This window comes from Eucalyptus grandis, chromosome 5 (assembly GCF_016545825.1).
Source record: "Eucalyptus grandis isolate ANBG69807.140 chromosome 5, ASM1654582v1, whole genome shotgun sequence".
Lineage (NCBI taxonomy): Eukaryota > Viridiplantae > Streptophyta > Magnoliopsida > Myrtales > Myrtaceae > Eucalyptus > Eucalyptus grandis.
Genome location: NC_052616.1, coordinates 38,935,168 through 39,007,256, shown reverse-complemented (window position 1 = coordinate 39,007,256; position 72,089 = coordinate 38,935,168). Strand labels below are relative to the sequence as shown.

At 38.6% G+C, this 72,089-nt stretch overlaps 4 protein-coding genes across 8 annotated transcripts; 1 reads left to right on the top strand and 3 right to left on the bottom strand.

Annotated features, from left to right (window-relative positions):
* Window positions 1–30,964: 30,964 nt before the first annotated feature.
* Window positions 30,965–67,295, bottom strand: LOC104445078. Of its 5 annotated transcripts, none has more exons than XR_005550743.1 (3): window positions 66,296–67,290; window positions 65,099–65,318; window positions 30,965–31,220 (listed from the first exon to the last, which is right to left on the bottom strand). XR_005550743.1 is itself a non-coding variant. In XM_010058888.3 (2 exons), the coding sequence occupies exons 1-2, from the start codon at window positions 67,130–67,132 to the stop codon at window positions 65,151–65,153; spliced, it is 1,005 nt and encodes a 334-aa protein (XP_010057190.2). In that variant the 5' UTR covers window positions 67,133–67,290; the 3' UTR covers window positions 64,765–65,150. The 5 variants fall into 5 exon arrangements, 3 of the variants coding, with proteins under 3 accessions (XP_010057190.2, XP_039167781.1, XP_039167780.1); XR_005550742.1 differs by lacking the exon at window positions 30,965–31,220 and adding an exon at window positions 58,175–58,364; XM_010058888.3 differs by lacking the exon at window positions 30,965–31,220 and having other exon boundaries at window positions 64,765–65,318.
* On the bottom strand, window positions 32,683–34,625 carry LOC120286219. Its single transcript, XM_039311848.1, has 2 exons — window positions 33,609–34,625; window positions 32,683–33,126 (listed from the first exon to the last, which is right to left on the bottom strand). The coding sequence occupies exons 1-2, from the start codon at window positions 34,464–34,466 to the stop codon at window positions 33,121–33,123; spliced, it is 864 nt and encodes a 287-aa protein (XP_039167782.1). The 5' UTR covers window positions 34,467–34,625; the 3' UTR covers window positions 32,683–33,120.
* Window positions 42,696–43,973, top strand: LOC120293888. The gene has a single exon (XM_039313674.1). The coding sequence runs from the start codon at window positions 42,696–42,698 to the stop codon at window positions 43,971–43,973; it is 1,278 nt and encodes a 425-aa protein (XP_039169608.1).
* Window positions 46,295–46,846, bottom strand: LOC108956750 (agamous-like MADS-box protein AGL62). Its single transcript, XM_018866623.2, has one exon. It carries the CDS (start codon window positions 46,844–46,846, stop codon window positions 46,295–46,297), a length of 552 nt encoding a protein of 183 aa, XP_018722168.2.
* Window positions 67,296–72,089: the final 4,794 nt, after the last annotated feature.

Sequence of the window (72,089 nt, the reverse complement as noted above, 5' to 3'; positions counted from 1 at the left end):
GCGCGTCTGAAAATGTTTTAAAGACAAGAAACACCATCCACTATCTCGTCTATGAGACATACCGATCAAAATTATAAGTAAGCACATATGGAAAACAAACTGACATTATCTCTCAAAACTTGCCCATTCTTTTCATTATATCTCGGGGAAAACTTGGAACAGCACTATAATGACAATTTGTTGCAAGAGATTATTCCTCTAATCGGAACTCTGTCCTTGAATGGATTTGGATGCCTTTCCTCGAGTCCGTTGATTGATCGACATCCACAAGCTCCGTCGAAGGTCCTCCATTCGCACCTTCATTTGGTTGAGCTCTTCCAGGTTGAGCTCTTCAATGGGAGCTTCCCACCATGCGTCATTGCCTTTTCCTTCGGTCAATTGCTTCAACACTTTGTTTCGTGCCTCCTCAACTTTGATTTGATTGATGAGCTCATCGTACTGCTGATTGAGCTCATTAATCCGGGCTTGACGATTAGACTCAACCAAGGCATAAGACCCATCAATGCTTGGAGGGTTTCGGTTGAGGAACTGATTGGCGACTGTATCTATGGATGGATGAGCAAAAGAAAATGGATTTCCGGAAGGAGACAGTACTACTACTCCCACCTCTGATCGACAGAGGGTTACAAGCTCACTTGCTATTTTATAGATACCTGATCTACGCTTTGAAAATGTAATAAGCCTTCTATCCTCATTTTCAATTCGTTTCATCTCAATTCTTTGATGCTCTCGTCTGTTTTCCTGCCATAATCAAAGAAAGTAATCCAAGGCAATTGGAAACAAGTAAAGTTGTGATATTGGCAGAGAGAAAATGCACGTATTTATATGCGTATATGAATGAAAAATTGAGTATGCTAATCTCTTCTGTCATCTCCTTCCATGAGACAAATTTAAAAATCCCCAAGTTTATCTTATGGCATGTTCGATTTTGTTAATATGTATCAAGACTTTCTTTGTATTTCCTTTTAAATTAGTGGTTTTCCAATTAAATTGCTCAATTGTATTGTGTCTCACCATAATTCCCTTTGAAGAATTCTCTAGATTGAATAAATTATAATGAAATAGACAGACAAAAGTTTGTATTTTGAGTATACCATTCCAATATGATCTCCGCAGGCATCATAAAATTGGGCATAACATTAATTGGGAAACGTTTTGCAAAATACAAGATTTAATACCGACTATTTTGTTTAATTCATTGTTTAATATTTTTAGAGTTAAATATAAAATTGGGTTTAAAGATACTGAAAATCTGTTAAAGGTAAGATCTGGAAAGATTTCAGGTTGGAACGTAGGTATCTGGTGCAACATTTTCAAATGTAAAAATAACAACTTAATTTGACAATAAAAACGAAACTAAATGGCTTGTTGAAATAAAAATTATGATTTAAAAGCATATTTTTGCATTACTTGGGGACTATGTTTTTTAACAGTAAACTTATTGTCACAGGCTATTACATATAACATGAAATTACTCTTGTGCGAAACTATTGGAAGGCCAAGAACAACTAAGCATACAAAACCAGTTTGCATTTGGCAGATCATCTTTCTATGAATGAACAATCGCAAAGTAATGCTTTTCTCTTCCCTCCATCCAAAAAAGGAGGAGCCGTCTCTGAAATACTGATAAGGTAAGCTATATGTATCTTGATATATCATACTCGAGTTTGTTATATTTTCTGGCCATTTAAACTAAGCTATATGATTCATTAGAAAAATTGCCCCAAATTACATCCCCATCATCCTCCTGTCCATCTAGTTTCTGTTTTACCCATCTCCAGGGTTGCTTTCTTCCGTCATCACCAACCCTCGCGTTTCTTGCCATCTCCATCAGCTTTGAAATCGGTGGTGGGCCTTGAATTCAAGCAGTAGCTCACCTTTGTGTTTCTCCATCTCTAATTCTGCCTGGTTTGTTCTCTGCATGCTTCCATTCCTCTGTTCTCTACGATATTTCTAAGCGGTTCGTCCGTAATTACCTCTGTATGTGGTGCCTTGGACTATCCGTCACATTAGATGCCTTGTATTGTTGGCCTTTTGTCGCTTATTGTTGCGTTTCAAGATAGATTGCGAACAGTTCTTGTTATCCTTGTTCTGCTCTTCTCTCTGTGGGATGGACTTGGAAGAACACAGCGACTCAGGATGATGGTTGCTCTCTGTTCCAGATTGGGTAGACTTACTACTGAGAAACAAATTGACGTCTGGGATGATGAACCCCCACCTGAAAAATTGGTAGAATGTAGCTTAACTTTGGTAGGAAGAATTCTATCTAACACATCCATAAACTTCACAGCATTTCAGAGTACATTAAAAAAAGCTTGGCGGACTAAACGAGTTGATATTTCACAGCGCGAAGTCGGACTATATGTAGCAAAATTCCATTATGTTGCCGATAAACAGCGAGTACTTGATGGGGGTCCTTGGCTTTCATCTAGTTATCTTTAAGCCATGGCAGCCCAACACCCCCCTACATTGTTATGATTTTTCTAGTTGTGCTTTCTGGGTACAAATCTTTGGACTGTCATTGGAATGGACTACTGAAAAGATGATCACAAAGGTAGTGCAAGGTATTGGTCGGGTAATAGATGTCTGAGTCGACATTAAAGAGGGAACAACTTCAAGGGCTGTTCGAGCGAGGGTCAAACTAATTCTGCAGGACCCTCTAAGGACAAGAAAATTGATTAGTATTGATGGGAAACTACTCTGGCTTGATTTTCGCTATGAGCGCCTATCCCATTTTTGTTACTCTTGCGGAAAGTTGGGTCATTATGCAATGTTACTGTAAGGAGATCCCCTATGACGCGGCTAAATTTGAAGGATGGGATAGCATGACCTATGGTCAATGGCTTAAAGCTGAAGTTAAAGAAAATAGTCCTTATTGGCAAACTTTTTACACACCTCAAAACTTATCAAATCGGTCAGAAGATACCATACATGAGACGCCTCCCTTGCAACTTCCGATTGTACCTCTATTGCCCTCACCGAATTACACTGAAGTAGCAACTATGACTAGACCAGTATCTACAATAGCTCGGCAAGTAAAAGGCTTTGACCAGCAGCATCTTCAAGAGGCACTCATGGAAGGGACTTCTATTCATACAACGCTCATTCCTGCAATAGCCAAACTGAAGGGTATACAATCCCTAACTACTATATTCAACAGCATAAGAAAATGAAGAGTTCACAATTGACACCGAATGTGGGTGTCGCCAAAAAACAGAAACGCTACATGCCATATGATACAAAATGTTTGATTTTGCATGACCTGGATGACACAAACTTAATGGATACACATGTGCTTTTGATGCAAGGGAAGCTGGACATTGGGCTCTGGTGGCTGGCCCTCAACAGCCACCACCTCACAAATGAAACTTAAATGCTGGAACTGTCAGGGTTTGGGCAATCCCTTGACAGTTCAAGCACTTAAGGCCATGACAGCCAAGGAAAAGCCCAATATAGTTTTCTTAATGGAAACAAAAAATAGTGATGTGAAGCTTAAAAGTATTTAGTGCCGCTTACATCTCAATAACGCTCATGTTATCAACCCTATTGGTCTAGCGGAGGTATGGCAGTCTTTTGGAACAATCAGGTATCCCTCGAAGTGCTTCGTTCAACGAAGGATTATCTTGATATGACTTATAAGGAAGTGCAGGAAGATTGCACTATTCGTCTAACCTATATTCATGCTCCTTCTGATTATCAACTTAGACAACTTTTGTGGGCTGAACTGAGAGAGATAAGCTCGGCTAATGCACTACCCTAGATCTCTATGGGTGATTTTAATGAAGTACTCTATCCATGAGAAAAGGTTGGGAAAGGCAGGTCGATTATTTTTGCATGCTTTCCTTTCGGCAGGTTCTAAATGACTGTGCTCTTATGGAATTAGAAAGCAAATGATGTAAGTTTACTTGGATGAATAACCGAGAGGGCGATGAGCTGGTGAAGGAACATTTGGATAGGGCAATGTGCACAATGGATTGGCGACTATTATTTCCTGATGTTGAGGTCTTTGTGCTGCCTGTTGTGGGTTCCGACCACAGCCCCTTGATTATTAATACTTTAGCATCTTATCGAAGATGTGGGAAGAATTTTATTTTTGAATCTCATTGGAATGAAGATGAAGAATGCCGAGGAGTTTTTTCAGCTACCTCGAATTCAGTGCAGGTGCAAGGTTCTGGCCTAATTCCAAAACTGAAGAATGTCTCTCTAGTTTTGACCAAGTGGAGTTGCTCAAAATTTACTAGGGGTCTTAAAGTCACCGTATTACAGCACGACTTCAGCATCTCATTAACCAGCAACATAGTTCCTATAATGGAATTAAAGCAAATCAGCTCAAAGAGGAAACAAGGCGGACTTGGCAATAAGAAAAACAATACTGGACTATGCGCTCAAGGATTCAATGGTTAAGGTGGGGTGATAAGAATACGAAATTTTTTCTTGCTACTACTCTTCAGAGATGGCAAAAAAATCGCATTAGCATGTTGCAGGATGACAGCCAGCGATGGATTCGTGATCCTGAGACTTTGAAAACTATGGCATCCACTTTCTTTTCTGGCTTATATACAACAGTGGGATATAGAGATTATGGACCTATTCTAGATCAATGCCCGCAAGTTGTAACCAAATAAATGAATGACAAGTTGCTGGAAATGGTTACATTAGAGGAGGTTCGCCAAGCTACTTTTCAGTTGGGCACTACTAAGGCTCCTAGCCTTGACGGTTTCAATGGCTTATTTTATCAGATTCATTGGGAGGTCATAAAGGCAGATCTCCTTCTCCTTGTACAAAATTTCTTTCAGTCAGGAAGGATGCCTACAAATCTGAATCGGACCATTATCACTTTGATTCCCAAGACACCTCACCTAGAGAGACTGGATCAATACAGACCAATTAGCCTCTGCAACTTTGCTTATAAAGTCATATCCAAGGTACTTGCTAACCGCCTAAAACCTTAGTTACCTAAGCTGATTTCCATGGAATAGTCAGCTTTTGTGAGTGGACGACAAATTCAAGACAATATTCTCATCGTTCAAGAAGTTCTTCATCAGTTTAAGACCCGAAGGCGAAAGAGAAAATTCAATGCAATCCTCAAGACCAATATGCAAAAGGCATACGACAGAGTAGAATGAGATTTCCTTAGTGACTATATTCTCAAATGGGTTTCCATCCAAGGTGGGTACACTGGGTACTACAATGTATCACCACAATGTCTTATAGTGTTAGATTTAATGGCGAGCTACTTCCTTTTTTCTCTCCAACTCGTGGCCTCAAACAAGGTGACCCTCTATCTCCATACATCTTTATTCTATTAGCGAATGTTTTATCAACTCTGATTACTCAAGTAGTCAACATGGGACATATTAAGGGTATCAGGTTAAATAGATGGTGTCCTACCCTGTCCCATTTATTTTTCGCGGACGATACCATATTTTTCCTCGATGCTAACATTCGGGAATGCCAGAACGTTGCTAATACTTTAAATCAGTATTATATGGCCACGGGACAGGCTTTGAACCAAAACAAATCGAGACTCATTTTCAGCAAGCATTGTCCTTTCAGCTTACAGGAAAATCTATCGTCAGAGTTCAAAATACCGGTGCTACAAAGGTATGGAAAATATTTGGAGATACCGTCTGACTGGGGCCGTTCTAAAAAAGAAATGTTCTCTTAGATTTTGGGGAGAATACATGCAAAGTTGGAGGGTTGGAAAGAAAATTTTATTTCTAAAGGAGGTAAGGAAATTCTCATTAAATCTGTCATCCAAGCACTTCCTCACTACACCATGCCGATCTTTAAAATTCCTTTGTCTCTTTGTAAAACTATAGAAAAAAGTATAGCTCGCTTCTGGTGGAGGAATGATCAAAATAGAGCAGGGACACATTGGAAGAAATGGGATATTCTAAAGAGGAGTATGGACAACGACGGTCTAGGATTTCGCGATCTAATCGAATTTAACAGAGCCAAGCTTGGCAAGCAAGCGTGGTGATTACTACAACAGGCTCAAGCTTTATGGAGTTAGATTTTTAAGGGTCTATACTATCATTCTACATATTTCCAATCGGCGGATAGAGGAACTCGACCATCCTAGGGATGGTAGAGTATTCTAGTGGGCAAGGATGCTATTTTACCTCACGTTAAATGGTTAGTGGGTAATGGAAGGAATATCAGAATCCAAGAGGATCGATGGTTACCAAGAGGAATTCTTGGTGGACCCGCTACGAGAGAGGAACCAACACTAGTGGCTGAGCTTATCGATCCCATCCACAATAGCTAGAACACATCTCTGCTCCACAGTTTTCTAGATGACTAGATTGTAGTAGAGATTCTAACCATTCCAGTTAGACCTACTTTTGCCGAAAATCAACTAGTTTGGACAGCCACAAAGGATGGCCGACATACGGTGAAGAGCAACTACCACGCTTTAACCAATATCAACAGAAACCACAACAACCATACAACATCAACCTCATATCAGCATCCTAGGCTTCTGTGGAAAAAAATCTGGGCCATGTGAACAACTCCTAAACTACGCATATTTCTTTGGTCGATCTGCCAAAATGCAATCGCATCCAGAGCCAACTTATTTTAGAAACATATCATTACTGATCCATTATGCTAGATTTGTAAACAAAGAACTCCAGAAACATTAGAGCATTTATTCCTATTCTATTAGTGGACTACAGACATCTGGGCTCATTCACAGATCAACATCGACTTACAGCCTAGCACGGTTACTCGATTAAAAGTATGGTTAACAGAAAAGGCTGTATCGCTGAATCACTCACCTGCTTTGGAACTCATTGCCAACGTTCTCTGGCAAATTTGGCAAATGAGAAATGGCTTCATCTTCCTCGGCCAGCATCTAGACTCAACCCTAGCAGTGGAGAATGCATTAACACAGACATGACTTTATTAGGCCTGTGTCCCTACCCTTTCGACAAGAGCTACAACACAATCGAACCCACAACGGATCTGGAAACCATCGGACCCGGGTACCTTAAAATGCAACATTGATGCAGCCTTTCAGCTAGGAAGCACACACGGATCGATGGCTTCTATTTGTAGAGATCAGTATGGTAGACTTACCGATATTTATTCTACACGATTTCTAGTTGCATCTGCTCTAATCGAGGAGTTCCAGGCTCTCACCTTCGTGCTCCGGCATTTGCTACGACAGGGACTCGATTAGGCACAGATCATACTCGAATCAGACTGTAGCATCGTCGTTAACGCTGTCACGGGTGTGGGTTTGCCGCCGTGGGAGACCCGTGCTTTGCTTGCGGAGGCCATTGCCTCGCTTTCTCACTTCCCTAATCTAACTGTTCAGTTCTATAAGCGTGAGACCAATGTTGTGGCCGACTGGGCTGCTAAGGCCCAGCTTTTAGAAATTTCGGCCCGAGATTGGAATATCTTTCCGCCTTACCTTTTGCTTGACCTTGTGTATGCCGACGCCTTAGTGTCTGATTTTAAGGTTCTGACATTATAATACTATTTCTAGTTTCGACCAAAAAAATAATCTAAAGATGGATATGTCCATATTATATTTATGTTATGTTTATATGTATTTGTCCAATTTGAAAAAGTGATGTGACAAATAGAAGTATATATCATTATGGATATAAGTATCTAAATCAAGATTTAGAGAATGATTAACATTACAATGTCTATGAAGATTAAGATGACTAAAATATGTATTTAAAATATGAAGCGGAAAACAAGAAAATAGATTCTTTTTTCCTATTTTTGTATGATTTCTATGCAATGTTCTTGTGAACTCCATGTTGCCCCTTATTTCATCCAATAACTTTCATTGAGTCTAAAACAAAGAAACTTATGCAATTGATTTGTAACTTTGGAAAAATAAATTCCCACGTAACGTATAAGTTATGTCACGCCCCAGATTCTCGAGCACACGCACATCCCTTAGTAGTCGATAAATTTGTTATGTCTCAAGACACGTCGCCGACCCATTCATTTTATTGCACACGTGGAAGCGAATAAACAACCCTTGACAACAAACAGCATGAGATAGACAAGCAGGACAATCATATCAAACAAAACACTTTTATAAATGAGCTGAGTTTATATACAAGGGTCTACAAAAGATTGGCTTTCAAAAAAGGAACTGTCCTACAACCCACTAGTCGGACACGTTCACTAATCTTTCGGACTCCATAGGCTCTGGGGGCATCGAGTCCTCCACAGCACCATTAGGAGGATCAGCTACACCCTCGCCAAAAGCAGCATCGACAACCACAGCAGGGATCTCAAAACCTTAGAGGGGACCCACTCTATATCCATTGAGTCCATGGCGGAATCACACCCTGAATCGATGAGGTACCCTCTCAGGTAGGCTCTCATTGACCTAGACGGTGGTCACGACCAACTTATAGACCCAATGACTACCAGGGACAAGGACGTCTCTATCCTACTCAGTAATAACCCGCGGCTACCCAAAATGTTCCGAAGGAACCGCCATCTAAGGACCTAAAAAGATTGAACCCATGATGAGGTGAGACAATGTCTTAACAACTTCACTCTCTAAATTCTGACAAGGTAGGAAATACGCCTAGTCACATAATCACACAATCACAAAGACTTACTTCGTCTCAAATCCTTCCTGCATGTTTCGCGACCTACCCTCGGGAGAGGGAACAGGTTTAGGGGTAATGCCTAAAGGACGGTTCTAAGGCCCGTGATTAGATGCGGGCTCTCCCAAGCCCATACCTCTCGTGACATTGGGATATTCTTAAGGAATTTTGCACAAATGAGTCACCACTAGCCTATTAGGGTCGGTTAGAAACCAAGTGAGGCATGGGAGCATGCCTCACTTCCTACGCAGCTAGAGAATCTAGGGTCAGGGACTTGATTACACTAATTAATCAATTAGTGCTATTTCGGTACCTAATCTTGTTCATTTTAAAAGAAATGATTTTTATTAGGCGGTCTGGATTGATTTTACACCTATCCACAAACATGTGAGGTAATCATATGGGTGCACAATCATTAAGGTAGCAATCATAGCTATCAAAATCCTAATTGCAATAAAATTAAACACGTGCAATTCAACATAATTAAATATGCAAACTAAACATGCAATATAATCAATATGTGAGTAAATAAAGGCCTAATTACACTAAAAAGGCAATGCATGGCAATTCCCAACCAAACCCCATCATTTTTGGATTTTCGAATATTTTTAATTTTTTAAAATTTTTTTAATTTAATTTTAAAAATAATAATAATAATATGTTGATTTTTCTAATTTTTTTTCTATTTTTTTTTTTATAAAAACTCGAATTTTCAATATTTTCTCATTTTTTTTTTTTTTTTAATGTTTTCTGAATTTTTGAATTTTCGGAGGGTTTTTGAATTTTTATTATTTTTCGAATTTTTATTATTTTATTATTTTTTATTTTTTGAAATTTTTAATATTATAATATTAATGGGAGCGGGTTCGGACCGGGTGAATCCGATCCGACCCGCCGACCAAATTTCAAACGCAGATCCGACCCAATCATACAAAAAGACATGTTTTTATATTATTTTTAAATTTAAAAAAAAAAACTTTTGTCTTCTTCCCTATTTCATATTCTTCTACTGCACTTTCTCCTCCTACGACTCCTTCCCATAAGTCATTTTTTACTTTTCTATAGTTTTCTATTTTTTTTTGTTTTTTTTTGCTTTTTGCTTTTTTATTCTTTTCTTTTCTTCTTTTGGCCTCTTTCTTCTTCGTGGGTTCTCTGCACGCTTGAAGCCCCCTTCTTTCACCGAGATCTTGTTCCTCACTGAGGCTCGTCCAAACGGCAACACCGATTGAAGCAACCGACGTTCCACCGCCAAACCACCACCATCAACCGGTCGTCCATTCCAACCGGCACAAACCACCGTCAGCCACGAACTTCGGTGACCATAAACCCATTTGCTGGAACAAAGAAACACGACCACTTGACAATATATGATTCTTTCACGATAAACGTACAAAAAAAACCTCAATGGACACAAGTAAAACAAATATAATTATGCGGATATAGGAGCAAGAATGAATTGATCCCATGTCAAAACGTGAAATATTCTTTCGGTTCTCTTTCAAGCATTTTATCAAACACTCGGGATGCACCCGCCAACAGACTCATTCTAGGCAAACATCAACACAACATGCGAGAGCAACATTCAAGATCAACTCAGAGGCTAGTTGGTCGCATTTAGAACAGATAGAAAGGAAGGACAAACAGCTTCGGCCACAACCCAAGGACCGACGAAACCGGAGCTCACGCAAACTAGTTGGACATGAGCTCCGACCCTACGCCTAAAAAAATGAGCATATGTAGCTCGGGAAGGCCTACCTAGTTCGGATGAGACACGTAGCAACGGACGGTGACTGACGGCTGGGCCTCTAGTAACGGCCAAGGACTTTCCAATCTCACGCTCTCTCTAGCTCGCTCTCGACTTTCTCTGTGCTGCTGGGCTCTGAGGACTACAGCGGCGGTCGGCAACTCACCGGCGGCAGCTGGACATTCCGGGGGCTCCTTGGCTCCTTCTCTGGCCTACTCCCTCTTGATTCTCTCTGTCTTTCTCTCCTTTTCTCCTCCTGCTCTCTCCCCCTCCTCTCCGTTGCTCTCTTCTCCCTATGCTAGGGTTTCACGCATGAAGAGGAAAAGGGAGAAGGTGGCATGGGCTGGGCCAAGGCGAGATCCGGCCCGGCCCCTTCCACGTTTTTTTTTTTTCTTTTTTTTGTTATTTTTTATTTTGTTTTTGTTTTCTTTTTTTTTGTTTTTTTTCTTTTTTTGACCCAGAAACCCCGAAAGCCGATACAATGGTGGGAAGAACCCGGGTATTGACGCAAGCTGGCCACCACACTCACATCAGCGGTTAAGTCACCCCACGACGCACTGGGGATTTGAACCCCTACCCTTCACGAGGGGGAGAGGGCCCAAAGCCAGCAACGCCACCCAGGTGGGTGGTTTTTTTTTTTTTTAGTGACTAATTCCTAATCTTGTACATAATAAAATTGTAAAATTTAGGTGTCAACACATATTAGTAAAGTTTATATCACAAACATAAACAGTATTCATACTCAGTCAATTGGAACACCACAATTCATCTCTCAAACAGCTATAGGGGTCTCAATAATAGGGCCAAATCGTTATGACATGTCACATTCTATGCTACACAATTTTGTCCCATAATCCGGTGCGTCAATTTCACTCAACATGCATTCTAATTGTTAATTACGACCACACACGGGCACGGTCTACTCGACGTTCGGCGGTCTTCTAGCGTAACCAGGTATTATTTTGCCCCATTGAGCACGGCAACATCACTACATTGGCGGCATTCCATAAAGGAGTATCGGTCCAGCCTCTACTGCGACCGGCATCCATTGATAGGACATCCCATATAGGGGCACGCCCAGCTTAACAGTCCGGGATGGGTTCTCATAACTATTCATGCACCCATCCAATTTTCGGCCAAGACATCGTGTTTTGCACTCAAATGTCCCAATTAAACTAACGTACTTGGCCAATTTTCTTCGTATTAAAAACACACGGTAAAATAATTGTGTATGAGTACACAGTCGATTTGAATCAGAAAAACTGATATCCTCCCTTTTTAATTTCCACTATTTGATATAGTCTTTAAAACCATTTTCGGTGACAAAACCCAACACTTGGGATTTTCTAATTAAATATCAAAATTTCACAATTTTGGAATAAATAACCAAAATTCCAATCACCACTCAATTTGCACAATTTAACACTCAATTGCATAAACTAAGCACACCATTGCAATCAACACGAAATTTCGGTCACCAGCTATCTCGGTCTAATTTTCAAAAAATAATAAATAATTAAATAAATACCAAAATTAATTAAATAATGCAAATGAAATACCATAAATACCAACTTAGGCCGGAAATGTTAATCTAACCACCTAAACGGGCATAGAAAATTTCCGAACCTATCTAGATAAATAGCACGGCCTATCCAACCCTTAATCAATCTATTCTAACCACCTAACATGCACAATTGAATAATCAAATCACTAATCTACACTAACTAACCACCTAATCTCTAATTAGCCTAAACTAATTATCCACTAAGCATCATTAACTCTCTAAGCAGAGTTTGATATAGCTAGTATAAGCACCTAGAGGGGTGGTGAATAGGTGTAAAAAATATTTTCTCGAGATGAGAGAGCAATACTAAGCAGACAATAGAAAGGAAGTTCTCATTTTGTTAACAAAGTGAATTATGATCAAAGTAAAGTAGAGAGTAGGGAAGAGAAAATGAACACAGAAATTATAGTGGTTCGGCTTATTCCAAGCCTACGTCCACTCTTCCCACTGACAGCCCACCGGTTGGATTTCACTATGAACAAAAGAGTTGTTACAGCAAGGTTCTCCATTGATTCCACAGTGTAGATACTCTACCACACTTCCTCAATGTTTCTCAAGAATATGGACTCTCTTTTGCGTACAAGATTTCGCTCAGAAAATGAATTGACTAAGAACAAAGAGCTTTAGGCTTTGGAATTCTTCTATCGCGTACACACTCGAACAACTAGAATGTCTTCCTTATATACTCCTTTATGCCATCATACCCGTTGGCACTTACCAAATGAATTCTTCCAATTTTCCCGTTGGACAGAATCAATTAGTAAGATCATTCGAGCTATTTAAAGAACATGTCGATAGCCCATCAATCCCACTTGCCCATACAATCAGGATCTAGGTTTCCATAAGTATAACCTTCCTAGTATACTTTGCCAATCATTGGATCCTCAATCTTTGAGTCAATAAAGGATTCCATTATGTCATATCCAGCTAAGAGATCTTCTCCAGTCGATAAGGTCAAATCCTTAACGAAACATCCAGTCCTGGATAACCCTTCTTTGACGGATTAGAAACTGTCAATGAGAATAGACTTTGAGTCTTGAGTCTGGCAGTCCGGAGGCCTTCAGACTTTAAATAGTAGAGTCTACAAATCTTCAAACTAGACCGATGGAAACGTTTTGTCGCTTCAAAATACTCCAAGGAGATTTCTCCAACAATCTCCCCCTTTTTGATGGTGACAAAACTTTCCTACAGATTTGGATAACTTTGACTTGCAAAACATTACTCAAACAAATATGGATATCTCATAAAGATAAATGGCTTATTGATAACACTAGAATTTGCAACCACAGAAAATAGGTTAGTCTTGCATATGAGTAAAGCCATCCATAAGATATCAATAGTACTTAATATAAGCAGTCAATCCAAAATCTCAAATCCAGTCCACAGTCAGACACAAAAGTCAAGTCAAACTTCAAAACAAATCAAAAGTTCAAGATCAAGTTCAAAAAAGTTCAAGGTTCAAAGTTCAAATCACATCTCTCCCCATTTTTGTCATCATAAAAAAGATTGAGATGAAAAGAGAATGGAATCAAGAATGCTTGGGAACACGAACAAGCTGGAAATCTCCCATTGATTGGAGAATGCCTTCCAGCTTTGTTAACTCTTCCTTCAGTTGAGCCACCTCTTCACCCTTAGCATTTGCTTGAATCTGAAGAGTAAGGGCTTGGATCTGATCATTCAAAGAAACTGAAGAAGCTTGACTTGTAGTCTGCAAATTCTGTACTTCGCATCCCAGAGCATATATCTGACCCCGCATTTCTAAGAGAACATCAAGAATTCTGCAAAAATCTGCTGAATTATCGCCATGCATCGGCTTCGCACTATTAGATGGAGTAAAGGCAGGCGATGGCAAATCAGCATAGTCACGCAGATTGGGCGATGAAATATCATGTCCCTCCTCAGGAAATTGAGAGGCATAGATGTCCTCTAGATTTGCTGGAGAGCGGCTGACTCCTTCACTAGTAGCAGGATATGAGGACATTCCTCTTTTCTCACGATCTCCCCCTGTTTCCATGCCTTCAGGTGGAGAAGAGTGTTCCTCATGCTCTCCTTCCTCTTGATCTCCTATTTCCTCTTCTTCTTCTTCTTCTTCAATTCTTTCCTCCTCTGCATCTCTTTCTTCAGCTTCTCTCTCCTCTGTTTCTTTCTCTTCTACTTCCAAATCTTCTCTTTCTCCAGTCCTCTGTTCTGTGTCTTTCTCTTGTCATTCCATTGATTCTGGAACAGAATGACTCAGGTTCTTCAATGCCATTGCAGAAATGGTGATGTCTTCCTCATCTTCTTCATCCTCAACAATGAGAGCTCTTCTTTTCTTGGATGGAGCAACCATGGGCTCCTTCCCTTTTCTTTTTGCTGCCAAAGAGATTTGATGAGTTTTGACAGGGGTTTTCTCCTTGAATTTCTCCAACGCCTTGTTGAGTTCCTTCAGATGCATTTTAGACACCATTTTCAGTCCCACCATCATTTGATCACAAGTTCGAACACAAAGAATCCGGGGAGGCTGAACATTCAAATGTCTGAATAACTTTGTCACAAGAGCTGGATAAGAAAGTTGACCATTGTCCTTCACCACTGCTCTATACATGTGGAATATAATAGTGTGAGGAAGAGAGAACTTTTTCCCAGCATTGATGGCATACATCAGCTTTGCCTCTAAGTTTGAAACATCAGTCTTTGAAGTAGATTTTGGTCTAAGGCAATTGATCACAATCTTGTGAAGCAGAATGTTGAACGCACTCATCCTCAAGTAGGAAACCTTTCAATCTGTCTTTCTATCTTTAACAAGTTCCAACGTAGCACGAGTAATAAAGACATTGATAGGTTGATATCTCCCTCTCTCAACCCCAATCACATCAGCCAACATATCTACATCTACCACATAGTCCTGATCTCGGACACTAAAAAAGAATCTATTCACATCTAAGAAACTGATATTCGAATAGAAGTATGCCGTGAGTTCAGCATATGCTTCTGTAGATTCAAAACAGAACTGTTCAAGTTGAAGAAGACTGAATTTTTCCCTCAAATTAACGTTCACAGCGTCAAGGAAATCAAAATCCACACTTATAGGGTTTATGACCCCACGCTTCAACAACTTAAAGTATAGATGCTTGTGTTCCTCCGATCGAAACAAGTCTGTCATTTTGCTCCGAATTTTTGCCACAACACCCATTCTCGGTTGAAACTGACTGTACAACTTGTCATCATCATTCCCATCTGGCTGATTCAACCCTCCAACACGTGGATCGATTGGAATATTTGCCATTGTCTCTTCTACCGACCCGAAGGGGGCAATTCCCAACCGTTCCATTGTGCATAAAAAGAAGGTTTCATTTTTGTACCCTTTGTCTTTTAGAAATTCGTCAATGTAGTTCAAAGGAGTTCCACCCCTTTTCAAAGCACGATAAAGCTTGTAGGTAAAAGAGGGCTTAAAAGTTCTTACGAGTTTTGCATCTTCGATTATTTCTTCCTCTTCTCGACGAGCAACATCCTGTGGTTTAGATGGAGAAGATGGACACTGCTGAGAATGTTGTGGGCTTTGCTGCTGACTAGGAGACTCTTCTTCCTCGGTGAGATCAAAGTGCGTAGGCCCCTCACGCATTTGCTGTGGTCCCCTATTTGCGATCCTCGAAGACTTCCTTTGAGAAGACATCTTTCACAGTCTTTGAAAGATTCCAAACTTGACTTTCCCAAGAAAGATGACAACTTTTCGAAGATTAAACAAGAGAAGAAGACAGAAGTGGAAGATCGATGCTTTTAGGGTTTTTGAGTTAAACGAAGAGGAACCGACAAGATATAGGTCGATCGAAGAGAGGCATACAAAACGTCGTAATGGAAAGTAAAAATATGCCCTTTTAAAAAATAACTACCTTTTTCAAAAAATTAGATAATTGCCATTTAAAAATTAACTCCATTTTCGAAAAAGAAAGATTGCACTAATCACGGAAATTGAAAGTAGCAAAAATCAATTATGGACAGATGATCGTACCTTTTCAAGATTTAATCCGAGAGAGAATAAAATAACTTACAATTAAAGATCTTGATTTTCTGAGTCTGAGAGTCTCTAGACTTTTACTTCTTCAAACCTCAAGATGTTGAGTCTGGAACGAATGATTTCAAATTGATTTTTCTCCAAAGGCTTTGTAAATATATCCACCAGTTGGTTCTTTGAGTCAACAAACTGAATCAAAACTTCTCCATTCTGAACATGATCTCTAATGAAGTGATGTCAAATCTCTATATGCTTTACTCTTGAGTGAAGAATTGGATTCTTGGTGAGATTGATTGCGCTGGTGTTGTCACAGTTAATCTCCGTGCATGAATCTTCAATTCCAAAGTCTCTTAGCTGTTGTTTTATCCACATAATTTGTGAACAACAACTTCCAAAAGCTACATACTCTACTTCTACTGTAGAAAGAGCCACCGTATTTTGCTTCCTTGAAAACCAAGACACTGTCCTGCTTCCAAGTAGTTGACAAGTACCCGATGTGCTCTTTCTATCAACTCGCATCCGGCTAGATCTCGCGTTTGAGTATCCAAGAAGAGTAAAGTCTCCTTTTAGGATACCAAAGACCAAGGCTTGAAGTTGATGCAATGTATTTGATAATACGCTTTGCAGCACTTAGATGAGATTTTTAGGGTCTGCTTGAAATCTAGCACAAATGCAAACACTAAACAAAATGTCGCAGGTCTAGAAGCGATAAGATAAAGAAGTGAACCAATGATACTCCTATATAGCTTCTGGTCAACTTTCTTTCCTCCTTCATCTTTGTCTATCTTCAAAGAACTTGACATTGGTATATTAGTCTTTTTGCAATTTTCCAGTCCAAACTTTTTGACAAGATCATTAGCATATTTTTCTTGATGAATAAAGGTTCATTCCTTCAATTGTTTCACTTGAAGTCCAAGAAAGAATGTTAGTTCACCCATCATGCTCATTTCAAATTCATCCTGCATAGACTTAGAGAATTTCTTGCACAAACTTTGATTAGAGGATCCAAAAATAATATCATCAACATATATTTGAACAAGCAGAAAATTTTTGCTTTCTCTTTTGATAAACAGAGTAGTGTCTACTTTACCTTTGACAAAGCTGTTTTGAATTAAAAATTTACTCAGCCTGTCGTACCAAGCTCGAGGTGCTTGCTTTAAATCATATAAAGCCTTTTTCAGTCTGAATACTGAGTCTGGTTTCTTTGGGTCTTCAAACCCAAGTGGTTGTTCCACATAGACTTCCTCATGGATAAATCCATTCAGGAAAGCACTTTTGACGTCCATTTGGAATAACTTGAAATTCTTATAACAAGCAAAAACAAGTAATAATCTAATTGCTTCTAACCTTGCTACTGGTGCGTAAGTCTCATCATAGTCTATCCCTTCTTCTTGCGTATATCCCTTGGCCACGAATCTTGCTTTGCTTCTTACGACCTTTCCTTTCTCGTCCATCTTGTTCCTAAAAACTCATTTAGCTCCAATAATAGATTTACCTTTCGGTTTATGAGTCAATTCCCAGACATCATTAATACTGAATTGCTTGAGTTCTTCTGGCATGGCTTCAATCCAGCTTTCATCAGATAAAGCTTCTTCTATACTTTTGGGTTCTATTTCAGAAATAAGAGCCACAGCACTAGACTCTTCGCGCCTTTTGGATCTTGTGTGAATTCCTTCATTAATATCGCCTATAATGAGATCTTTGGGATGACTAGACTTATGCTTCCAATTACTGGTTGATTTGTCAGATTGATGATCACTTTCTTCATTTGAATCTTCAACAATCATTTGATGCTGGTCTTTCGAAGTCTGAGCTGCTTCTTGAGATTTAGACTTTGTAGAGTCTGGAGCAGGTTCAGATTCTTCAAGATGAGTTTGAATAGATTCATTTTGCATAGAATCTTGGAATTTGACATTCACTGATTCCTCCACAGATTGAGTCTTCTTGTTATAGACTCTGTACGCTTTGCTTGAGGTAGAATATCCAAGGAAGATGCCTTCGTCTAATTTTTCTTCAAACTTGCCAACTCGATCATTTGCATTTTTCAATAAAAAGCATTTACATCAAAATACATGAAAATATGAAACAATAGGCTTCTTTTCTTTGAATAACTTATAGGGTTTTTTTTTTTTTTTTCCATAATAGGTCTTAGAAAAACTCTATTAATAATATAACATGCTATAGAAACTGCTTCAGCCCAAAAATGTGAAGAGATGTTACTTTCAATTAAAAGAGTTCTAGCCATTTCTTGAAGCGACCTATTCTTTATTTCCACAACTCCGTTTTACTCTGTTCTTATACTTGAAATAGCATACCCTTTTTCATTTTGAATCTTTTTAGCAAACTTTTCAAAGTAAGAAAAGATTTCAGACTTACTTGTCAGGAAATATACCCAAATAAATCGTGAGTAGTCATCCACAATTACTAAGCAATATCTCTTACCTCCAATGCTCTAAGTTCTGGTTGGTCCAAAGAGATTCATATGCAGAAGCTGCAGTACACGATTAGTGGAAACTTGATTTATTGGTTTAAATGAATTTCTTACCTGCTTTCCTAATACACATGGTGTACATAGATCAGACTTTTGGTATGACACATTGGGTAGACCACGAACTAGCTTCTTTGTTGAAATTTTGGCTATTTGCTTCATATTGATGTGCCCAAGTTTTCAGTGCCATAAGTTCGCTTCGTCTTGAATTGAGATTAGACATTGCGATTCATCTGGTATCACGTCCAAGAGGTAGATATTTTCATGTCTTCGACCCATGAATGACTAAGTAGAATCTTTACTGGTTCCTGAACATATTCCTTCTTGAAAGTTGATTTTGAAATCGGTATCGCACAGCTGACTAATACTAAGCAGATTGTAGTTGAGTCATTCCACTAAGGAAACATTGTTAATTGTGAGGTTTCCAATCTTTACAGTTCTAAATCCCACAATTCTTCCTTTGCTATTTCCTCCAAATGAGACTTTTCCACCATTTACTTGAATGAGCTTTATGAAGCAATTTGAATCTCCCCGTCATATGTCTTGAGCATCCACTATCCGATACCATTTTACCTTCTTCTTGATAGTGACCTGCATTTAAAAAAGAGACTCAAACTTTCTTTGGTACTCATATTTTCTTGGGTCCATTGGTATTAGTATGATATGCGGTTTTTGCCCACACTTTCTTAATAGGTTTCCAAACCATAGGACATTCTTTCTCAAAATGATATGAACTATTGCACTTTGAACATCTGAGAGCATTGCAACCTACTGGTTTTACAAAGACCTTTTTTAAATGATTTTTGTAAGCATCTCTTGTGGGTCTTTGCTTAATTCTTTCCTTCACTTTAGGAAAATCAATTAAAGGAATGGTTTCCACAGTCATTCCCAAACCAGATTTATTGAAATAAGGTCTTTGTGCTGAAAGAATTTTCTCAAGTTTCTCAAATCCTATTGAAAATCTTTTGGAAATATTTGATATGTCATTTTTTAAAATACATTTTCTTTCAAAAGGTTGTCTTCTTTTTTTAAGAGTAGAAACATTCATGTCTAAACATTTCACCTTTTCTTTCAAAACATTTTCCTGTTGTTTCAAAGTGCAGAATTTTCCTTTTTAAGTTTGGAAATCTTTTTAAGAGAGGTCTTAAGACTAAAACACAACTCATCAATGTATTTAGAAACTTTAATAGGGATTTTAGAGTTACTCACCTCAAATTCACTGTCTGAATCTGAGTCTGTCTCGGAGTTTGAATCTAAATCTGATTGTGCAATTAGACATATATTGGCATAATCATCATTACTTTCTTCACATTCTGTATCACTCAAGGTTTATGCTTTAAGAGCCTTTCGATACTTTTCAGCTTTTCATTTCTTCTTCCTCAGAAGAGGATAGTTGGGTCTGATGTGTCCCTTTTTTCTTACATTCAAAGCAGACTACATCTCTATTTGATTCATCATCCTCAACAGACTTAGTCTGTTGCTTTTGAAAACTTTGTTTCTTTGGACTGAATCTTCTTCCTTTTTCTGTTCAGCTTTCTGAATCTTCTTATCATGAGAGCAAACTCCTCATCATCCATATCGTCTTCAAAATCTGTAACATCATAATCATCATTGGATTTTAATGCAATGGATTTCTTACCTTTAGGATCTTCATCTTCATTGATTCGTTCCACTTCATAAGACTGAAGAGTCCCAACCAACTCATCAACAGATAGTGGCATAATTCTTTGTGTCTCCCTTATTGAGGTCTTTATGTGATTCCAATCCTTGGAGAGTCCACGCAGTAGCTTGTTTACTTTCACGGGATCAGAAATTGGTTGACCTTGATTTTCAAGACCATTCACGATTTCTATAAAACGACTAAACATGTCAGTTATATATTCTCCTGATTTCATTTTGAACGCTTCGTATTGACCGAGGAGAATGTTGATTCTGGTTTCTTTCACTCGATCGGTTCCTTCGTAGGTAATATGTAATCTATCACAAACTTCTTTCGCTGTAACACAAGAAGATATTCTGTTATATTCAGTAGGTGACAAAGCACAATATAAAGAATAAATTACTTTTGCATCAAGAGCTTGTCTCTTGGTTATCTCTTCCTGAGTCATTTCACTAGACTCAACAACTTCTTTTCCTCTTTCTGAGACAGGTGCAGCTTTAGGAATGATTCCTTTGTCTACAACGTCCCATTCCAGAGGATCCTTTGATCTTAGGAATGCCTTCATCTTGTTTTTCCATATGTTGTATTCCTTTCCATCAAAGTAAGGCGGTCTAGTATTGCTTTGCCCTTCTACTAGCCCTGGAGCTAACATACTAGCCATGGATTTTTAACTCTGAAATAAAACACTTCAAACAAAGTGAGTACACAGGCTCTGATACCAATTGATATAGCTAGTATAAGCACCTAGAGGGGGGTGAATAGGTGTAAAAAATATTTTCTTGAGATAAGAGAGCACTACTAAGCAGACAATAGAAAGGAAGTTTTCCTTTCGTTAACAAAGCGATTATGATCAAAGTAAAGCAGAGAGTATGGAAGAGAAAATGAACACATAAATTATAATGGTTCGGCTTATTCCAAGCCTACGTCCACTCTTTCGCACTAACAGCCCACCGGCTGGATTTCATTATGAACAAAAGAGTTGTTACAGCAAGGTTCTCCCTTGATTCCACAGTGTAGATACTCTACCACACTTCCTCAAGGTTTCTTAAGAATATGGACTCTCTTTTGCGTACAAGATTTCGCTCAGAAAATGAATTGACTAAGAACAAAGAGCTTCAGACTTTGGAATTCTTCTATCGCGCACACACTCGAACAACGGGAATGTCTTCCTTATATACTCATTTATGACATCATACCCGTTGGCACTTACCAAATGAATTATTCCAATCTTCCCGTTAGACATAATCAATTAGGAAGATCATTCGAGCTGTTTAAGGAACATGTCGATAGCCCATCAATTATGCTCGCCCATATAATCAAGATCTCGGTTTCCATAAGTAGAACCTTCCTAGTATACTTCGCCAATCATCGGATCCTCAATCTTTGAGTCAATAAAGGATTCCGTTATGTCATATCTAACCAAGAGATCTTCTCCAGTCGATAAGGTCAAATCCTTAACGAAACATCCAATCCTGGATAACCCTTCTTCGACGGATTAGAAACTATCAATGAGAATAGACTTTGAGTCTTGAGTCTGGCAGTTCGGAGGTCTTCAGACTTTAAATAATAGAGTCTACAAATCTTCAGACTAGACTGATGAAAACGTTTTGTCAGCTTCAAAATACTCCAGGAAGATTTCTCCAATAGAGTTTAGCAAGTAAACTCACCGGTTTAGCGGGTCGGTGAGTCCACAGCGACGGCGACGCAGAGGCAAGGGATAAACAAGCCTACGGCGACACCAACGGTGTCACGCCCCGATTCTCAGGCACGCGCCCATCCCTCAACTGGTCGATTAAAAGCGACGTTCCAAGATGCATCGCCGACTCATTCGATTTTTAATACACATGTAGAATCAGATATAAATTCCCAGACAATAAAACAATGTGATAGGAAAGTATGATCAATTTTTCACAAAAGACCTTTTTTATAAACACATAGGTTTATACGCAAAAGCCTACAAAATGGAATCGGCTTTCAACAAAAGAGAAATGCCCTAGGACTAACTAGTCGGACATGCTCACCGATTTTCCGAGCTTCACCTTCTAACTTCGGGCCTCGGGTCCTCCACCGATATCAACTAAGGACCTGAAAATGGTTATATAATAACTAGTGAGACAATGTCTCAACAAGTTCAACTCTCCTAAGACCCGATTAGGAAGCAAATACGCCCCAAGGGCTGCCTAACCACACCACAGGTCAGAGGACTCACCTTGGCCTTAATTCTACCCTGCAAATCAATATCATTTACAGATGTCTCAAATCACATCAATCAATCAATTCATAACATAAGATCAAATCATTGATCAATCGATCTAGTCAATTACATGTTATCTCGACCCTTTTTTGGTTGGCTCATCTTATACTATCTATAAGTCTATCCATATCAGGACTACTCACTGCTAAGCTGATAGATAGATAATATAGCTCACTTTTGAGATGATCGGGTATACTGCTCTCTGCTAAGCTGCCATATCGCTTGTAGGCTAATATAATATACCAACATGTTCCATCAAAACTAAGAAGGTATACCACTTTCTGCTAAGTTGACATATTGCCCGTAGGCTAATATAGTATATCGATATACTGCTCTCTACTAAGCTGACATATCGCTCATAGGTCGATATAGTATACCATTCCAATCATACAACCAATCAACCTCTTTTATTGTTCCCAATAAAATAGTCGTGTGTGGGTATACGATCGGCCTTAACCAAAATATAATAATTTCACTTTCAATCTCCCACTTCTTTCAATAGTCCAAAGAAAAATGGATTTTTGGCGTTGTAGATCGATGCACGGTAATTTTCCCATTAATTACCAAAATTAATTAATTTAAGAATAAAATCATAATTAAATCAATTCAACACAATTTAGAGCTCAAATAAATAAACATATTGCACCACAACAACCAGCATAAAATTTCGGTCGTCGGCTATCCTAGCCTAACTTTCGGAAAATAATTAAATAATTAAATAATTAGGGAAAATATTAAATAAATGCAATAAATCCAACTTAGGCCCGTAATGCCTAATTGAACATTGAAACGGACCCAGAAAATTTCCAAGGTTCATTCAATAAATATTAGAACATGTCTACTCGCTAATTATACTAACTAACCACCTAACATAACATGCATTGAGTTAAACTCACTTGTTAATCAAACCGTTCGGTTCAATTCGACGGGGACGCGACGGGGACCGACTTTCTCCAAAATGGGCCAAACTTTCGATAATTAAATTAACTAATCTATTCTAATCTATCCACCTAAACCATACTTAATTAGTCTAATCAACCCCTAAACATCATTAGCCTACTAAACGAGGATTAATGAGTTAAACTCACTTGTTAATCAAACCGTTTGCTCGGTTCAATCCTAGAGGCAAGTGGAAGTCCTCTAGGCTTGGACGCGACGGGGATCTGTTTGACTTTCTCCAAAATGGGCCAAACTTTACGAAATTTAGGAAAAATTATGGAGATTTGAGGGGTTAAAGTCCGTTCTAAACCACCTCAAAAATATCACTTCGGGCCTTACAAAGCTGTAAATCTGAAAAAGATGATTCCCACTTCATTTTCCTCTGGTTATTTGACTTAGTTCTTGGTTGTTCGGTGGCTAAGCAAAGGCAAGAGGATGGCTTGGTTTAGACAAAATGGACCGAGGAAGGTTGGAAAATCGAATTTATTCAGCTAAATCCGAATATTATGTGCTATTTTGTGGAAATTGTGAAATTGTGTGAAATTCAATTTGGCCATGAATTTTGCATGAAATTGGTAACATCGGCGCTGGTGACGACCTGCGAAGGGTTCGGGGTGTCACACTTGGTTTAGACGAAATGGACCAAGGAAGGTTAAAAAGGCTAAACCGGGCCTTGGCGGGCACTCACGGCAATCAAACGAACTCCGGCTTGGCTCGACTAGTGGCTAGGATGCATGGATAGAGGGCTAGAAGTAGCAGGGGATGTCGGGCTGGGCGATGGCGCGGCAAGACAGCGGTGGCGCACACGTGTGGGTGGTGAGGCGCGCGAATGGTGGACAGCGTTCCAGCGGCGTGCGGCGTGGATGGACTACTCAGCTGCTTCTCCTACTGGTTGCAGGGTTTCGAACAAGGCAAGGAGGGAGAGGAAATGGGGCTGGTCACCGGCCTTGGTGAGGGAGAGAGAGGGATAAGGAACAAGGGGTCCACCTTGGCCAATTCTTCTCTTCAAATGTCCTCTTGACTCAATCCTCTACCACTAGCATCTCCCTTGGCCTCTATTTAGCCACCAATCCCCCTTGTACAACCCTTGACGTGGTCCACAATGGCTAAGCAAGGGGGCATACGAATTTCCAACATTCCTCCCTTAATTGGACATTTGTTGATCCTCAAATCAACTCAATTTGGCCTCAATAAATTCCATTATCAAGTCAATAGTCAAATTAATATTTTTCTCACAAATTGAATCATCTTGCATCCCAATTGCTCGATCAAAAATGGTCCCTGGCTTTTTTTGGACAAAAACGGACCTAGGACGACTTTTTCTCAAAAAATCTCGGGTTGCAGAAAAATATTTTGAGACTGAGTCAATGCTCTTAGAATTAATTGTGACATGATAAAACTTTCAATTTTGAAATGAGACTCAAATTCGCGGTTAATTTCAATCTGACGCGTTTTTAACGTGACCTAGGCTACCGAGGAGGTTTCAGAAATTTTTAATACAAATGACCTATGGTCGATTTTCTTCAAGCCACAATGAACCCGCTCAACATATTAGCAACTCTCGATTGTCATGAAAATCTCAAGAATTCAAATACGGACACGGGGTACCAAAACGATAGAAAAATCAGTCTAATGTCGACCGACGAGAATTTTCCAATTTAATGGTGTCACCCACGATTAGCCACACATCTCAGTCAAACAGATCTATCTCTGATTTCAAATCAATTTTATACTATGTCGTAATGGTCTCTAAAGATGAACACGGTCGATAAACCGATTCCTAGTTGAATTCTCAGATTTATCGCATTAAATTTCCTTAATGGCTTCCCTAGATAGTCTAGTTATCTCAAGAGTGATCAGCTCTGAGAACAACCCTATAGGCGCATCGATGAAATACCTTATTTATTTAGTAGAAAACATGATTGAAAATTTGGGATGTCACAAACGGAGGTTGGGACGGGCCTTGAAACAGGCCTAAAAGCTTCCCAGGCCTTGCTAGCCCTCAACCTCTGTCGTGGACCGAAGTAGCTGGTTGGGGCTGAAACGGGCCAAGCGAGTGGAGGAGGTTGCAGTGGGCAACAGTGGTGCTTGACGGTGGCTAGACGGCGACGGTGGAGCTCCGACGAGGCTGCGACAGCGACCAGGGCACACGGACTATGGCGTGAGACCACAAATGAGCAGGAACGGGTGGACATGCGCGTGGGGAACGTGCAGCTCGTGAGCGGTGTGCGATTAGTCTGACTGCTTTAGCCGATGGTCGACAGCAAGGGGGAGGCTGCTGGCTGGTTTCCTCTATATTTTCTAGCTCTCAAAACACACTAAAATGGAGAAAGGAGTTGCTAAAGGAAGAAGATGGCTACTGCAGCTTGGAGGGGGTCGCAAAAATATCTAAAATACTTGAGTTATTGACCCTACCATGCATGGCTGTCTTCCTTAGCCAAAATGCAACTCTCAAGCTTCATTAGCAAGCTTCCTAAGGGTCCAAATGTTGCACACCACCCCTAGCTACGAATTTTGGATCATTTCCCTCCAATTCAATCCAATTCCACTTCAAGAATTCTCCAATTGAGCTTAATTTGGTGTCCATAAATTCAGCCAAGGTGCCATCATCCATCTCATTATTTTTCCTCGTCAATTGAACCAACTTGACTGCAAAAAATGCGACAAAAAATGACCATATGATTTTCCTAGTCTAAAATAGCCTTACTTTGATTTTTTTGCCAAAATAGAAAAATCTTTCCTAAAATGAATCGTGACATGATAGAATTTGCAATTTCTGAAATCAGATTTAAATTCGCGGTTAATTTCAATCTAACGCAATTTTAGCGTGACCTAACCTACCGGGTAGCTTTTAGGAATTTTTTGACCCGTTATTATTTTTAGCCAAACTTCTCAAGAAAATCTCAAGATTTCAAATACGGGTACAGGGTACATAAATGGTAGAAAAATCAGTCTAGTGTCATTCGACGAGAATTTTGCAATTAGGTGGAATCACTCACACATTAATCACATGCCTCTATCAAACCGACTTATCTCCGGTCTCTGATCAATTTTGACGGTGCTGTAATGACCCTTGCAGATTAGTACGGTCGAACAGTCGATTCCTAGTCGAATTATCGAATCTATTGCATTTAGATTCCTTAACGGCTTCACATGATAGGCTAATTATCTCATGAGTGGCCAACTTAGAGAAAATAACTATAGACGCGTCGATGAAAAGCCCAACTTATTCAATTGAAAACAAAACCTGAAAATTAAGTGTCACAAGTTCAATCTATAGTATAATATTTACTTAGTAATGAATCGTAACTAGAATAGAACTTATTCAGCAGCTCTTAGAAAATGGATCATCATAGGTTGGAGATGTAAAGGAGTTGGTAAATGTAAAGGCTTGCTGACCAAGCCATAAAAAAAAAAGAAAAAAAAGGTTAGAAACTCAATAGAAAAGATAAGAAAACATGAAACAATAAGTAAATGTTGAGAAGTTAATCAAATGAGAGTTAATAATCTAAAAATAGTTGATAATATTAATTTCATAAAGGTGGTGAGTCGCTCTAATAATTCATATAAAAGTTAGTAAATTCGAAAAGTTAGTTAGAAAAATTGTAAATGAAGGTCGATAAGTTCTTAGAAAAATTGGTAATGTGCAAACTATTAAAAAAATTAATGGTTTCATAAAAGTGTTGGTAAATTACCAATAATTTACTTGGAAAAAAGTCGTGGGCCATTTTCTTACCAAGAACTTTTAGTAGGCTCGAGCAGAATATGGCATAATCCATTAAATCAAACCAAACCAAACCGATTTTTGACAGTTTGGTTCAGTTCAAGAGTACAATCTTTGAAAGAACGGTTCAAAAACAAAACCAAACAAAACCATTTTTATGCAGTTTATTTGGTTTTGATTTTTTAAATTGCACCAAACCGCGAACCCGTATCTAACAGCCCATTGATTGTTTAATTACTTTTACCATTTGTACAGAGTAGCCCAACTTATATATATATAAGTAGGTTTGATTTTCAGTTGAAGTGAATTTGATTTTCAGAATTTATGAATTGTTTGGAGTGTAGACTTAGGTTTTTTTATAAAATTAATGCTCTTTCTAAGCTAATTTAGTACGTTTGACCTCGTGATATTACAAAAGATAAAGAAAAAAAAATAAAGAAATAAAAAAACAGTTTGGTTCGTAACTTAAATACGGTTGGCTTTAGTTTCACTTTTCATTAAACTGTATTTATGCTATTTGGTTTAGTTTTATCCCCAAATTGCAGTATGCTCACCCCAAGTTGTTTTACTTTTACCAACACTTATTGAAATCTACTAGTACAGAAAATCCGTATTATTTGGCAAAGACAATAGAATTGTTGTAATTATGAATTAATTGCTCAACAAAAGTGAGGATAACAAAACCAGTGGCGCCGCGGCGCTTAAAAACGATGTTGCGCAGGCAGGATTTTGCAACGGTTTTCTTTGTCTTCAAAAGACATATCCTTTAAAACTCTACAAGTTGAAATGAACTATTCTTCATTTTAATAAAGAAGTAAACACGACTTTTCTGTTCTAAGAAAAAATTTTTCAATTCTCTGTCTTCAAAGTTAGAAAAAGAATCTCTTCTCTTCAATTTTCTCTTTGGTTAAATACAATGTATGCCAATTCGTTGAAAGGTTCGATTAAGTCTTTTTTTTCTTTTTGGGTCAAAAATCGAGTCATGTTTGCATACTACTAATACAAACAAATTCGAAGTGCTGTATCTTGGGAGGTTAGTTTGTAAATTAGCAAAGTACCATTAGCGAACTAATTAGCCTTAAAGAGATAATTTGAGCCTTATTTCCTATTTAATTCTATTTCAATTTTATAGCAATCAAGAAAATATACATTTTGTAATTCAATCTTCTTTACTTGTTAAGAAAATTCATTTAATATCTTTATTTATTGACTTGGTCTTTATTAAATTTATTATCGCTTTCTCATAGATATTATGTCTATTTAATTTTACTGGTTCCAACATGGACGGGGGAGGCGGGGTTTTGAATCTCCACCTTCTCAAGGGGGTTGGGGTGGGGACGATTTCGTTTCAGGAGTAGGTTTTGACTCCCACACCCTACAAAGAGGTAGGGCAAAAGTCTGAGAGTGAGCGTTAAAATAGAAATAGAGTAGGACCAAAAAAAAAAAAAAAAGAATTATGCCATGATAAATTTCTTAACCTTATCTCTACTGTATCATTGCTTCTAGACTAAAACTTTATATGTGCATTGGCAATATTTCCTCCCTCCCTCTCCCATGGTAGATTAAAAAGTTTAAAATCATTCACTTCAATTGCCCAAATTAAAAGCTTCTCCCAAAGCATGTTTTGAGGAACTCATAACAGATTGATAGACTGGTTGGCGCAAAGTAAAATGAACAATTCAATCGATTCCAAAATTTTGAATGAAAATCGAAAGAATGTTCCTAATTGCTTTCAAGAACAAGACCTGCGCACTTGGGAACTAGCCTAGGTCGGTGCCAACTAGACCGGTCAATTCTTGGGTTGAAGAGGTCCGTTTGCACACTCTTGTCCTTCTAATTACAAGAACATCGGTTTTTATGCTGAGTAAACGTAAAGCTGCTTGTAAATCCCCACCTTCTCGGGGATGGGGTGGGGACTACACTAATATGAATGCTAGAGTTATATTTCTTCTTCAATTTAAGACAATTGACTTTTTTTCTGATGGTTTAATTAATTTCTACACTAATATGAATGCTAGAGTTATATTTCCTCAGGAATTAGTTCTCAAGGGATGACAAATAAATGGATTTCAAGCGTTCATTGAAAGGTTTTTAAATATTTATATGCCATGTCTAAGAAAAGAACATCAGCCATAATTTTTTTATGGTGCTCACATGAGTATCATAACTTCTTTTTTTCCGATCATTTGAGTGCCATAACAAATTTGCTTATCACCTAAGTGTCATATAACTTTTTAATCGATTACTTAAATGTCATAACATTTTTACAACGTTTATCATAAGTGCTGTGCCACATTGAATTTTCAGCACTTGGTGAACATTTTCAAAAGTTATGGCATTTGAGTAAATATCATACAAATGTTATGACTTTTGTGGTGTTTTTATCCCTGTTATGCCACTTCATCTATGATATTTCAACTGTAAATGGTCCCCTGAGAATTCATAGAAGGATCAGGCTCTGAATATAGACGAAAGAAACACACATAAACAAGAGTGTGTTAATGACATTAACAATAATATCAAATAACAATGGAACTTCCTTTTTCTGCATTGCTAAAACAAAATATTTTTGTCAACTCAATTATTTGTCCTCAACAGATAGTCCAAACGATCTCGCTTTTACCCTAAAAGTCATTTTAACCCAATAAATTGATATTTCTTAGTTGTCCAATTAAAATATTTTTGCCAACTCAATTAATTGTTTGAGATATTTTGACCTATTTAATTTGAATTAGTCAAAAAACAAACAAATGCGACCTTTCATAAGTTGTATTTATCTTGATTTATTATGTAGAAATTATTTGGAAGAGAATAATAAAATCAAAGCAATGGACTACTAAAAATGAAATTATTGATAAATGTGACAAGAGAGAGAAAGCTAATCAAATGTGTAGAATTGATCTTTATGACATGAAACTGAAGAAAAATGAAAAGAATGGTAATTGTTTTTGACTTGACGGATTAATTTTCCTTGACGGAGATGAATGAATATTAAACCATCTGTCCTCGATCAGTTCTATGTGGCCTAATACCAATAAAAAAATTTAAAAATAAAAATAAAACTTTCATTTTAGGTTGAATCCTAATTTTAATCTAAACTTTTTTCTATCTCATATAATATCCTTAAATTTTGGTCCATTCCCAATTCTACTCTAATCTTTCTTTTGTCTTATAAAAATCCACCAACTTTCGGTCTAATCTCAATTCTACCCTATGCTTTTTTTTTATCTCATAAAATTACCAACTTTAACTTGGGTCCCATATGTGCTCCCATTAATACTTCATCCAAAATTGTCCTCGCTAATTGGCACTTTCATGTCATTGCTCTAAGTTTTACCCAAATTTCAAATCTAAGAAGAGTCTTTTGGAGATGAATTTTCACGTCAACCCAAACGATATCTTCTTGGATCTAAAATTTGGGTAAAAATTAAAGTAATTAAGGTTGACCTTCTATTTGCTCTTCTTTTTAGAGAATCTTTCTTCCATCTCACTCGAGGATCTTTGATTTTGTGCTTGAGAGTCTTTCATCTTTCATGATCAGAGAGCTCGCGCTCAAACGCTTTTTATCTCTTCATTGTCAAGAGAAATTGGAGGGAAGGTTAATATAAACATATTTGAAACTCAAGCAAATGTTGATGGTTTTTTAGGAGGAAAATAAATATCTATGTTAAAATTGGGACTGAACCAAAAGTCAAGGGTTTTTAAAAGATAAAAAAAAAAAAAAAAAAAGTTTAGAGTAAAATTGGGACTAGACAAAATTAGAGGTTTTTTTTTTTTAAAAATAAAGAATTGGGGTAAAATTGGAACTAAACTTAGTTGGAGGCTTTTAGGGCATTAGGCGCTACTGTGTTGTTATATCCTTCCATAATGCTGTGTAGTGTGTAGTCATTTGTCATGTCTATCTTGCCATGGAAGAGGTACCCCTTTTCTTAACACTCGGATATTTGCTCATTGTATCCCATTTTGTTTTGTTCAAAGCAATCAAACAGTTATTTAAATCGAGATATGATTATTTATATAGACTATATAATTTTATTCAGTAGTTCTAGCAACATTTTTGGAATTACCGATCCAGCCTCAGAATAACAAATGATAACATGATTATAAAATACATGTGTGTGCGCGCAATTGACACAAATATTAGATAATCATTTTCTTTCGCATTTTTGCTCGACGTCATGATATCGCTAAGCGCTGGACGGAGAAGCAGTCGTAGGTTGGTAGAGTGGCTCACTGGCGGCTTCATGACGTCAAGGAAGCTGGAGCATCTAGTGGGAAAAAGAAACGAACAAAGAAGATGAACAAAAGAAACGAGGAAAAAAAGGAAAAAAAAATAAATGCCCTACATGAAAAGGTTCCTGGCCATTGCTTGAAAAATCTTATTGGAAATTAAATTGGTCACTACGAACCTTATCAGAGAAAATGTCCTTTTCAACTCACTTTTAACTAAAATTCATACCTTGCTATATATTTGTGAAAGAATTCTATATGAATTCCATTCCTTAAAAATATAACTTAAACAATAATCATGCAAGCGACGAAAAAAGAAAAAGGCAAATCATCCTGTTCCTTCAGTTATTGTTCTCGCCACTGATTCTAGTTATTCCATCCCTATTAGAAACAATACTACCGCTTCTCTTTGCTCAATAAGATTCACTCGCACTGTGAAAAGTTGAAAACAGGGGAGAGACAGAGGAGATAACTTTAAGTTTAGAAATTAGGTTGAGGGATAGAAGAAAAATACATGCATAAATTGGGAAAGAACCAAGTGTTTAAGAGGGAGAAGAGGGGTATCTTCATGTCCACCATTGGTCGTAGCTACATTAGATGGTTATTTAAAAAGAAAATCTCTGTTACGATGAATTACTAAATCACCTTCCAAATTTATCATGTCTACCTTAACAGAAGGTCTTAAAAGAAGGGTGTACTTCTGAACTTTGGCACAAAAGTTCATAACATAAGATGTCAATGAGTAATACCAATTAAAAGTAGAGATAAGCACAAGATAACTAAGTTCTTGAGTTCAATGTGTTCAGTTTTACTATAAATCATTATGATGTGTTAGAGTTCGTCATTATACAAATAGTTCAAGTAAAGGAATGACCTCAACAGACAAAAACCTCCAATATAACTATAAATCATTAAAGAAATTGGTCCTATTGTCACGTTGAGGTGATTGTAACTGTTCAATTTCATGTCAATAGTTCAACACCATAGAAAGTGAAAACTATCCAATTAAAGACAAAGGAATTACATCTTTACAAGTGAGAACTATTTACAGCTCTCCACCACAGAAAAGATGCTGATGAAACTCCAAGTGATAACAACATGACTCAGACAACACCTGGCAATCAGAGTTCTCTACTCTTCTCTGTTCACCTTCTAAACTCCTGCCAAAATTCTGCACAAATGCTTTTGAAATGTTCAACTCCTCTAATACAGTACATAAACATAGTGCTTACCCAGAGACCTTCATAGCAAAACTGGTTCCAAAGACAAGTCCTGCATGTTGTTCCGGAGATCATGGCCATGATCAGATGATGAGTAATATTGAGAAGTGAGATCCTTCAAAATTTGGACCAGGCCTTTCAAGTCATTACTTCCCAATTCCAGACAATCCCTCAAGAAATCTCCATCCACCACTTCCTTTCGCAAGGTCTCTACCATCTCCCTCGGGGACCCTGCAAATATCCCAAATATCATCATCGGGAGAACAAAGGAACAAATTGGCATTAAGCCTGCAATCACAAATGTATTTGCACTTATCTTGACAAAGTACTTTTAGCCCTTTTTCCACCCATTTGGAATAGCACCTCTGGTCTCTGTTTCTCATGACCAACACGACCAGATACATGAGATGTTTTTTCTGTTCAACCAATGTAGTTTCATCTTTCTATTAATATTTTTATTTCAAGTTAGTTCAACAATCAACTGATATAGAAACCAACATGCTCATTTTAATAGTCAATAATGATCAGTGGAATTCATGTTCAATGTATTTCATTGAGGAAATGTTTCTATCTTCAACAAGTTACAAAGAAAGATAACAGGCATGATCTTCATCTTATCCCTTCCAAACCAAGTCGTACAGCCCCAGTATTGAACTGGGAAGTTGTAAGAAGATGCTTCAGCTAAGCAGAGTTGAGGGTGGGCGACTCCCTATGGGTCTCATATCTGGTACAGTAAAAGATTCAACATTTTAGGTGTCACTAGTTTTGGCATTTGGAATGTTAATTGCACAGTTCACCCACGGAATGCGACACCTCAAGTTGGGTCTCTATGTACAGTATTATTAATGGCCATCTCTCTCTAGAGTAGATAAATCATTCAGTCCATGGTCAATCTCCAGTCCTGACGATTTTACTCCCGTGAAGAAAATCCCAAGAATTATTTCCTTCACCTTCATTTTTCCTCACCCACCTTAAAATCTTTCCAAGCATAGGCAAAAAGTATGAAATTAGATCAGACCTCGTACAGAATTCTTTTTCCATCCCCCTCTGGGATCTTGCTAAACAAATTACCCACCACCACCGATCATGATTCAGAACGAAATGCAACTGCACTATGTCTCTAATACTACGAATGACAACATTCGTCCGCTATGAATTTGAACAAATTTACAGCAAATTTGAACAAGGAAAGAAATTACACCGTACCGATTTGCTGAACACTCGGAGAAGCCTCGCGAAGACCGACTTCAAGACCCGCGCGGCGTTCTCGTAGTTCCTCCCAATCCAGCTCGCCCTCTCCGCATTCGATTCCGCCCTCGCGAAATCCTCCACCAGGCCCAGCAGCTCGCTCAGCTCCGCGATGGCCCGGGCGCGCTCGGCCCCGGCGAGGTCGCCGCGGGCGGCGCGGAGGCTGGGGACGCGGGTGGCGAGGGAGTGGGCGAGGGAGAAGAGCGCTTTGTACTGGGAGTAGGGGAGCACCAGGCCCAGCAGCTCGCTCAGCTCCGCGATGGCCCGGGCTCGCTCGGCCCCGGCGTGGTCGCCGCGGGCGGCGCGGAGGCTGGCGACGTGGGTGGCGAGGGAGTGGGCGAGGAAGAAGAGGGCCTCGTACTGGGAGTAGGGGAGCACCAGGCCCAGCAGCTCGCTCAGCTCCGCGATGGCCCGGGCGCGCTCGGCCCCGGCGAGGTCGCCGCGGGCGGCACGGAGGCTGGCGACGCGGGTGGCGAGGGAGTGGGCGAGGGAGAAGAGGGCTTTGTACTGGGAGTAGGGGAGGGAGTGGGCGAGGGAGAAGAAGAGGGTTTTGTACTGGGAGTCGGGGAGGGAGTGGGCGAGGGAGAAGAGGGTTTTGTACTGGGAGTCGGGGAGGAGGGAGTGGGCGAGGGAGAAGAAGAGGGTTTTGTACTGGGAGTCGGGGAGGGAGTGGGCGAGGGAGAAGAAGAGGGTTTTGTACTGGGAGTAGGGAAGGGAGTGGGCCGGCGGAGGCGCGGCGGCGAGGAAGAGGAGGAGGAGAAGGAGGACGGCGGCGGAGGATGGGAGTCGCCGGCGTGCGAAACGGGCGGTCGCCATTTCGGGGCCGAAAGGGAGGGTGCCGAATTGGAGCCGTTCACGAGCTACAACGGTGAGTTTTGGGCTCCCTTAAGGTCTAGAGATTTTTGGACTCTAATAGTACAAGAGGAAGGAAGAAGAAGGAGAAGAAGAAGAAAGGGGGCGGGAAAGAGGAGAGAGAAAAAGAAGAAAAGAAAAAAAAAGTAGGGGGAAGGGGGGCAGGAAGTGACGTGAGGAGGAAAAAGCGAAGAAAAGAAAAAGAGAGAGAATGAAAAAGAAAGGGAAGGGGGAGAAGAATCCGGGGAAAATCACGTGGAGGGGGGTGGGTGGTTAGGGTTTCTTTTTCATGAACCCCAAAAAAAGAGAATTAAAAGTCGGAATCGATCTCTTTAGAATCGAGAACCACATCGGATCCTCTGATCTGATTCTTCGATTCCCGATTTTATTCGGGAACCGCACTCACTCCTATACAAGCGACTTGTTTACTTATTAATTAATTTGGATGATACACATTCATCACATCAATGCGTTCTTTGAAAGCTATGTTACCTTTGAATCTCAACAAAATGATGTTGAGTTTTGAATTAATAGTCTAATGTTCTTTTATGGACATAGAAATTCTGGTTTGTCTCTTGCCTTCTTTGTTATAGTTCAAACTTGAAAATGAAAAAAAAAAAAAAAAACTGTTGGAACTTGAACGGCGACCTTAGAACTTTGTGACATGGTAGGTTCTAAGTTCTTAATTCCCGACGGATAGGTTCCAGGATTCAAAAATGATAAACCCGTACACGAAAGTTGGTTCCAAGTTCTAGACGGAATCGAATCAAAACCGAGAACCGCTCACTTTTATCTATTACTCCTATGTAAAATATAAATTCTAGGGAACATTCTAAATAAAAATTTTGAAATTAAATTATTTTCTCAAAAAATAAAAACTATTTAGATGAGTTTTGTCGCAAAGGGTGGCTAGGTAGCCCTATTTGGTAACTGGCCAAATAGTTAAATTTTATATTCTTTTGTTTTCGGGAACAGTTTTGGAACATAATCGTGTTTGATAAAATTTTTGTTCCCGAGAACAAATTTCTATTTTTTTGTTCCCGGAAATAGATTTAGAACAGAATCAAGAATAAAAAAAAATTTGATTATTGTTCCCAGGAACAATTCTAAAATCAAGCCCATATTTTTTTTTCTCTTGTTCTTCTTCCTTTTTCTTCTTCTTCATCCATCGCCATGGTTACTATCTGTCACCGTCCGCCGTTCACCGCCCACTACCACCGGTCGTTGGCAACCGGTTCGGCGATCTCGCCGAAGGCTCGCTAGCCAAGGCGAGGTCCGACAAGCTCGCTGGAAGCCAGCCATCGACGAGGCTGGGCGAGCCTCGGTGGGGCTAGGTGAGGCTTGCCTAGCCACCGGTGGGGCTCGCTCAACCCTGTCGAGCCATGGCTGGGCGAGCGGCCTAGCCCAAATTTGGCGAGGCCGCTCACCCCCATGGCTCAATCGATTCTCGCCCGGTGCTAGCGAGGCTCGGATGAGGTTCGGCCTCACCGAGGGCTAGCGATGCTCGATGAGGTCACGGCCCTCATCTAGCCGGTTCTTGGTCATCCCAAGGTCGGCGATTAGCGACTTAAAGAAGAAGAAGAAGGGAAAGAAAGGAAAAAAAGAAAAAGTAATAAAATTATTTAAAAATAAAAGAAAATAATTTGAAGTAGAAATTTTTAGTATTGTACCTAACACAATTCTATTTTAGAATTAGAAATTTTGTCCAATTATCAAACACGAGAAGAGAAGCGTTACCAAACGCACCATTAATATCAAATGAGGGTTTAAGCTGGCCGGTCAAATGTTTGTTAGTAAATATTTTTTAGTAATTGAAATGACGGGTAATTTTGTTTGAAATTTATAATTGAGTAGAAAATAAGAAAATTCCCAACTTGAATTAGAATTAGGGATCTTATTTCAATATTTTAGGTTTTCTTCTTCCTCTCCCGCCGCTGCTTGCCCGGTCCTTGTCCGATCCTCATCACTCATCGCAAGCTCCAGTCCATCATCCGCCGTCATCTCTTCTTTCCTAAGTTCCGTCGTCAATGAGTTTCAAGTTTGGTGTCCTCGAGCTTCAAGTCCTTCTATGCCGCTTTCAACAATTCAAATTTGCTCCTAAAAACCACAACAAAAAGCTGATAATTCAAGTTTTTAATTGGGTGTACCGTTGGAGCCAAACCAAGCAGAGGGAAATTCCTACCATATCATGAGATTGTTAAGCAGAAGCTGGGAGCCACTTATACAGCAAGTCGAAGACCCATCACTAAAACAGTAGACATCCAGTCTAAATGCATTTGAAATGGAGTAAAACAATATATGATCACAAATCAAAATCTCCACTCATGTACCATAAGATCTAGACAGACAAACATAAATATTAAAAAAAAAAAGTGCATATAAAATTCTATAATTTATCATGAAAGTGCAATTGAGTTTTAAAACTATTAAAAAAATACAATGCAATTTGCGTGAAATTACAATAAAGTTCTAAAACTTTCAAAAAATGCAATTAAGTTCTAAAAATTACAAAAGTGCAATTAACGGAAGAACTTGTTTACAATAATTCGATAAGTTTTAGAATATGATTATATTTTTCGAAAGTTTTAGAATTCAATTATACTTTCTCTATAAGTTTCAGGACTTCCAAAGGACTAATCCCTAAGTAATAATCAACAAAGCATGTGCAGTCATTTCACCTTCCCACAGCTTGAGCCGCGAGTCTTGCAGCGACGCTGCAAACTTCATCAGATGGAACGGTCTCTTTCCCATCGGAGGATATAGAAAGCCCAATGACAAATATATGCACCTCCTGCAGATCACCATGAAAGCATCAGTTAGAGAAGCTGATGATGGCCAAGTCGAATTACTAAGTCAAGGATGCCATAAAAATCGACAAAGAAGAAGAACTTCGACCTCCTTTTTTCTGCAATGTCCAACAGCCGCAACTCAATCTCCTGTCCTCGCAGCTCCAAAACGTCAAAAGTCACTATTCTCGCTGTCAAATTCATCAATGAGCACATCTGGCGAATGTGCAAATCATTCAGAAATCACAGCGAGAAAAGCCAGAAATTGGAGATTACCGACAGAGGGCGAAAACAGAAGCCTTTGCTACAGCAACGCTGGTGCGAGGCAATCTCAAATTTACGTCGAGGGAGAACGCTCCTCGCCAGCTTGAATCGATCTCACTGCGAATGGTGTTAGTGGGGAATGGACAGCAGGGGATGCGGAACTTGAGTCTTTCACAAGAATTGCTCGTGCAAGAGGAGCAGGCCTTGTGACTGTAATTGGAACAGCCATTCAGGTTTGGGAAGAGAGCTTCACTGCCATCGGTGTGATATTCCACGACATGCTCACAACTTGACGAGCTGTTGCTTCAACAAGCTGCAACCGCTTCCTCTTGGATGAACTGCGCCAAAATGAATGACACTCACATCGGTTGAACACGAATCCAATAGCCTTCCGTTCGATAGGAACAGATTTGATAAATACTGATAACTCTCGGATCGAAGCTTGCCGACAACGGACTTGAAGCTCACAAAGGACCTAAAGCTTGTGGACGAAGGAACCTGGGAAAGGAGGGACGACAGTGAATGAGGATCGGGAGAGCAGCAAGGACCGAGCACGGCGTGGCCGAGGATTGGGCGAGAGGGATTTGCTTAAGCTGCGGAAGAGGGAGGAAGAAAACTTGAAAAATTAAAAAATCCTAATTTAATTTGGCGACTTTCTTCAATATTTACCAAATTGCAAATTTTGGACCAAATTAAAAAGATCCTAGTCGCCACAAAATGTGCACTGGCAAATATTAAGCTAGCCAGCAAGTTTAGACCCTTATTTGAAATTGATTTCACCACTTCAAACTTGAAACATAATCCATGCTAAGCTTTTTTTTTTTTTTTTTTTTTGGAGAACATGACTTTATTTCAGGTCATTATTTGAATTTTTTTTTTTTTTTTTAATTTTATATGAAAAATTATGGTTTCTTCCACTGAGAGAGTCGACTCTACTCAGAATCAATCACAAAGCAAAATAAAGTGCTTATTTGTACATTTCTCAGCGGACATTGGAAACTATGTCTCATGTGCATCGAGTAAAATTTCATTTCAAAGGTGGAAAACTAGACTTTGACTCTTTCAAGGAATTATTTCTCTTTTTATGCTAGTGTTGTAAGTTTTCCCTCATAAAAATTCAAAAAATTAAGAAAAAAATGAAAGAAGAAAAAAACAGTTTGGTTTGACATCAAACGGATACCACAAGAATGGTTTGGTTCGGTTCGGTTCAATGAAATACAATGGGGTTTAATTTCACTTTTCTTCGAACTGTATTTATGTTGATTGGTTTGATTTGATGCCCAAACTGCACCGTGCCTACCACTAGGTTTTTGGCACTTACTAACATCTTGCTGGAAAAAACACTCGATGAGATTTTAAGAATGATAGAATAATCTGTCTACTAATGCTTACATTCTTGTTTGAAAGATGTACAGGTGTTATGCAGATCACGTCCTAATCGAGTTCATCAAAACATGGAGTGCTTTGCCACTATCGAAGGTGAAAAAGATATTATGCTCAAGAGCATCTAAAGGCTAGATGAACTTCAATAAAAAGTGCACAAGTTTAATAGAACGAGAAGTTCATGGATACTTGGATGGATCATGGAAAAGCGAACAGCTACGTAGAGCTAGAGTTGCAAATATGCTCGAAAGGATGAGAGGATGGTAGGTGAATAGCTATGTTTAAATGTATGACGTGGAAAGACTGGATGTACAGCCGGTAGAGATAGCTCCTAACATCAACAGAGTAGAGGATGTCTTGTGCTTCTATTACTTGTATAAGAAGACTTGGAGCTCATTTGAATCAATTTAGAATTCAAATATGAGGTAAACTTGAGTTTCAAGGTCTGGAGTTCAATCACCGAAAGTTCCGAAGTTGAATCAGAGCAGTTTACCATTTTTGTGCAAGCAGCTACAGGGTCGAACACTGGACAGAGGCAAAACATCCCATTTCGGGAAACCTCACTTTCGTCAGTGAGAAGAGTCTACAAGCCGGCGGTCGTGCTTTCCCGTCTAATGGCTCTTTGACCACCTTGAGAACTATAGAATGGCTACATTGAAGTTTGGAAGTCTACCAAAAAGGATTCAAAGCTTGCTGAAGGATGTTATTGTGAAGTCTTTTGCTCTCTTTTTGTTCTATTTTCCTCTCGTATTCACAAAGTGTAACCGCTTGTACTTGTAATTCTCTCTCAAAGTGCTTTATTGGTTGTTGTAATTAATGATCAGAAAGTATGAAGAAAGAGTGCGCTAGAGGTGCTTGCATTTTAGAAGAGCTACTTATTTATCTAAAGTTAAAGTAACACCTTGTACTTGTAAACTTATGATTCTAGCTTGATTCATGGCTATTTGTCTAGGAAAGTGGATGTATGCCTAGTCATAACACAAACCCTTATATATTTTTTGCAACATCTTTTCTCTCTCTCTTTTACTTATCTATATGCTAGAAGCATTAGCCCTAGTCACCATAAATTTCTTAACCTTGTCTCTACTGTGTATTTACTTCTAGACTAAAATTTGTAATCGCATATGCAATATTTCTTCCCTCCCTCACTCCTAAGCCGTCAAATGGGCAGGGTTGATTGGGGCAAGAGAGGTTTGGGTTAGGTCAAAATAGGTTAGACAATTTTGACCCATTTATATGCAATATAAATTTGATAATTCATACTCGACCTATCTCGTATAAGATTTGATCCATATTTACTAAAATAGATCCATATTCAATCCAACTTATGAAAATCCGTATCCATCTATTTAACCTGCTTTAAGCTCTTCATGTGTATGTATTACTTGGATTAAAATTCCATATCAAATAAAAAAGTAAATTAGCACAACAAAAAAATTACTAGTAAATAAAGAGAAAGATGAATAAAATTGAAAGAAAAGGAAAGGAAAAAAATTCAGAAAATCTTTAAAAATTGCGATGACTGTATTATTCAAATCTTCGATAAAAAATCGGTGGATCCCTATCCCGAACGTCGAGCTTGGGTTGGGTCTTTATCATCTATCTCCTCTAGCTTTGAGAAGTGCATGACTTCGGTGAAATGTAAAAAATAAAAATAAATTAAATTAAATTAAATTAAAAAATAAAAAATGAAAAAATAGGTCTTGGCTAAAATAACCATCAATAGTAAAGTCGATTTACCATATTGCCATCTCTTGTTATCTGCCGTGCATTCCTCCATTCATCTACATTTTCCAGAAAAAATGAAATGCGAAATTTGTTCTGAGTGCATTCCGACTCTTTTTTTTCTTCCTTGATTGGAAATATGAAAATGAGATAAGAAAAAATCGTATGTGTTAATGAGCAAGAGGGAGAGAGGGAGGGAGTTCATGTGAATTAGGTCTAGGCAAACTACGAGCCTATCAACGCTCGTGTTCATTTTAAGCTTTATATTTCTATATCTATTTATGATTCATTTGCTAGATATTCTGATCTGTATAACGACCCAACTCATCATATATGTGTTAAAGAGGGGGTCAATGACCCATTTTGACTGCTTTACTTCCTCCCTCCCTCTCCAATGGCATACTAAACAGTGTTAAAATCATTAACTTCACTTACCCAAACTAAATGCTTTTCTCAATGTAGGTTCTGAGGAACAATAAAAGATTATTGGTCGGGGCAAAGTAGAACCAACAATTTGATCGATTCTAGAACCTCAAATGGAAATGATCGAAAAGTTCCTCATCGGTTGCAAGAACTTGACCGGCTTCATTGGGACATTATACAGGATGATGTTTTTACTACAATGCAGAATTTTTTCATTACTGGTGTGTTGCCTGCTGATATTAACAGAACTTCTAAATGTCTTATTCCCAAAGTACCGAATCTAGAGAGGTTAGATCAATTTCGCCCCATCAGTTTATGTAATTTTCTATACAAAATTATTTCCAAAGTCCTAGCGAATCGATTAAAATGCTGTCTACCAGATTTGATTGCCACGAACGAGTGCATTTGTGTCGAAGCGAGACGGATACAGGACAACATTCTTATAGTTCAAGAGGTCTTACATCAATTTAGAATTCGACAGAGAAAGAAGAAATTTCAGGCGCTCCTAAAACTGGATATGCAGAAAGCCTATGATAGGGTTGAGTGGGACTTCTTGGAGGACTATTTGCGCCAGATTGGTTTTCATGATCGATGGGTGATATGGCTGATGCAATGTGTTAAAACTACCTCTCTCAGTGTCAAGATCAATGGCGAAGATCTACCTTACTTTAAACCAACCAGGGGAATTAGGTAGGGAGATCCTCTTTCACCCTACTTATTCATACTCGTGGCTAATATGTTATCCACTCTTATCCAGCAAGCTATCAATATGGGTCATCTACGAGGACTGAAACTTAACAGGTGGTGTCCTGTTTTATCCCATCTATTCTTTGCTGATGATGCGATCTTTTTTCTAGATGGTAAAACTCAGGAATGTCAAAACTTGGCTAGCATTTTAAACCAATACTGTATTGCAACAGGACAGGAGATAAATAGAAATAAATCAGGTCTGTTTGTTAGCAAAAACTGTCCTATGTCTCTCAAGTTAAATATGGCCGGAGAACTAAGAGTGCCAATCCTTGATAAAACCAGAAAGTATCTAGGCATTCCCTCAGATTGGGGATCCTCAAAGAGAGATATGTTTGCTTGGATTCATACACGAGTGAATGCTAAATTGGCAGGGTGGAAAGAACAGTTGATTTCCAAAGGAGGGAAGGAGGTTCTGTTAAAATCTGTGATTCAGGCTCTACCTCAGTATGCGATGTCAATATTTAAGATTCCTGTCTCTATATGCAAGTCTGTTGAACAGAAAATCGCCAAGTTTTGGTGGCAACACACTAGTACTAAATCTGGAATTCACTGGAAGTGCTGGGATATTCTAAAAGAGAGAAAAAGTACAGGGGGGGTTGGTTTTCGAGACTTATTATCTTTCAATAAAGCCCTTCTGGGAAAGCAGGCTTGGAGACTGTTTCAAAATCCTTTATCTTTGTGGTGCAAACTTTTCAAAGCCTTATATTTTCCATCTACAGATTTTTGGCATGCTGAACAGGGATCCCGACCCTCCTGGGGCTGGCGAAGTCTTCTAATGGGCCGAGATTCAATTCTTCCTAAGTTGTGTTGGTCAGTCGGAAATGGCCAGGGGATCAATGTTAGACAAGATAAATGGCTACCTATGGGAACCCTCTGTGGACCTCTTAACAGAGAGGAACCGAAAACAGTTGCAAGCTACATAAATACAGCACAAAATGCATGGAACATCCAGCTTCTCAACCATACATTTGACGAGCATATTGTTAAAGAAATACTGGCAATTAAATTGTGGCCAGCATCTACTGAACACAAACTCGTATGGACAGAAACTGTAGATGGACAATACACAGTGAATAGTGCTTATCATTTCATACAGAAATCAGAGGCTACACAGATCGTTTCTTGCCCGTCCTCATCTTATATTACCCCTAGTCATCTATGGAAGCAAATTTGGAAAACCAAGACGGCTCCTAAAATCCGCATCTTTCTCTGGTCTCTCAGTCACAATGCGGTTCCTACAAACTACAATCTGTTCCGTCGCCGAATCACCAATGATCCATTTTGTATACTCTGTTCTACCCATTCCCCCGAAACAACAGAACATTTATTTCTGCAGTGCCCTTGGACACAACATATTTGGCACCATCCCAATGTGCAAATCAATGTAACAGCTTATGCAACTCATTGCATAGATGCTTGGCTTACAGATATATCACAACAAAAAGGTAACGTACCGGATTTTGAGACCATAGCAGCTCTTTTATGGCAGATCTGGAAGGCCAGAAATCATGTCATCTTCCGCCATCACTTCACGCACCCGGACCAGCTTGTTGAATCAGCTCTGGCTCTCACCCACCTGCATATTACAGTTCAGAAACAGCAATCGAAGCAGCAACCGAAGACAGGAAAAAAATCGCCGAACCCTAACACTACCTGGCTCCCACCGTTGCAGGGCATGATCAAAGTGAATATATATGGTGCCTTCCCTATTGCAGAAAATCTGGGTGCGATCTCCAGCATCACTCGGGATCATACAGGCAGTCTGCTCGGAGGCTTTACCAAAAGCGTTCCAGCAACCTCTGCACTTGCAACGGAGATTCAAGCTTTCTTATATACTCTAAAAGATCTTTTACAACAAGGAAAGCATCACTCTGACCTGATCATTGAAACCGACTGCCTGATTCTAGTCGAAGTAATCAATCACGAGCGTCTCCCACTGTGGGAAGATATTTTGCCCTCTTTTTCGAATCTGAAGGTGCATCACTGCAGAAGATCGGCAAATGCCCTAGCCGATTGGGCTGCGAAAGCCCACGGTCGAGGTTCCCTTTCCCCAACTTGGGCCTCTTCACCTCCTCCACCTTTGTTAGATCTAATTTGTAATGAAGCCCTGCTAGCGGGTTGTACTCTTTTCCCTACTTAATGAGTAATATAGTCTATTTTCCGACCAAAAAAAAAAAAACTCTTGGGTTGAAAAGTCTCGTCCGCGCTCCTCGTCCTTTTAGTTATAAAAGGGCAGCGCTATTTTTACTTTCTATAGGACTAAATCTACCCTATTATACTAAAAAGACAGAATAGTCCTCAGTCATTCAATTGCAAAGTGATAGCCTCATTCCTTTTTTTTTTTTTTTTTCTATTAGGATCTAGTTGCCATAATTAACCATTTCATGTATTTTGTTTTTTAGTGTATTCTTAGATATTTCTATAACATTTTATATCTTTGTGTAAAGGTCTCTATCCATGAGTAACGAAGAAAGACAAATTCTATGATATAGTAAATAACTCAAATGTCTCTTTTCTTAATAGCTCATATGATAACTTATGTATCATTTTTTTTTTTTTTACCTCAAAAGCTCACTTTCTTGGTGATTATTTTATTTTTAATTTCATTGGTCTAAAATATATATCAAGTCCCTTTACTAAATATATTAAAGAATTTATTTATTTTTCTTTACCATAGGCAAGATACTTTTACACAAAGCGTGTAAAACATTATCAAAGTATCTTGGATTGCACTAAAAATATTATGAACGATAAAACATCTCGATATCTTTTTATGAACACTATGTAGATGATATTCATTTTTGTTTATCCAAAATAATGATATGTCATTGGCATTTTATAAAAATTCTTATTTTATTCAATGTTTTGATTTAATTAAATTTCATCTTTGAAGTTTCTTGAAATTTCTTTTTTCGACTAAACTAATTTTTATGGAAGTAAAATCTAACAATTAAAAAATATAGTGCCATTTAATATACATGGAAATTTTTGTCTTTTTGGTAACTAAATCCTACATAAAAACAGAAAAAAAAAACTTTTTGGTAATTAAACCCTACATAGAAACAGAAAAAAAAAAAAAACAAAAAGGAAAGTACATAAGTTCGGGGCCATCACTTTAAATTGTAATTGAATGATTAAAGGCAATTTCAACTTTTTGGTAAACATTGAGTGAATTTAGTTAGAAAAACACCGGTTTCTCACGCTGACTAACATAAAGATGTTTGTAACTTCTAGAATTGAACACCAATTTTTTTCTATAATGCTGGTTTGATTAGTATCTACATAAGTATGAATACCAAAGTTTCATTTGATCTTCTGCTTTGGGAAGCATCCGTGCTCTCAAAGGGGTTTTTTTTTATCCAATCCCTCAATGAGCAATATCATTCCTCATGGAATTGGTTGTCATAGGATCCTGAATAAGTGATTCTCAAGCGTTCATTGGAACCTTCTCAAATTTTTAAGTGCTATGCCACTTTGTATAGAAATTGTATTGCAGTGATAGGACAAAATGTACATAGGTGCAATGTTTCGACAGTAAATCATAACCCAAGAATCCATAGAAGGCCCGATGCTCTCAACATAGAACAAAGCAAATACAAACAAGCAAGGGGGAAATGATGCAATAAATGTTGTAATTTTCGTATGGTACTCATTTGAGTGCCATAACTTCTTCTTTTTTCAATCATTTGAGTGATATTATTTATGTATGACACTCATTTGATTATCATGACTTTTTTCCCAACCACTTGAGCGCTAAAACTTTTTAAAAATGTTCACCACAAGTGACATTCCACGTTAGATTTCTCCCACTTGGATGGGCGTTTTCAATAAGTTTTGACATTCAAATGATCCATTCAATGTTCTATTACTTAAGTAATAGTTTTTTTTTTTTAGAAGTTATAGCACTTAAGAAGTCGAAGAAGAAGTTACGTACCCAAGTGAGTAACATACGAAAGTGATGACACTTATTGCATCCTTATCCCTGTAAACAAGAGTAATTGTGATAATGACATTAGTAACAAAACCGAACAACAGTGGAACTTCCTTCTCTTGTCATTTTACCAAAGAAATTATTTACCCAAATTAAGCGCAAACAATCCAAGGGATTCATGATGGGACCACTTTTAATTAACAAAAATCAAATTATTGTATTAAAGTGTTCCAAGACACTACCGTTCCTTATAAGACCAATTTATCGAGATGGTCTCGTTGCTGCATTAAATTTGTCACATGCTCTGGGTGTCTAATTACGAAGTAAGCTTTAGCGTCTGAAAATGTTTTAAAGACAAGAAACACCATTTAGTATCTCGTCTATGAGAGATGCCGATCAAAATTATAAGCAAGCACATATGGAAAACAAATTGACATTATCTCTCAAAACTTGCGCATTCTTTTCATTATATCTCGGGGGAAAACTTAGAACAGCACTGTAATGACAATTTGTTGCAAGAGATTATTCCTCTAATCGAAACTCTGTCCTTGAATGGATTTGGATGCCTTTCCTTGAGTCCGTTGATTGATCGACATCCACAAGCTCCGTCGAAGGTCCTCCATTCGCACCTCCATTTGGTGCAGCTCTTCCAGGTTGAGCTCTTCAATGGGAGCTTCCCACCATGCGCCATTGCCTTTTCCTTCGGTCAATTGCTTCAACACTTTGTTTCGTGCCTCCTCAACTTTGATTTGATTGATGAGCTCATCGTACTGTTGATTGAGCTCATTAATCCGGGCTTGACGATTAGACTCAACCAAGGCATAAGACCCATCAATGCTTGGAGGGTTTCGGTTGAGGAACTGATTGGCGACTGTATCTATGGATGGATGAGCAAAAGAAAATGGATTTCCGAAAGGAGACAGTACTACTACTCCCACCTCTGCTCTACAGAGGGTTACAAGCTCACTTGCTATTTTACAGATACCGGATCTACGCTTTGAAAATGTAATAAGCCTTCTCTCCTCATTTTCAATTCGTTTCATCTCAATTCTTTGATGCTCTCTTGTCTGTTTTCCTGCCATAATCAAAGAAAGTAATCCAAGGCAATTGGAAACAAGTAAAGTTGTGATATTGGCAGAGAGAAAATGCACGTATTTATATGCGTATATGAATGTCAAATTGAGTATGCTAATCTCTTCTGTCATCTCCTTCCATGAGACAAATTTAAAAATTCCCAAGTTTATCTTATGGCATGTTCGATTTTGTTAATATGTATCAAGACTTTCTTTGTATTTCCTTTTAAATTAATGGTTTTCCAATTAAATTGCTCAATTGTATTGTGTCTCACCATAATTCCCTTTGAAGAATTCTCTAGATTGAGTAAATTATAATGAAATAGACAGACAAAAGTTTGTATTTTGAGTATACCATTCAAATATGATCTCCGCAGGCATCATAAAATTGGGCATAACATTAATTGGGAAATTTTTTGGAAAATACAAGATTTAATACCGACTATTTTGTTTAATTCATTGTTTGATATTTTTAGAGTTAAATATAAAATTGGGTTTAAAGATACTGAAAATCTGTTAAAGGTAAGATCTGGAAAGACCTGAAACGTAGGTATCTGGCGCAACATTTTCAAATGTAAAAATAACAACTTAATTTGACAATAAAAACGAAACTAAATGGCTAGTTGAAATAAAAATTATGATTTAAAAGCATATTTTTGCATTACTTGGGGACTATGTTTTTTAACAGTAAACTTATTGTCACAGGCTATTACATATAACATGAAATTACTCTTGTGCGAAACTATTGGAAGGCCAAGAACAACTAAGCATACAAAACCAATTTGCATTTGGCAGATCATCTTTCTATGAATGAACAATCGCAAAGTAATGCTTTTCTCTTCCCTCCATCCAAAAAAGGAGGAGCCGTCTCTGAAATACTGATAAGGTAAGCTATATGTATCTTGATATATCATACTCGAGTTTGTTATATTTTCTGGCCATTTAAACTAAGCTATATGATTCATTAGAAAAATTGCCCCACTAAGGAAACTGATGTAATTGCTACACCAAATGAGTTTAATTTTTTTATATGCTGTTGTATTTTGTCACAATTTGTGTATATGCTATTTTTATTCAGGAATATTACTCTTTTCTTTTATAAGGAAGATTCTTTGAGATGGGTTTTTTTTCGCCATTTCAATCTAAAGATGGATATGTCCATATTATCTTTATGTTATGTTTATATGTATTTGTCCAATTTGAAAATGTGACGTGACAAATAGAAGTATATATCATTATGGATATAAGTATCTAAATCAAGATTTAGAGAATGATTAACATTACAATGTCTATGAAGATCAAGATGACTAAAATATGTATGCATTAAGATATGAAGCGGAAAACAAGAAAAGAGATTCTTTTTTCCTATTTTTGCATGATTTCTATGCAATGTTCTTGTGAACTCCATGTTGCCCCTTATTTCATCCAATAACTTTCATTAAGTCTAAAACAAAGAAACTTATGCAATTGATTTGCAACTTTGGAAAAATAAATGCCCACGTAACGCATAAGTTTTGTCACGCCCCGGATTCTCGAGCGCGCGCACATCCCTCAGTAGTTGATAAATTTGCGACGTCCCAAGACACGTCGCCAACCCATTCATTTTATTGCACAAGTGGAAGCGAATAAACAACCCCTGACAACAAACAGCATGAGATAGAAAAGTAGGACAATCATATCAAACAAAACACTTTTATAAACGAGCTGAGTTTATATACAAGGGTCTACAAAAGATTGGCTTTCAAAAAAGGAACTGTCCTACGACCCATTAGTCGGACACGTTCACCAATCTTTCGGACTCCATAGGCTTTGAGGGCACCGAATCCTCCACAGCACCATCAGGAGGATCAGCTACACCCTCGCCAAAAGCAGCATCAACAACCACAGCGGGGATCTCAAAACCCTAGAGGGGACCCACTCTGTATCCACTGAGTCCATGGCGAAACCATGCTCTGAATCGATGAGGTATCCTCTCAGGTAGGCCCTCATCGACCCAAACGGTGGTCACGACCAACTTATAGACCTAATGACTACCAGGGACAAGGATGTCTATATCCTGCTCAGTAATAGCACGCGGCTACCCAAAATGTTTCGGAGGAACCGCCATCTAAGGACTTGAAAAGATTGAGTCCACGACAGGGTGAGACAATGTCCTAGCAAGTTCACTCTCTAAATTCCGACTAGGAAAGAAATACGCCTAGCCACATAATCACACATCACAAAGACTTACTTCGTCTCAGATCCTTCCTGTATGTCAGTAAAGTTCATATCACAGACATAAACAGTATTCATACTCAGTCAATTGGAATGCCACAATTCATCTCTCAAACAGCTATAGGGGTTTCGATAATAGGGCCAAATCGTTATGACATGTCCTATTCTATGCCACACAATTTTGTCCCAGAATCCGGTGTGTCAATTTCACTCAACATGCATTCTAATTGTTAATCACAACCACACATGGGCACGGTCTAGTCGACGTTTGGCGGTTTTCTAGCATAACCAGGTATTGTCTCAGCCCATTGAGCACGGCAACGTCACTAGGTCGGCGGCATTCCACAAAAGAGTATCGGTCCAGCCTCTACTGCGACCAGCATCCATTGATAGGACATCCCATATAGGGGCACGTCCAACTTAACAGCCCGGGACAGCTTCTCATAACTATTCATGCACCAATCCAATTTCTGGCCAAGACATCGTGCTTTGCACTCAAATGTCTCAATTAAAATACGTACTTGGCCCATTTTCTTCGTATTAAAAACATACAGTAAAATAATTATGTGTGAGTACACGGTCAATTTGAATCAGAAAAACCGATATCCTCCCTTTTTAATTCCCACTGTTTGATATAGTCTTTAAAACCATTTTCGGTGACAAAACCCAACACTTGGGATTTTCTAATTAAAAATCAAAATTTCACAATTTTGGAATAAATAACCAAAATTCCAATCACCACTCAATTTGCACAATTTAACACTCAATTGCATAAACTAAGCACACCATTGTAATCAGCACGAAATTCCAGTCACCAGTTATCCCTGTCTAATTTTCGGAAAATAATAAATAATTAAATAAATACCAAAATTAATTAAATAATGCAAATTACATACCATAAATACCAACTTAGGCCAGAAATGCTAATCTAACCACCTAAACGAGCCTAGAAAATTTCCAAACCTATCTAGATAAATAGCACCGTCTATCCAACCCTTAATCAATCTATTCTAACCACCTAACATGCACAATTGAATAATCAAATCACTAATCTACACTAACTAACCACCTAATTCCTAATTAGCCTAAACTAATTATCCACTAAGCGTCATTAACTCCCTAAGCAGAGTTTAGCAAGTAAACTCATCGGTTTAGGGGGCCGGTGAGTCCACAGCGACGGCGACGCAGAGGCAAGCGATAAACAAGCCTGCGGCGACACCAATGATGTCACGCCTCGATTCTCGTGCACGCGCCCATCCCTCAATTGGTCGATTAAAAGCGACGTTCCAGGATGCATCGCCGACTCATTCGATTTTTTATACGCATGCGGAAGCAGATATAAATCCCCAGACAATAAAACAATGGGGTAGGAAAGTAGGACCGATTTTTCACAAAAGACCTTTTTTATAAACACACAAGTTTATACACAGAAGCCTACAAAAATGAATCGGCTTTCAACAAAAGAGAAATGCCCTAGGACTAACTAGTCGGACATGCTCGCCGATTCTCCAGGCTTCACCTTCTAACTTCGGGCCTTGGGTCCTCCACCGATATTAACTAGAGACCTAAAAATGGTTATACAATAACCAGTGAAACAATGTCTCAACAAGTTCAACCCTCCTAAGACTCGATTAGGAAGCAAATACGCCCTAAGGGCTGCCTAATCACACCACGGGTCAAAGGACTCACCTTGGCCTCAATTCCACCCTGCAAATTAGTATCATTTACAGATGTCTCAAATCACATCAATCAATCAATTCATAACATCAGATCAAATCATTGATCAATCGATCTAGTCGATTACATGTCATCTCGATCATTTCTTGGTCGGCTCATCTCATATTATCTATAAGTCCATCCATATCAGGACTGCTTACTGCTAAGTTCATAGATAGATAGTATAGTTCACTTCTAAGATGAGTGGGTATACTGCTCTTTGCTAAGCTGACATATCGCTCGTAGGCTGATATAATATACTGACATATTCCATCAAAACAAATAAGGTATACCACTCTCTGCTAAGTTGACATATCGTCCGTAGGCTGATATAGTATATCGGTATACTACTCTCTGCTAAGCTGACATATCGCTCATAGGCCAATATAGTATACCATTCCAATTATACAACCAATCAACATCTTTTATCATTCCCGATAAAATAGTCGTGTGTGGGTATACGGTCGGCCTTAACCAAAATATAATAATTTCACTTTCAATCTCTCACTTCTTTTAATAGTCCAAAAAAATGAATTTTTGGCGCTGTAGACCGACGCCCGGTAATTTTCCCATTAATTACCAAAATTAATTAATTTAAGAATAAAATCATAAAATCACAATTAAATCAATTCGACACAATTTAGAGCTCAAATAAATAAACAGATTGCACCACAATAACTAGCATAAAATTCCGGTCGTCGGCTATCCTAGCCTAATTTTCAGAAAATAAATAAATAAATAAATAATTACAAAAAATATTAAATAAATGCAATAAATCCAACTTAGACCCGTAATGCCTAATTGAATGCCGAAACAGACCTGAAAAATTTCCAAGGTTCATTCAATAAATATTAGAACATGTCTACTCGCTAATTACACTAACTAACCACCTAACATGCATCAGCAGATAATTAAATTAACCAATCTAATCTAATCTACTATATCCACCTAAACCATACTTAATTAATCTAATCAACCTACTAAGCGAGGATTAATGAGTTAAACTCACTTGAATGCCGAAACAGACCTGAAAATCATTCAATAAATATTAGAACATGTCTATTAATTAGCTAACTAACCACCTAACATGCATCAGGATTAAATTAACCAATTAAACTCATATCTAAACCATACTTAATTAATCTAATCAACCCCTAAACATCATTAGCCTACTAAGCGAGGATTAATGAGTTAAACTCACTTGTTAATCAAACCGTTCGGTTCAATTCGATGGGGACACGACGGGGACCAACTTTCTCCAAAACGGGCCAAACTTTCGAGACCCGGAACCACCTCAAAACGGGCCACAAAGCTGCTAAAAAACTCACTATTTTCCTCTCTGTTCTTGGTTGTTCGGTGGCTACAAAGGCAAGAGGATGGCTTGGTTAAGACGAAATGGACCGAGGAAGGTTAAAAGGGCTAAACCAGGCCTTAACGGGCACTCACGACAGTCAAACGAGCTCCAGCTTGGCTTGACTAGTGGCTGGGATGCATGGATAGAGGGCTGGAAGTAGTAAGGGACGTCGGGCTGGGCGGTGGCGCAGCAAGACAGTGGCGGCGCACACGTGCGGGCGGCGAGGCGCGTGAATGGTGGACGGCGTTCTGGCGGCGTGCGGCATGGATGGACTGCTCAATTACTTCTCCTACTGGTTGCTGGGTTTCGAACAAAGCAAGGAGGGAGAGGAAATGGGGCTAGTCGCCGACCTTGGTGAGGGAGAGAGAGGGATAAAGGACAAAGGGTCCACCTTGGCCAATTATTCTCTTCAAATGTCCTCTTGACTCAATCCTCTACCACCAACATCTCCCTTGGCCTCTATTCAGCCACCAATGCCCCTTGTACAACCCTTGAGATGGTCCACAATGGCTAAGCAAGGGGGCATATGAATATCCAACATTTCTCCATTAATTGGACATTTGTTGATCCTCAAATCAACTCGATTTGGCCTCAATAAAGTCCGTTATCAATTCAATAGTCAAATTAGTATTTTCCTCACCAATTGAACCATCTTGCATCCCAATTGCTCGATCAAAAACGGTCATTGGCTTTTTTTGGACAAAAACTGCCCTAGGATGACTTTTTTTCAAAAAGTCTCGGGTTGCAGAGAAATCTTTTGAGACTGAGTCAACGCTCCTAGAATTAATTGTGACATGACAGAACTTTCAATTTCTGAAATCGGACTCAAATTTGCAATTAATTTCAATCTGGCGCGTTTTTAGCGTAACCTAGACTACCGAGTAGGTTTCAGAAATTTTTAGTGCAAATGACCTATGGTCGATTTACTTTGAGCCACAATGAAACCACTCGACACATTGGCAACTCTTGGTTGTCGTAAAAATCTCGAGAATTCAAATACGGACATGGAGTACCAAAACGATAAAAAAAATTAGTCTAGTGCCGGCCGACGAGAATTTTCCAATTTAATGGTGTCACCCACGATTAGCCACACATCTCATTCGAACCGATCTATCTCTAATTTCAAATCAATTTTATACAAAGCCGTAATTTCCTCGAAAGATAAACACGATCGAGAAACCGATTCCTGGTTGAATTCTCAAGTCTATCGCATTAAATTTCCTTAATGGCTTCCCTAGATAGTCTAGTTATCTTGAGAGTGATCAATTCTGAGAACAGCTATATAGGCGCATCGATGAAATACCCGATTTATTTAGTAGAAAATATGATTGAAAATCTGGGATGTCACAAACGGAGATTGGGATGGGCCTCGAAACAGGCCTAAAAGCTTCATAGGCCTTGCTGGCCCTCAGCCTCTGTCGTTGGGCCGAAGCGGCTAGTTGGGGCTGAAACGGGCCAAGCGAGCGGAGGAGGTTGCAGTGGGCGACGATGGTGCTCGACGGTGGCTGGATGGCAACGGTGGAGCTCCGACGAGGCTGTGACAACGACCAGGGCACACGGACGACGGCGCGAGACCACAGATGAGCAGGAATAGGTGGACATGCGCGCCGCGGCTCGCAGGTGGCGTGCGATTAGTCCAACTGCTTCAGCCGCAAGGGGGAGGCTGTTGGTTGGTTTCCTCTATATTTTATAGCTCTCAAAACACACTAAAATTGAGAAAGGAGTTGCTAAAGGAAGAAGATGGCTGCCGCAGCTTGGAGGGGGTCACAAAAATATCTAAAATACTTGAGTTATTGACCCTACCATGCATGGCTGTCTTCCTTAGCCAAAATGTAGCCCTCAAGCTTCCTAAGGGTCTAAATGTTGCACACCACCCATAGCTACGAAGTTTGGACCATTTCCCTCCAATTCCACTTCAAGACTTCTCCAATTGAGCTTAATTTGGTGTCCATAAATTCAGCCAAGGTGCCATCATCCATCTCATTATTTTTCCTCGTCAATTGAACCAACTTGACGGCCAAAAATGCGACAAAAAATGACCCTATGATTTTCCCGGTCCAAAATAGCCTTACTTTAATTTTTTTGCCAAAATAGAAAAATTTTCAGATGATGAGTTGACATTCTTAAAATGAATCATGACATGACAAAATTTTCAATTTCTGAAATCAGATTTAAATTCGCGGTTAATTTCAATTTGACGCAATTTTAGCGTGACCTAACCTACTAGGCAGCTTTTAGGAATTTTTAGTACAATTGACCCGTGATCGATTATTTTCGAGCCACATTGTACATCTTCAACTCATTGGCGACTCTTGGTTGTCATGAAAATCTCGAGATTTCAAATACGGGCATAGGGTACATAAATGACAGAAAAATCGGCCTAGTGTCGTTCGATGAGAATTTTGCAATTAGGTGGAATCACCCACACATTAATCACATGCCTCTGTCGAATCGACCTATCTCCGGTCTCTGATCAATTTTGACGGTGCCGTAATGACCCTTGCAGATTAGTATGGTCGAGCAGTCGATTCCTAGTCGAATTTTCAAGTCTATTGCGTTTAGATTCCTTAACGACTTCACATGATAGGCTAGTTATCTCATGAGTCGCCAAGTTAGAGAAAAGAACTATAGGCGCGTCAATGAAAAGCCCAACTTATTCAATTGAAAACAAAACCTGAAAATCAGGATGTCACAAGTTCAATCTATAGTACAATATTTACTTAGTAATAAATCGTAACTACAATAGAACTTATTCAGCAGCTCTTAGAAAATGGATCATCACAGGTTGGAGATGTAAAGGAGATAGTAAATGTAAAGGCTTGCTGACCAAGCCATATAAAAAAAGTTAGAAACTCAATAGAAAAGATAAGAAAACATGAAACAATAAGTAAACGTTGAGAAGTTAATCAAATGAGTGTTAATAATCTAAAAATAGTTGATAATATTAATTTCATAAAGGTGGTGAGTTGCTCTAATAATTCATATAAAAGTTAGTAAATTCGAAAAGTTAGTTAGAAAAATTGTAAATAAAGGTCAATAAGTTCTTAGACAAATTGTTAATGTGCAAACTATTAAAAAATTTGTGGTTTCATAAAAGTGTAGGTGTTCAAAAACAAAACCAAACAAAACCATTTTTATGCAGTTTAGTTTGGTTTCGATTTTTTAAATTGCACCAAACTGCGAAACCGTATCTAACAGCCCATTGATTGTTTAATTACTTTTACCATTTGTACAGAGTAGCCCAACTTATATATATATGAAGTAGGTTTGATTTTCAGTTGCGGTGAATTTATGAATTGTTTGGAGTGTAGACTTAGGTTTTATTTTTATATATATAAAATTACTGCTCTTTCTAAGCTAATTTAGTACGTTTGACCTCGTGATATTACAAAAGATAAAGAAAAAAAGAAATAAGTTCGTAACTTAAATACGGTTGGGTTTAGTTTCACTTTTCATTAAACTGTATTTATGCTATTTGGTTTAGTTTTATCCCCAAATTGCAGTATGCTCACCCCAAGTTTTTTTACTTTTACCAACACTTATTAAAATTTACTAGTACAGAAAATCCGTATTATTTGGCAAAGACAATAGAATTGTTGTAATTATGAATTAATTGCTCAACAAAAGTGAGGATAACAAAACCCGTGGCGCCGCGGCCCTTAAAAACGATGTTGCGCAGGCAGGATTTTGCAACGGTTTTCTTTGTCTTCAAAAGACATATCCTTTAAAACTCTCCAAGTTGAAATGAACTATTCTTCATTTTAATAAAGAAGTAAACACAACTTTTCTGTTCTAAGAAAATTGTTTCAATTCTCTGTCTTCAAAGTCAGAAAAAGAATCTCTTCTCTTCAATTTTCTCTTTGGTTAAATACAATGTATGCCAATTCGTTGAAAGGTTCGATAAAGTCTTTTTTCTTTTTGGGTCAAAAATTGAGTCATGTTTGCATACTGCTAATACAAACAAATTCGAAGTGTTATATCTTGAGAGGTATAGTTTGTAAATCAGCAAAGTACCACTAGCAGAACTAATCGCCTTAAAGAGATTCTATAATTTGAGCCTTATTTCCTATTCAATTTTATAGCAATCAAGCAAATCTACATTTTGCTATCGCTTTCTCATAGATATTACGTCTATTTAATTTACTGGTTACAACAAACAACATTGAATTAGGTTGACAACAAGATTTCTGCCATGATAAATTTCTTAACCTTATCTCTACTGTATCATTGCTTCTAGACTAAAATTTTATATGTGCACTGGCAATATTTCCTCCCTCCCTCTCCCATGGCAGATTAAAAAGTTTAAAATCATTCACTTCAATTGCCCAAATTAAAGGCTTCTCCCAAAGCATGTTTTGAGGAACTCTAACAGATTGATAAACTGGTTGGCGCAAAGTAAAATGAACAATTCAATCGATTCCAAAATTTTGAATGAAAATCGAAAGAATGTTCCTAATTGCTTTCAAGAACAAGACCTGCGCACTTGGGAACCGGCCTAGGTCGGTGCCAACTAGACCGGTCAATTGGGTTGAAGAGGTCCGTTTGCACACTCTTGTCCTTCTAATTACAAGAACATCGGTTTCTATGCTGACTAAACGTAAAGCTGCTTGTAACTTCTTCAATTTAAGACAATTGATTTTTTTTTCTGATGGTTTAATTAATTTCTACACTAATATGAATGCTAGAGTTATATTTCCTCGAGGAATTGGTACTCAAGGGATGACAAATAAATGGACGTCAAGCGTTCATTGAAAGGTTTTTAAATATTTATATGCCATGTCCAAGAAAAGAACATTAGCCATAACTTTTATATGGTGCTCACTGGAGTATAATAACTTATTTATTTCCGATCATTTGAGTGCCATAACAAATTTGCTTATCACTTAAGTGTCATATAACTTTTTAATCGATTACTTAAATTTCATAACATTTTAAAACGTTTATCATAAGTGCTGTGCCACATTGAATTTTCAGCACTTTGGTGAACATTTTCAAAAGTTATGACATTTGAGTAAATATCATACGAATATTATGACTTTTGTGGTGTTTTTATCCCTGTTATGCCACTTCATATATGATATTTCAACTGTAAATGGTCCCCTGAGAATTCATAGAAGGATCAGGCTCTGAATATAGACGAAAGAAACACACATAAACAAGAGTAACTGTGTTAATGAGATTAACAATAAATCAAATAACAATGGAACTTCCTTTTTCTGCATTGCTAAAACAAAATATTTTTGTCAACTCAATTAATTGTCCTCAACAGATAGTCCAAACGATCTCGCTTTTACCCTAAAATTCTTTTTAACCCAATAAATTGATATTTCTTAGTTGTCCAATTAGAATATTTTTGTCAACTCAATTAATTGTTTGAGATATTTTGACCTATTTAATTTGAATTAGTCAAAAAAACACACGAATGCCACCTTTCATACGTTGTATTTATCTTGATATATTATGTAGAAATTATTTGGAAGAGAATAATAAAATCAAAGCAATGGACTACTAAAAATGAAATTATTGATAAATGTGACAAGAGAGAGAAAGCTAATCAAATGTGTAGAATTGATCTTTATGACATGAAACTGAAGAAAAATGAAAAGAATGGTAATTGTTTTTGACTTGACGGATTCATTTTCCTTGACGGAGATGAATGAATATTAAACCATCAGTCCTCGATCAGTTCTGTGTGGCCTAATACCATAAAAAAATTAAAAAATAAAAATAAAACTTTCATTTTAGGTTGAATCCTAATTTTATCCTAAACTTTTTTCTATCTCATATAATATCCTTAAATTTTGGTCCATTCCCAATTCTACTCTAATCTTTCTTTTGTCTTATAAAAATCCACCAACTTTAGGTCCGATCTCAATTCTACCCTATGCTTTTTTTTATCTCATAAAATTACCAAATTTAACTTGCGTCTCATATATGCCCTTATTAATACTTCATCCAAAATTGCCTTCGCTAATTGGCAGTTTCATGTCATTGCTCTAAGTTTTTCCCAAATTTCAAATCTAAGAAGTCTTTTTTGGAATTACCGATCCAGCCTCAGAATAGCAAATGATAACATGATTATAAAATACATGTGTGTGCGTGCAATTGACACAAATATTAGATAATCATTTTCTTTCGCATTTTTGCTCGACGTCATGATATCGCTAAGCGCTGGACGGAGAAGCAGTCGTAGGTTGGTAGTGGCTCACTGGCGGCTTCATGACGTCAAGGAAGCTGGGGCACCTAGTGGGAAAAAGAAACGAATAAAGAAGATGAACAAAAGAAAGGAGGAAAAAAAAGGAAAAAAAAAATACCCTAAATGAAAAGGTTCCTGGCCATTGCTTGAAAAATCTTATTTGAAATTAAATTGGTCACTACGAACCTTATCAGAGAAAATGTCCTTTTCAACTCACTTTTAACTAAAATTCATACCTTGCTATATATTTGTGAAAGAATTCTATATGAATTCCATTCCTTAAAAATATAACTTAAACAATAATCATGCAAGCGACAAAAAAAGAAAAAGGCAAATCATCCTGTTCCTTCAGTTATTGTTCTTGCCGGTGATTCTAGTTATTTCATCCCTATTAGAAACAATACTACCACTTCTCTTTGCTCAATAAGATTCTCTCGCACTGTGAAAAGTTGAAAACAGGTTAGAGACAGAGGAGATAACTTAAGTTTAGAAATGAGGTTGAGTGATAGAAGAAAAATACATGCATAAATTGGGAAAGAACCAAGTGTTTAAGAGGGAGAAGAAGGGTATCTTCATGTCCACCATTGGTCGTAGCTACATTAGATGGTTATTTAAAAAGAAAATCTCTGTTGCGATGAATTACTAAGGCCCCGTTTGGTTCAGCATTTGGGAGAAGGCTTTTCCCAAATGCAAATGTCTTTAGCTCAAAGAGTTTTGAGGGAATGCAAGACTGTTTGGTAAACTATAACTGAAAAAGTGCTTTGGGGAAATGCGAGACTGTTTGGTAAACATATACTTAAAAAGCCCTTTGGTGTGACCAAATTAAATTTTTTACTTTTAATATTTTAAAAATTGCAAAAAAGAAATAATGACTATATAACATTTTACATTTTCATATTGAGAGTAATGTAAAAGATACATATTAGTAGATTTATTTAAAAATTATATTAAAAGAATTTGATTATAGATTAAATGCAAAACTCAACTTTTGGCCTGGGTTCTTTTAGGTTTGTTTTCAACTTTGAATTTTTTTTTTTAATTATTATAGTATTAATCATTTTCGTTAATTAATGATCATTTTAGTGTATTGATAAAAAGTTGGGTTATTAATTATTAAAAGAGATATAGAAAAAAAAAGATGAACTTATTCGGTGGACGATGAAGCGACCGATTGTGGATGCTAATTTTTTTGAATAAGCACTGCATATAAAAATGAAGGTCATCATTAAGAAAAATAAAACAACGTTCCTCTCATACAAATTTGACTAAAAAGAGTCATTTCATAATAGTACACATGGTCATATATGCCCGGAAAAAAGAAATACGTTATACTTAATATTACAAACCTCAATGATTTTGTAAACTTATGGCTATTTCATCACGTAAATGTGCCATGTCTGAAGATGCATACGGATTTGAAGCACCCACCCATTCATTTGCATTCTCATCGTCAACTGAATATTCATAATTGAGATCCAATTCTGCTTGTTCAAAATCCGTATCAGTCATGTTATTTCTCCGTATATAATTGTGCAAAGTCATTGCCGCTACCACAATTTGCACTTGCTTTTCATATGGATAACTTGGCATATGAGTTAAAATCCCCCACTTCTGTTTTAATACACCAAATGCTCGCTCAATTGCCGAGCGTAACGAGGAATGGACACGGTTGAACACTTCTCGATATCCCGTAGGTGAAGGGCCTCCTCGAAACTCTGGCAAATAATATCTAACTTCATTATATGGCCCCAACTAACCACTCGGATTTGGATATCCAGCATCTACTAAGTAATATTTATCTATATAAATATATTGTAAATTTAATTAACATATGCCAATTAGATTTATGGATGTATCTAAACCATTGAATAACATACCTAAAGGAGGATGGGGAAAATGTGCATCACGTCTTCCAATAGCTTCATAAAAGATACGGGTATCATGAGCTTGTCCCTCCCAACCGGCCCAAACATAGACAAATTCCATATTAAAATTACATATGGCTAACACGTTTTGAGTTGTTGTTCCTTTTCGACCAATAAAACGAATTTGATCAAACGCGGGTACAACCGCTATAATATGTGTACCGTCAATAGCTCCAATACAATCCTTAAAATATGGATAAAATCGTCAATCTTTCTTGATATTCTCTGGAACTTTTCTATATTGTGGATCAGTTGGTTGGATCAAATCTTTTCCCATATCACATACTTTATCTAAAACTAAGCTGAAGTGCCTACTGATGGTTTCTCCGGAGCGTTGAAAACGCTTTTGTGCTAATCTATTACCTATACCATGTCCTAAAACATGAAGAAACATACCAACTATTTATCTAACATCGGTATTCCTAGATCCTCGAAGGCCATAACGTGTTACTAAATCATGTGTTAAATTGTTAAATACAATCTTATGCATTCTAAACATATTGTAGCACCTTATCGGATTAGCATCTTCGCTAATCAACTCTTTTAACCATACATAACCCGTATATGTTGAGGTCATGCAAGGTTGTTTGCAAAGGTTGGTCGCTTGATAAAGAATTGCGGCTTCAGTGACCGAGATAAGATCACGTAATTCATTTTCTTCTTGCTCATGATTTTCCTTTGTATGTGAATCATCCATAACTGCTTCAAGTAACAAAATATAAAGAAAAACAATGTATTAACCATCACATATATGCAAACTATCACATTAAGAGAACACCAAATGAAAACCATTATAACATTAAACATTAATTGAAATTAGGTTCACAATAATTGCAAATAAAGATCCATAGATAGAAACAAAGTGGAATGACTAAACTTTAAATATTAAAACAATAAGATGCTAACATCCTATCCATGAAGACTTGATTCTTTTCTCGACTTATATTTGAGATACTTTACTTTCTTTGCATTATCCTTTAAGCTCATAAAAACTTGCCTATTGTCTATATTTTCCTTTAAATGAGAAATTGCAAAAAAGTACAAGTCTTCGTCTTTCACAATCTCAGGAATAGAATCCAATATCTCTATGAGATCCTCATAAGGACCGACTAAACTAGTTGCTTTGGATGCAACACTAGTAATGCTCCTACTCTCAACAACTGTAAGCAGCCTGTTAATCTGTGTTCCGAGCTTCTTTCTTGTGTTCAATTTCTTATCTTTTTTTCCTCGAGCTTGCATCTTTGAAGTCTGTGCGGCTCTCTTACGAGTTTTAGTTTCAGTTGGTTCAACGGTTTCATCCACATGATCCTCAAAGTTTTCATCAGTAGACCTTACAATATCATCGATACTAGGCTGTGTGGTCTCCATAGATATCAACACATAAACCTTGTGCAGGATTCCATGTGATTCCTCCAGTAACAACTGTATCTCTGAACATCATATCTAACTTTACTTCAAGATCAGGATGTATGCTTTTCATTCTAAAAGCCTTAAACTTTGGATTAGCCTTTGTCATGAAGTATTTGCATAAGTTATATTATTAAAGGTGAGCTTAACATGAAAGTTAAAAAAGAAGTGAGGAAAACCTGAATTTTACTCTCCCACCATTCGTCACTCGCATCAATGGTTTTCTTCCTTGAATCCCATCCTAATCCAATTTCATTGTAAAGCAATGACCTCAATCTTTTCCAATATTCCTTGAGGTTATCCCACTTACTCTTCATTTTATATTTATCATATTTTTTGCCCGTTAGCTCCTCAAACTTACTAATTATGACTGTCCATCCATCTCTTTTGTTGTTTGCAGGACAATTGCCTTTTTCAATTTGTTCGATACATAACTTACAAAAGATTTCTACATCTTCCGAGTTCCAAAATGTATTTTCCTTTGATGAACTCATCTACTAGTAAAGAACAAATTTAAGAGACACAAACAAACAATATCAACCATTCAAACCCTCTTTTATTAAAAAACTAAAAGATATTCACTTAAAGAAAAGAAAACTAATATTGAGAAAAAATAAGGACACACAAAAACATTATACTTAAAAACAAAGTAGGATGTCAATGTGAAGGAACTATATATCTCGCATGAGCTGAATCCACCTCAATTGATCTTCCTCGATACACATACGTGGAGTTTGTTGCTTAATATATCTTAGCACTTACTATCTCAAGCAGAACAATTGCCATATAAGATAATAATAAGAAACTATATCTTATGTCCAAATATGTTTTTCATTTGTTTATTCATTTGCTTTAATTACAACAACAAATTAAACCATCAAGGAGTCATGTTGAGCATTTCGTTATTGTTTCTAAGTTATCCCTCCTGCAATTCGGGCAAAATGAAACCAAGACGTGGGTGTCGAATAGGTAGGTGTTTTTTTATGACCATATATCATCTTGCAAACCAAAACAAAGAATATTGCTGCTCTCACCCTATTATGTTTCCCTAAAGTAGATAACACACTTTAACTTCTTGAACCGTAGGGAATATGACTACCTAGGAAATAGTTCACTTAGAGACATTACTTTACCTAGACAAGAGTATATAGAGACTTTCACATAATTACTAAATAGATACTATAATTTGCCCAAAACTATTCTTATAGTGCATTCATATGGCAGACCTGTTACAACAACATGTTTAAGAGGCATGATCATGCTGAAAGTATTGATGATATCACATATTTTGCCTTAAAAAGGAAAATCTATCAGCTCCAATTACCATTATTTCAGTGGCAAAACTAACTTTACTTTGGAATTGCCATAAACATCTTAATTCATAATAGGACCCTATTACAATTTCTTCGGTCAAAAGTCTGCAACTTCTTCAAAAAGTAATTCACAGAATCAGCACAATCAATCACAACCGCACAAGTAAAACTGCAGTGCCAAAATTTTCCCCTCTCATCACGCCAAATCTGATAAAGCCAATCAGCAATCATATGGCCCCATATCAAGCCATGCCGCACAAACACCCCATGCTACCAATACTCCGCCATAATCGAACTCGCCACTCGGAAAACAGTTTCCCACTTAGAAAATTTCTAAAAAGACCTACACAACTGATCCAATCCCGAAACACACCCACCAACACATAAACCACCAAAACGCATGCATGCAAAGAGGGGGGAAACAAAAACCCTCCTTCCCCAGAACACACAGACAAGAAAAAAAATTTGAACAAGTCAAAAAAGCACAAAGCTTGCACCTGGTCTGTTGCTGCTGCTGCTTCCTTCTTCCTCCCCTTTGCTTCAGCGTCCCCACGGATGCGGCTCTAAATCTTGTCAATCAGGAAAACACACGATCGAAGTTAAGACCCGGATCTCTCTCTCTCCCACATCGGGCAAAACCAAGAAAACATTAAATACCCAGCGAAGCGGGGAGGGGCAAGAACGACAACACCAGAAAAACAGATGCATATCCACAAATTGAAATTGAACAAACACCCGGACGGACGAACAAGAACAGGGGGAGAAAAGAGAGAGGGATCGCCATTGCGAAGTGGCAACCGAAGAGAGAGAGAGAGTGTGTGTAGAGAAACCGAAATGAGATTTCAAAGGAAAAATTCAACAGATCTAGAAAACCAGAGAGAGAGAGAGCTGATTTGGGGACCCGAGAAACCCTAGGGATTAAACCCAGAGCGAGGGATGAAATCGAATGATCTCTTGCTCATCGCGGAGGCAACAACGCAGAGAGAGACGATAGGAGAAATCAACTCAGCAGAATCGCATTCCACAAGGGAAGGCTTCTTCTCAAGGAGGTCCACTCACCCAGGGATCGAACCGAGAGGGCGTCGGCCTTGTGATCAGCGAACCCGTGCGGCACCTCGAGGGAGAGAAAGAGACAAGGACGACTGGTTGCGAGAGTGGAGGCGATGCTGCAAGAATCGGCGAGAGCGGACGTGCGAAGAAGAAAAGAGCGGACGTGCGAAGAACCGTGCGAAGAAGAAAAGAATGGACGTGAAAGGTAGGGTTGAGAAAGGTAGGGTTATGTTTTGTATGGGATAAAATGGGACTTTTAATAAAATTTTGGAGGCAAAATGGGCAATAAGCAAAAATTCATTAACCCTCCCACCAGCATCCCGAAAATGCTGAAATGCCCAAAGCAAGTCCCCACCAGCTTTGGGCTTTCAGCATTTTAAAAGCAAGCATTTTGGCAAGGAGCCCTCAAGTGCTAAACCAAACGGGGTTAATTTTTTCCCAGGGGCTTTGGGGGCTCAAAGCCCCCTGGGAAAGCTGAACCAAACGGGGCCTAAATCACCTTCCAAATTTATCATGTCTACCTTAACAGAAGGTCTTAAAAGAAGGGTGTACTTCCGAACTTTGGCACAAAAGTTCATAACATAAGATGTCAATGAGTAATACCAAATAAAAGTAGAGATACGCACAAGATAACTGAGTTCTTGAGTTCAATGTGTTCAGTTTTACTATAAATCATTATGATGTGTTCGAGTTCGTCATTATACAAATAGTTCAAGTAAAGGAATGACCTCAACATACAAAAACCTCCAATATAACTATAAATCATTAAAGAAATTGGTCCTATTGTCACGTTGAGGTGATTGTAACTGTTCAATTTCATGTCAATAGTTCAACACCATAGAAAGTGAAAACTATCCAATTAAAGACAAAGGAATTACATCTTTACAAGTGAGAACTATTTACAGCTCTCCACCACAGAAAAGATGCTGAAGCAACTCCAAATGATAACAACATGACTCAGACAACACCTGGCAATCAGAGTTCTCTACTCTTCTATGTTCACCTTCTAAACTCCTGCCAAAATTCTGCACAATTGCTTTTGAAATGTTCAACTCCTCTAATATGGTACATAAACATAGTGCTTACCCAGGGACCTTCATAGCAAAACTGGTTCCAAAGACAAGTCCTGGATGATGTTCTAGAGATCTTGGTGATGATCAGATGACGAGTAATATTGAGAAATAAGATCCTTCAAAATTTGGACCAGTCCTTTCAAGTCATTACTTCCCAATTCCAGACAATCCCTCAAGAAATCACCATCCACCACTTCCTTTCGCAAGGTCTCTACCATTTCCCTCAGTGGACCCTGCAAATATCCCAAATATCATCGTCGGCAGAAGAAAGGAACAAATTTGCATTAAGCCTGCAATCACAAATGTATTTGCACTTATCTTGACAAAGTACGTTTAGCCCTTTGTTTCACCCATTTGGAATAGCACCTCTGGTCTCTGTTTCTCATGACCAACACGACCAGATACATGAGATGTTTTTTCTGTTCAACCAATGTAGTTTCATCTTTCTATTAATATTTTTATTTCAAGTTAGTTCAACAATCAACTGATATAGAAACTAACATGCTCATTTTAATAGTCAATAATGATCAGTCGAATTCATGTTCAATGTATTTCATTGAGGAAATGTTTCTATCTTCAATAAGTTACAAAGAAAGATAACAGGCCTGATCTTCATCTTATCCCTTCCAAACCAAGTTGTACAGCCCCAGCATTGAACTGGGAAGTTGTAAGAAGATGCTTCAGCTAAGCAGAGTCAAGGGCGGGCGACTCCCTATGGGTCTCATATCTGGTACAGTAAAAGATTCAACATTTTGGGTGTCACTAGTTTTGGCATTTGGAATGTTAATTGCACACTTCACCCACGAAATGCGACACCTCAAGTTGGGTCTCTATGTACAGTATTATTAATGGCCATCTCTCTCTAGAGTAGATAAATCATTCAGTCCATGGTCAATCTCTAGTCCTGACGATCTTACTCCCGTGAAGAAGATCCCAAGAATTCTTTCCTTCACCTTCATTTTTCCTCACCCACCTTAAAATCTTTCCAAGCAAAGGCAAAAAGTATGAAAATTAGAGCAGACCTCGTACAGAATTCTTTTTCCATCCCCCTCCGGGATCTTGCTAAACAAATTACCCACCACCACCGATCATGATTCAGAACGAAATGCAACTGCACTATGTCTCTAATACTACGACTGACAACATTCGTCCGCTATGAATTTGAACAAATTTACAGCAAATTTGAACAAGGAAAGAAATTACACCGTACCGATTTGCTGAACACTCGGAGAAGCCTCGCGAAGACCGACTTCGAGACCCACACAGCGTTCTCGTAGTTCCTCACAATCCAGCTCGCCCTCTCCGCATTCGATTCCGCCCTCGCCAAATCCTCCACCAAGCCCAGCAGCTCGCTCAGCTCCGCGATGGCCCGGGCGCGCTCGGCCCCGGCGAGGTCGCCGCGGGCGGCGAGGAGGCTGGCGACGCGGGTGGCGAGGGAGAAGAGGGCTTCGTACTGGGAGTAGGGGAGCACCAGGCCCAGCAGCTCGCTCAGCTCCGCGATGGCCCGGGCGCGCTCGGCCCCGGCGAGGTCGCCGCGGGCGGCACGGAGGCTGGCGACGCGGGTGGCGAGGGAGTGGGCGAGGGAGAAGAGGGCTTTGTATTGGGAGTAGGGGAGGGAGTGGGCGAGGGAGAAGAAGAGGGTTTTGTACTGGGAGTCGGGGAGGAGGGAGTGGGCGAAGGAGAAGAAGAGGGTTTTGTACTGGGAGTCGGGGAGGGAGTGGGCGAGGGAGAAGAGGGTTTTGTACTGGGAGTCGGGGAGGAGGGAGTGGGCGAGGGAGAAGAGGGTTTTGTACTGGGAGTCGGGGAGGGAGTGGGCGAGGGAGAAGAGGGTTTTGTACTGGGAGTCGGGGAGGAGGGAGTGGGCGAGGGAGAAGAGGGTTTTGTACTGGGAGTCGTGGACGGAGTGGGCGAGGGAGAAGAGGGTTTTGTACTGGGAGTCGGGGAGGGAGTGGGCCGGCGGAGGCGCGGCGGCGAGGAGGAGGAGGAGGAGGAGGAGGACGGCGGCGGAGGATGGGAGTCGCCGGCGTGCGAAACGGGCGGTCGCCATTTCGGGGCCGAAAGAGAGGGTGCCGAATTGAAGCCGACCGTCTTCACGAGCTATAACGGTGAGTTTTGGGCTCCCTTAAGGTTTAGAGATTTTTGGACACTATTAGTACAAGAGGAAGGAAGAAGAAGAAGAGAAGAAGAAAGGGGGCGGGAAAGAGAAGAGAGAGAGAGAGAAGAAAAGAAAAAAAGTAGGGGGAAGGGGGGCAGGAAGTGACGCGAGGAGGAAAAAGCGAAGTAAAGAAAAAGAGAGAGAGAATGAAAAAGAAAGGGGAAGGGGGAGAAGAATCCGGGGAAAATCACGTGGAGGGGGTGGGTGGTTAGGGTTTCTTTTTTATGAACCCCAAAAAAAGAGAATCAGAATTCGGAATCGATCTCTTTAGAACCGAGAACCACATCGGATCCTCTTATCTGATTCTTCGATTCCCGATTTTATTTAGGAACCGCACTCACTCCTATACAAGCGACCTGTTTACTTATTAGTTAATTTGGACAAGACACATTCATCACACCAATGCGTTCTTTGAAAGCTATGTTACCTTTGAATCTCAACAAAATGATGTTGGGTTTTGAATTAATAGTCTAATGTTCTTTTATGGACATAAAAGTTTTGGTTTGTCTCTTGCCTTCTTTGTTATAGTTCAAACTTGAAAATGAAAAAAAAAAAAAAAAAAAACTGTTGGAATTTGAAACTGACCTTAGAACCTATGACATGGTAGGTTCTAAGTTCTTAATTCTGACGGATAGGTTCCAGATTCAAAAAAATAATAAACCTGTACACGAAAGTTGGTTCCAAGTTCTAGACGGAATCGAATCAAAACCGAGAACCGCTCACTTTTATCTATTACTCCTATGTAAAATATAAATTCTAGGGAACATTCTAAATAAAAATTTTGAAATTAAATTATTTTCTCAAAAATAAAAACTATTTAGATGAGTTTTGTCGCAAAGGGTGGCTAGGTAGCCCTATTTGGTAACTGGCCAAATAGTAAAATTTATATTCTTTTGTTTTCGGGAACAGTTTTGGAACATAATCGTGTTTGATAAAATTTTTGTTCCCGGGAACAAATTTCTATTTTTTTTGTTCCCGGAAATAGATTTAGAACAGAATCAAGAATAAAAAAAAATTTGATTATTGTTCCCAGGAACAATTCTAAAATCAAGCCCATATTTTTTTTTTCTCTTGTTCTTCTTCCTTTTTCTTCTTCTTCATCTATCGCCATGGTTGCTATCTGTCACCGTCCACCGTTCACCGCCCACTACCACCGGTCGTTGGCAACCGGTCCGGCGATCTCGCCGAAGGCTCGCTAGCCAAGGCGAGGTCCGACAAGCTCGCTGGAAGCCAGCCATCGACGAGGCTGGGCGAGCCTCGGTGGGGCTAGGTGAGGCTTGCCTAGCCACCGATGGGGCTCGCTCAACCACAATCGAGCCATGGGCCGGGCGAGCGGCCTAGCCCAAATCCGGCGAGGCCGCTCACCCGGCCATGGCTCGGTCAATTCTCGCCCGGCCCGCTAGCGAGGCTCTCGGGATGAGGGTCGGCCTCACCGAGGGCCGCGATGCTCGATGAGGTCACCGGCCCTCATCTAGCCGGTTGCTGGTCATCCCAAGGTCGTCGATTAGCGACTTAAAGAAGAAGAAGAAGGGAAAGAAAGGAAAAAAAAAAAAAAAAGTAATAAAATTATTTAAAAATAAAAGAAAATAATTTGAAGTAGAAATTTTTAGTATTGTACCTAACACAATTCTATTTTAGAATTAGAAATTTTGTCCAATTATCAAACACAAGAACAGAAGCGTTACCAAACGCACCATTAATATCAAATGAGGGTTTAAGCTGGCCGGTCAAATGTTTGTTAGTAAATATTTTTAGTAATTGAAATGACGGGTAATTTTGTTTGAAATTTACAATTGAGTAGAAAATAAGAAAATTCCCAACTTGAATTAGAATTAGGGATCTTATTTCAATATTTTAGGTTTTCTTCTTCCTCTCCCGCCGCTGCTTGCCCGGTCCTTGTCCGATCCTCATCGCTCATCGCAAGCTCCAGTCCATCATCCGCCGTCATCTCTTCTTTCCTAAGTTCCGTCGTCAATGAGTTTCAAGTTTGGTGTCCTCGAGCTTCAAGTCCTTCCATGCCGCTTTCAACAATTCAAATTTGCTCCTAAAAACCACAACAAAAAGCTGATAATTCAAGTTTTTAATTGGGTGTACCGTTGGAGCCAAACCAAGCAGAGGGAAATTCCTACCATATCATGAGATTGTTAAGCAGAAGCTGGGAGCCACTTATACAGCAAGTCGAAGACCCATCACTAAAATAGTAGACATCCAGTCTAAATGCATTTGAAATGGAGTAAAACAATATATGATCACAAATCAAAATCTCCACTCATGTACCATAAGATCTAGACAGACAAACATAAATATTAAAAAAAAAAAGTGCATATAAAATTCTATAATTTATCATGAAAGTGCAATTGAGTTTTAAAACTATTAAAAAAATACAATGCAATTTGTGTGAAATTACAATAAAGTTCTAAAACTTTCAAAAACATGCAATTAAGTTCTAAAAATTACAAAAGTGCAATTAACGGAAGAACTTGTTTACAATAATTCGATAAGTTTTAGAATATGATTATATTTTTCGAAATTTTTAGAATTCGATTGTACTTTCTCTATAAGTTTTAAGACTTCCAAAGGACTAATCCCTAAGTAATAATCAACAAAGCATGTGCAGTCATTTCACCTTCCCACAGCTTGAGCCGCGAGTCTTGCAGCGACGCTGCAAACTTCATCAGATGGAACGGTCTCTTTCCCATCGGAGGATATAGAAAGCCCAATGACGAATATATGCACCTCCTGCAGATCACCATGAAAGCATCAGTTAGAGAAGCTGATGATGGCCAAGTCGAATTACTAAGTCAAGGATGCCATAAAAATCGACAAAGAAGAAGAACTTCAACCTCCTTTTTTCTGCAATGTCCAACAGCCGCAGCTCAATCTCCTGTCCTCGCAGCTCCAAAACGTCAAAAGTCACTATTCTCGCTGTCAAATTCATCAATGAGCACATCTGGCGAATGCGCAAATCATTCAGAAATCACAGCGAGAAAAGCCAGAAATTGGAGATTACCGACAGAGGGCGAAAACAGAAGCCTTTGCTACAGCAACACCAGTGCGAGGCAATCTCAAATTTACGTCGAGGGAGAACGCTCCTCGCCAGCTTGAATCGATCTCACTGCGAATGGTGTTAGTGGGGAATGGACAGCAGGGGATGCGGAACTTGAATCTTTCACAAGAATTGCTCGTGCAAGAGGAGCAGGCCTTTTGACTGTAATTGGAACAGCCATTCAGGTTTGGGAAGAGAGCTTCACTGCCATCGGTGTGATATTCCACGACATGCTCACAACTTGACGAGCTGTTGCTTCAACAAGCTGCAACCGCTTCCTCTTGGATGAACTGCGCCAAAATGAATGACACTCACATCGGTTGAACACGAATCCAATAGCCTTCCGTTCGATAGGAACAGATTTGATAAATACTGATAACTCTCGGATCGAAGCTTGCCGACAACGGACTTGAAGCTCACAAAGGACCTAAAGCTTGTGGACGAAGGAACCTGGGAAAGGAGGGACGACAGCGAATGAGGATCGGGAGAGCAGCAAGGACCGAGCACGGCGTGGCCGAGGATTGGGCGAGAGGGATTTGCTTAAGCTGCGGAAGAGGGAGGAAGAAAACTTGAAAAATTGAAAAATCCTAATTTAATTTGGCGACTTTCTTCAATATTTACCAAATTGCAAATTTTGGACCAAATTAAAAAGATCCTAGTCGCCACAAAATGTGCACCGGCAAATATTAAGCTAGCCAGCAAGTTTAGACCCTTATTTGAAATTGATTTCACCACTTCAAACTTGAAACATAATCCATGCTAAGCTTTTTTTTTTTTTTTTGGAGAACATGACTTTATTTCAGGTCATTATTTGAATTTTTTTTTTTTTAATTTTATATGAAAAATTATGGTTTCTTCCACTGAGAGAGTCGACTCTACTCAGAATCAATCACAAAGCAAAATAAAGTGCTTATTTGTACATTTCTCAGCGGACATTGGAAACTATGTCTCATGTGCATCGAGTAAAATTTCATTTCAAAGGTGGAAAACTAGACTTTGACTCTTTCAAGGAATTATTTCTCTTTTTATGCTAGTGTTGTAAGTTTTCCCTCATAAAAATTCAAAAATTAAGAAAAAAATGAAAGAAGAAAAAAACAGTTTGGTTTGACATCAAACGGATACCACAAGAATGGTTTGGTTCGGTTCAGTTCAATGAAATACAATGGGGTTTAATTTCACTTTTCTTCGAACTGTATTTATGTTGATTGGTTTGATTTGATGCCCAAACTGCACCGTGCCTACCACTAGGTTTTTGGCACTTACTAACATCTTGCTGGAAAAAACACTCGATGAGATTTTAAGAATGATAGAATAATCTGTCTACTAATGCTTACATTCTTGTTTGAAAGATGTACAGGTGTTATGCAGATCACGTCCTAATCGAGTTCATCAAAACATGGAGTGCTTTGCCACTATCGAAGGTGAAAAAGATATTATGCTCAAGAGCATCTAAAGGCTAGATGAACTTCAATAAAAAGTGCACAAGTTTAATAGAACGAGAAGTTCATGGATACTTGGATGGATCATGGAAAAGCGAACAGCTACGTAGAGCTAGAGTTGCAAATATGCTCGAAAGGATGAGAGGATGGTAGGTGAATAGCTATGTTTAAATGTATGACGTGGAAAGACTGGATGTACAGCCGGTAGAGATAGCTCCTAACATCAACAGAGTAGAGGATGTCTTGTGCTTCTATTACTTGTATAAGAAGACTTGGAGCTCATTTGAATCAATTTAGAATTCAAATATGAGGTAAACTTGAGTTTCAAGGTCTGGAGTTCAATCACCGAAAGTTCCGACGTTGA

What these genes read in the sequence shown, in the direction of transcription:
- LOC120286219 (XM_039311848.1), bottom strand. Translation starts at nt 34,466, where the DNA reads ATGGCGACCGCCCGTTTCGCACGCCGGCGACTCCCATCCTCCGCCGCC.
- LOC120293888 (XM_039313674.1), top strand. Translation starts at nt 42,696, where the DNA reads ATGGGAACCCTCTGTGGACCTCTTAACAGAGAGGAACCGAAAACAGTT.
- LOC108956750 (XM_018866623.2), bottom strand. Translation starts at nt 46,846, where the DNA reads ATGGCAGGAAAACAGACAAGAGAGCATCAAAGAATTGAGATGAAACGA.
- LOC104445078 (XM_010058888.3), bottom strand. Translation starts at nt 67,132, where the DNA reads ATGGCGACCGCCCGTTTCGCACGCCGGCGACTCCCATCCTCCGCCGCC. An exon ending in TCCGAGTGTTCAGCAAATCG is followed by an intron (nt 65,319 to 66,295) that starts GTACGGTGTAAT and finishes GGATATTTGCAG; the next exon opens with GGTCCACTGAGGGAAATGGT.